General features: G+C 34.2%; 1 protein-coding gene and 2 long non-coding RNA genes across 5 annotated transcripts; all 3 read left to right on the top strand.

The window, feature by feature from the left end:
* The first annotated feature begins 12,982 nt into the window (after window positions 1–12,982).
* LOC136227409 (uncharacterized) lies at window positions 12,983–14,557 on the top strand. The gene is made up of 2 exons (XR_010688048.1): window positions 12,983–13,436; window positions 13,847–14,557. It is a non-coding gene; the product is annotated as an uncharacterized lncRNA (long non-coding RNA).
* An 8,466-nt stretch (window positions 14,558–23,023) lies between these two features.
* LOC136226960 (uncharacterized) lies at window positions 23,024–25,078 on the top strand. The gene is made up of 2 exons (XR_010687914.1): window positions 23,024–23,958; window positions 24,448–25,078. It is a non-coding gene; the product is annotated as an uncharacterized lncRNA (long non-coding RNA).
* Window positions 25,079–36,745: 11,667 nt separating this feature from the next.
* LOC136227412 (cullin-associated NEDD8-dissociated protein 1) lies at window positions 36,746–53,193 on the top strand. Of its 3 annotated transcripts, none has more exons than XM_066016060.1 (30): window positions 36,746–36,995; window positions 37,583–37,697; window positions 38,206–38,310; window positions 38,951–39,120; window positions 39,639–39,849; window positions 39,921–40,086; window positions 40,562–40,691; window positions 41,039–41,153; window positions 41,256–41,413; window positions 41,492–41,615; window positions 41,919–41,969; window positions 42,051–42,133; window positions 42,946–43,030; window positions 43,119–43,220; window positions 43,320–43,418; window positions 46,880–46,990; window positions 47,067–47,150; window positions 47,232–47,372; window positions 47,943–48,035; window positions 48,141–48,262; window positions 48,354–48,516; window positions 48,605–48,844; window positions 48,941–49,189; window positions 49,280–49,456; window positions 49,548–49,694; window positions 49,778–49,894; window positions 51,589–51,757; window positions 52,217–52,294; window positions 52,377–52,515; window positions 52,706–53,193. In XM_066016060.1, exons 3-30 carry the CDS (start codon window positions 38,275–38,277, stop codon window positions 52,800–52,802), a joined length of 3,657 nt encoding a protein of 1,218 aa, XP_065872132.1. In that variant the 5' UTR covers window positions 36,746–36,995; window positions 37,583–37,697; window positions 38,206–38,274; the 3' UTR covers window positions 52,803–53,193. The 3 variants fall into 3 exon arrangements, with proteins under 3 accessions (XP_065872132.1, XP_065872133.1, XP_065872134.1); XM_066016061.1 differs by having other exon boundaries at window positions 37,583–37,692; XM_066016062.1 differs by lacking the exon at window positions 37,583–37,697.
* Window positions 53,194–53,827: the final 634 nt, after the last annotated feature.

A 53,827-nucleotide genomic window follows, 5' to 3' on the forward strand; every position in this document is an offset into this window, starting at 1 on the left:
GAGGTTTCCTCCGATACCCGGATGGGGGGGATGGGTCTTCCTTTCCAATTGAAGGATTGGCTAATGAGTTTAATTCCAATCTTGGAATGGGGAGGGCTTCTTGGAAAGATACGGTGATGGGGGTTGTCGAGGAGGAGCCCGGTGTGGGTGAAGATATGATGGAGGGGGATTCGGAGGAGGTGTTTTCTGAGTCTAATGAAGAGGACGGTGACCAAGATTATCCGCTTTGTCCTGTGATACGGCTTTCTTCGGCCGATAAGCGTGCTCTTAGGGCTAAATGGAAGCTTTCTTTAATTGTTACAGTGCTTGGTAAAAGAATTAGTTTTAACTACTTTGCTCAGAGAATCCAAGCACAGTGGGCAAAGAAAGGGAAAGTCAGTATTACTGACCTTGAAAATGACTACTATGTTATTAAATTTACTAGGGCTGAGGATTTCAATGCTGTGATTAATGGGGGCTCGTACATTATTTCTAATCAAGTGTTGGCCTTAAGGCTATGGGTGCCCAATTTTAATCCGCACGATTGCTCGGTAAACAGAATTCTGACATGGGTTAGGTTCCCAGGGCTTCCAATAGAATATTACAATGAGAGATTTCTTAATAAGATAGGCGGGTTTATGGGCAAGGTTCACCATGTGGATAAAACTACCATTGGGGATATTAGAGGTAAGTTTGCGAGAGTGTGTATTGATGTTGACCTTGCTAAACCCCTTTTGTCAAAATTTTGTGTCCATAATAAGGTTTACTTTATTGAGTATGAAGGTTTACAAAATATCTGTTTTGAATGTGGTATGTATGGTCATACATACGAGGGCTGCTCCAAGAGGGAGAAGGTGTTGGAGGAGGTTGTTAAGGAGGTTACTGTAAGAGCTGAAGAGACACATGGAGAGGGGGGAATTTTGGCCCCTGGATGGTTGTTAAGAGGTCGGGTAGACGTAGGACACGTCCTTCTGTGGTTCAGAATCGTCCTCCGGATATTAATGGCAAGATTTCTCTGAATCATTCAGTTTCCAACCCTGCTATTATTAAGAAGCCAAATCCAACTAAACCTGAAGGTTCAGGGGTTGCCCCGGTCATCACCTCAGGGTCCAGATTTGGGGCTCTGACCATTGAGGAGATCCATGAATCCGACAACTCTGAGGATCACATCGAGCAAAGTATGCCAGGCTTAGAATCTGCTGAGCCATCAAATAATGTGGTTGAGACTGTTAATCCTCTTTTTGTTTCCAAAGATGTAGCCCAGATTGGATCCCAAAATCAGGATTCTCAAGGGAAGGCGAAGTTAAGTGAGGTTAGTATTCCTAATTACTGTGTTGAGTCTAGTATTGGGAAGAATATGGGTATTAACAAAATTAGTATGAAAAGGCCTAAGGGCACACAGAAAATTGTTCATAATTCTATGGTTGTGTCAGATAAGAGGGGTCCTGCTGGTACCTCGGTGAGGCTCTCAGGAGCCCCTAATAAATACCCAAGTTAGGGTAGTGGGTGGGGTCAGTTTTTCCTCCTTTCTATGGATTTGTTGGTTTGGAATGTTAGAGGAGCGGCTAGCAAGGCTACCCGTATCTATGTACATGATTTAATTAAACAGTTTAATCCTTCTTGTTTCGTTTTAATGGAAACTAAGATTAGTGGAGTTAAAGCAGATGAGGTGGTTAAAAAGTTTAGGAACTGGAACTGTGTTAGATCGGAGGCTACTGGCCGGGCTGGTGGGATTTGGCTTTTCTGGAAGCCAGATCGTGTCCATTTTGATATTATTAGTATGGATAAACAGTTTATTCATAGTAAAGTTAGTCTTTCTGGTAATAAACCTTTCTTTTTTACCTTTGTGTATGTTGATCCTGTTCTGGCAAAACGGAAACGACTTTGGGAGGTTCTTTATTCTATGAGTATTAGTATGCCTGAGTCTTGGTTTGTTGCTGGGGATTTTAATGATATTGCCTTCATGAGCGATCAGAGAGGGGGTGCGAATCATTATGTCAATCGTTGTCTCAATCATAAGCATTGTATGGATTTATGTGGGCTTTCGGATCTGGGGGCTTAAGTTTACTTGGAAACGTAACAGTACCTTCGTTCGATTGGATAAAGTTTATGCTAATGTTGCTGGACAAACTAGGTTTCCTGAAGTGTCTGTGTTAAATCTTCCCTTCTGAAATTCAGATCACTGTCCTATTTTGTTCAGGCTGGTGAGAGGCAATCGACCTAGGGGGAGAGACCGTTTAGGTACCAGGTGGCTTGGGAATCTCATCCTGAGTTTAAAAACTTTTTTCAAGACAATTGGAAGCCTCACTCTAATGTCTTACAATCTGCTGAGGGCTTCAGAAAGAATGTTCTAGGGTGGAATAAAAATGTCTCCGGTCACATTATTAGGAGGAAGAACAAGTTATTGAGTAGAATTGAGGGCATTCATCGTAGGTTGGAGGTTAGGTTTGATCATAGTTTGGATGGTCTCCTCAGAACCCTGAAGAAGGAGTTGGAAGCTGTGGTTAGATAGGAAGAGTTACTTTGGTTTCAGAAGTCTAGGAAAGCCTGGATCAAAGATGGGGATAGGAATACCAGGTATTTTCATCTCTCTACTGTTATTAGAAAACAAAACAATAGGATTGATGCTATTAAAGACTCAAGTGGAGAGTGGGTTTATGAGGATGAAGATATTCGTCATTTGGCCCTTAATTTCTATAAAGAGCTTTTCAGAGAGGACCTTGTTGATCTGGATAAAGCTCATACTGTTGCTACCTTTCCCATTTTGGAAGATGTTAAAATGCTGGAAGCCTTCCATTCTGTTTCCCAAAAAGAAATTGATCAAGCTATATTTAGCATTGGGGCTACTAAAGCTCATGGGGTTGATGGTCTTGTATGAAAATAGACAAGCCTAGGCATAACGGAATAATAAAATTTTATTTATTTTATCTATTTCCCTTTTCCAAGATCTGTTAATTGTTATTTCATATAAAGATGGATAAAAAAGTAATACCTTTATTGAAGAACTATCTACCGTTGCAAACGAAGTGCCCACAACTTGTTATTATCAACTCGTGAACCACGAACGTTTGATTCAGCACAAAAACAAAACTAATCAGTAATCAACCTTTAATAAATAGCAATCGCAATGATTGCCTCTAACAGAAATCGATACGAGATCAAAGAGGGAGTAAGAAATAAAGTAGATTAGCTGAGACGACGACGGAACAATTCTTTCTCCTCCTTTTCTATACTAGTCGAAATTCATGGGTTAGGGAGTCTATTTATAGACTTCTCTAAACCCTAATCTCAGTTGCATTAGGTAATTAAATAATTGGAATCTTATTCGGAATAGGATTCCTAATTAGATAATTAAATAAACACTTTACTATTATCTAAATAATAACTAATTATATCTAGATAATTATTATTAATCAAATTAATAATTAATTAATGTTAGGGATAATTAATTAGAGTTTCAATCACATAAAAACTTCTAATTAATATTATCAGATAATCTTTTAATTTAATTCATAACCATAATCAAATTATAATTATTAGTCAAATTAATTTATCCCCTAATTAATATATAAATTTCGGCCCCTATATTGTGTCTCACTAATTACATTTTCGTCCTCCGATTCCAAGTCCCATATGCGACCCATTAGGTTCTTTATTGCCACTAGCCGTATATATCCTTTGAAATTATTCATCACGATTAATTCCAACATATATATAATGGAATACCGTCGCGAGCTGTTCCTAGCAGAACCTATGATATTCCCCCAGAGCAATTAAGAAATCGGGTTGATAACTGACGTTAACCTTTCTGTATTAGGTACATTATAATACGATCTTTCATCAACTATATCATGTCGGTCAATTCCTTATAACCATGGAATGTGTCAAGGTTACATATAACGAAGAGTCTGGTTTTACTTGTACAGGTTGAATTCACTCTGAAAAGATAAGTTAAGTGAAATGTTCATTTCTACTCTTAACTGTATCACCTTGCAAGGATTTCGGTCAATTCACCACAAGCGGCCATTTGGATATATCTCCCACTTATCGGGAGTGACGAATGCTCAATCTGACATTAACTATTCTGCAATTACTTTGTGTGATACCCAACCCTGCTCTCACACACCCTAGGCTCTCACCTATTGGATCGTGCTCGCACAGAATCAAAGTATCAGACTCCATAATCCAGAATCACTAATTAATGAATGTTTGAGTCTGAGGATTAGTTATACCTACTAATACCAATGAGATGAACAGTTTGAAGGAAAATAGACAAGCCTAGGCGCAGCGGAATAATAAAATTTTATCTATTTTATCTATTTCTCTTTTCCAAGATCTGTTAATTGTTATTTCATATAAAGAGGGATAGAAAGTAATACCTTCGGTGAAGAACTATCTACGGTTGCAAACGAAGTGCCCACAACTCTTAATCCGTGTATCACGAACAATAAAAGAAACAACACAGAAAAGATAACTAATCAGTAATCAACCTTAATAATAGCGATCGCAATGATTGCCTCTAATAGAAATCGATACGAGATCAAAGAGAGAGTAAGAAATAATGTAGATTAGCCGAGACGAAGACGGAACGGTTCCTCCTTTCATTGTGTTGTGCGAAATATGTAGGCTAGGGAGTCTATTTATAGACTTCTCAAAACCCTAATCCTAGTTGTGTTAGGTAATTAATTAATTAGAATCTTATTCGGAATAGGATTACTAATTAGATAATTAAATAAACACTTTACTATTATCTAAATAATAACTAATTATATCTAGATAATTATTATTAATCAAATTAATAATTAATTAATGTTAGGGATTATTAATTAGAGTTTCAATCACATAAAAACTTCTAATTAATATTATCAGATAATCTTTTAATTTAATTCATAACCATAATCAAATTATAATTATTAATCAAATTAATTTATCCCTAATTAATCTACAATTTCGGCCCATATATATAGTGTCTCACTAATTACATTTTCGTCCTCCGATTCCAAGTCCCATATGCGACCCATTAGGTTCTTTATTGCCACTAGCCGTATATATCCTTTGAAATTATTCATCACGATTAATTCCAACATATATATAACGGAATACCGTCGCGAGCTGTTACTAGCAGAACCTATGATATTCCCCCAGAGCAATTAAGAAGTTAGGTTGATAACTGACGTTAACCTTTCTGTATTAGGTACATTATAATACGATCCTTCATCAATTATATCCTGTCGGTCAATTCCTTATAACCATGGAACGTGTCAAGGTTACATATAACGAAGAGTCTGGTTTTACTTGTACAGGTTGAATTCACTCTGAAAGATAAGTTAAGTGAAATGTTCATTTTACTCTTAAGTCTATCACCTTGCAAGGATTTCAGTCAATTCACCACAAGCGGCCATTTGGATATATCTTCCACTTGTCGGGAGTGACGAATGCTCAATCTGACATTAACTATTCTACAATTACTTTGTGTGATACCCAACCCTGCTCTCACACACCCCAGGCTCTCACCTGTTGGATCGTGCTCGCACAGAATCAAAGTATCAGACTCCATAATCCAGAATCACTAATTAACGAATGTTTGAGTCTGAGGATTAGTTATACCTACTAATACCAATGAGATGAACAGTTGACACATTAGATAAATCAATCCATACTGTTATCTCAAGTCAGGTCCCAATCCTAATGAACTCCTTCACCGGATCCATGTAACTGTCTAGATATCTAAATATCTAAAGCTTGTGAGATCAGCTTTATGTCTAGACAGAAAACATTGTTACATGTAAGTCTCAACAGTAATATGCCAACCCCTATAACATATTACTTGAATTGGGTTGGTTTTAGGTCTATTGATCTTATTATAAAGTACAGTCTCACTTCATGCTTGTATGAACACTTTATAACTACTTAAATAAACTTAGGATTACTTTCTTTATGAAAGATTTGTGCCTTTATATATAGTTACATTTTAATGCTATATATCTGATTAAACAAATGACTAAATAAACAATTTATTCATTAATATTTATATCCTAAAACAATTGTCTTTAGGACACTAAACTCCAACATTCTCCCACTTGGACTAAAGCCAATTGTTTCTGAAAACATTCCCATAAGCGTTCGTATGACGATCATGAACCTTTTGGGTTAAGGCATTCTTTTAAATGGATCTATAAGATTGTGCCTTGGTGGGCACTCTTTTAATTCGCACATCTACTCTTGTTGTTATCTCTCGGAAGAGATAGTAATGACTGAGGTAGTGTTTGGACGTATTATGAGACTGCGAGCCCTTAGTAAGAGCAACAGCCCTATTGTTAATCTCATTAACAATGCCAGGTACCACGCCTAGTTCATTAATGAACTTGCATTCCAAACTTCCTTTTAGCTGCTTCCGAAGCTGCTACATATATATATACACTCTGATTTAATTTACTGGCTCGGTCACGATTTCCTGCTCGGAACTGTTCTAGCTAATCGTACCTCTTTCAGAATAAACTTGTATTCTGTAAGATCATCTTTATCTGTTTGATGACTTGCATTTGAAAGTCCCCAACTTTCAAATTTCATCTCCATATACCCGGAACATATCTTCAGTCATTTTAAGTACTTAAGAATGTTCTTGACAACAATCTAGTGATCATCACTCGGATTGACCTATAATCGACTTTTTCATGCTTAAAGCAAAAGTGATGTTAGGTCTAGTGCAAAACTCTTTGAGCACTTTGTCAATGTATTTAGACTGGGAGGGGTCAAGCAGTCTTTTCAATCTATCTCCATAGATTTTAATCCTTAAGATGTAAGCTGCTTCTCCTAAGTCTATTATGGAGAATTTTATCCGATAACCAAAATTTTCACCGATTGCAGTATAGCTACGTCGTTCCCATTAGTAGAATATCATCGACATATAATACTAAGTAAACGACCAAGCTCCCACTAGTTTACATGTAAAGGCTCATACGAGCTCCCACTAGTTTACATGTATAGGTTTACAAGAGCCTTCTATAAGTCGCAGGTCCATCGTCTAACATGTGAACCTCTTCATCGTCTCCCACTAGAAATCCGAATCTCTTTGGGATTTCATCGGCTCCCACTAGAAATCCAAATCTCTTTGGGATTTGATGAACTCGACTAGACCTATGAGTTAGTAATGTCACCAGTGTCTCATCTTGTGAGACAGATTCGGGTTCCACCATCGCTTCCGCTATGTCAGCTAATCATTCTTCTTGAACTTTTTTAAGTTCAATCATGCTTTCTACTTGTGTTTCTAGAAGAAACTCTTTCTCTAGAAATACAGTGTTTGGATACTATTACTTTCGATCATTCGGATGATAGAAGTAATATCCCACTGTTTCTTTTCGAAATTCCAATGAAGAAATATTTATCAGATTTAGGGTCTAACTTAATCTGATGCTATGTATTTAATATGTGCTGAACACCCCTAAATTCTCATGAAAGAGAAACTGAGTTTCCTTTCCAATGAACAATTCAAATGGAATAGAACTTGGCGGTTTTGTGGATACTCGATTCAAGGTAAATAAGGCGGTTTCTAAGGCGTAGCCTTAGAACATCTTTGGAAGAGAGGTTGTGCTCATCATGGATCGTACTATATCCAATAGAGTACAATTTTTCCTTTCAGATACATCGGGGTGTATATGGAGGATTCCATTATGAGCGAATCCTATATTCAATTTAGATAATTCAGAAAAATCATTGGAAAGATATTCTCCACGACGATCTAATCGAAGCACTAGAATATTCTTTCTTGTTTGTTTTTCTTACTTCATTCTTGAAGCATTTGAACTTTCTCAAAAGCTTCTGACTCATGCTTCATCAAGTAGATGAATCAATATCTGGTATGATCATCTTATGAAGCTAATGAAGTGATTGAACCTTTCTCTTGCTTATATTTGATGTATGACTACATACATCTGAATGTACTAGTCTTAGAGTGTCTGATACACATTCTCCTTTATTGCTAAAGGGTGTCTTTCATCTTTCGCTTAAACAAGACTTACATGTGCCCATTGATTCAAAATCAACCGAGTCTATAAGCCCATCTTGATGCAGCTTAGACATGTGTTTCTTGCTTACATGGCCTAGGTGACTATCATAAGTAAGTTGAATTATCTATCCTTTAGTTCTAAAAGTAAAAGCACCATCATGACCCTTCTTCTAGAGAGAGTCTAAGTACTTCTTACAGTTCCTCTTCCAATTCCCTTCTTTACCATATTGGTGGCATTCCCTTCTTGCTTTTATTGACTTGGGTTTAATGCATTTGTTCTTCTTGGAATCTTTAGAATTGGGAAACTTCCCTTTCTCTCGTGAGATCCCTCAATAACAAGTGCTGACATCACTTTCTTAAGATTTGGGCTCAACTGACTTGAGCATATTCAAGAGCTCTTCTAGAGAGGTCTCTGAGTTTATTCATCTGACAGTTCGAGATGAACTTATGAATAAATCTCTAGGAGGGATTGTAGAACTAAGTCGACACTTAATTCATTATCCATCATAAATCTAATACTAGAAAGCTTTGGTGATGTAGTCAATCATCTTGACACAAAGTGCCACAACAGAAGAACCTTCTTGCATCTTGGAGTGAAACATTCATCGCTATCTCATAGCGTCCGCATTTGAGTATGTTTCTCAAAACACCTCTTCCAAGTGTATAACCATGGAATACGTATCCATGTTCTCATGTTGCTTTTGTAGCTCTAATGCCATAACTGCAAGTATGATACATCATGTACGTTCGTCATCTGATTGGTGCTTCCGGTAAACATCAATCCTCTTAACAGGAGCATCATCAATAATGACATTGGGTATTGACGTATCTTAATATATACCCAATCTTTTCGAACTTCAAAACAATTTTGATGATGGGTATCGGTGTATTTTAATACATACCCAATCATTTCGAATCCTCAAAATAATTTTGAGTTTGCCAAAATAGTTGGTGAATTTTGAACTATTCAATTCGTTATCGGTAAAATATTACGTAGATCCATTTTAGATATGATGATTCAGAGTATTTACTTGAGAGTGAGATAGAGTGACAGATGTTATTCATTTGCTTAATTCATTTACAATTTAAATACGTTGGTCTTTTATGTTTTTAAATTGCTCCCACTATTTTACCAAATTAATAACCCTCTATATTAAGTCGAAGGATATTCACAATTCCTTTAGTGAGCTAGAATCCTAACTCCTGAAATTTCACCTTGAGTTTACTCAACAAGCTAGTTTCATTCATTAGGTAGATTCGTGTAATCAATCACATCAAAACATGTGATTTCTAGGTTGTTGGGTTACTAACCACATTAGTAACTGATATGTGCCGTCTATCAATTCCAACCATATTGCCCATTAGGTTAGAGCAACATGAGTTTACTCATCCAATTATTCTATCCTAATTTAAGCATTACCCCATATTCGTGAAAAACAATTTTTCGATAATTCAGGTGTTACCATAAGCCCCCGAGCTTGAGTTTACTCAACAACCCAAAGGCCCCCAGTACTGCCGGCTGAATTATAATATTAGGGAGGGGCAACCGATTTTAATAACTTGCTTATTTACTTAACATTTGATTAGTGAGGGATTTTATTTAAGTCTCATAATCTAACCTAGTCTTGATTTGCTTTAGCACATATCAAACATTCATACATTCAACATTGACAATTATGGACATATCTCTAAGTTTATTCCGTTGAGCCAGAAACGGAATAAAGGGTCATCCTAGGGAAATACTAACTATTACATATTTCTCTTTGGGTCCTCCGTCTTCTTCTTGGCGCCTTGAATTACAACAATATTCTATTTCTAAGAAACTTCAATTTAGTTGAAGGGATTTGGATGAGAGGAGAAATACAATAGAGAGTAAGAGAAGGCAGGACACGCAGGTCCTATTTAAATACCAAAAGACTAAATAACGATTATAGAGGGTCTAATATGTCCATAACGCCAAACATGCATAGACTCAATTAAACTACATTTAATTGGTTGATTACACAAACTATTTATGTAATATTTTTAGTTAATCAAATTAACAACTTAATTAATTTTACATCCAATTTTGTTCTTGTTAATTTTGCATCCTTTATATTAAATCTAATCAAATTGTAACAAGTACGTATTAGATTAATATAACATGTACAAAATCAGTATTATGCATATCCTAATTAATTAGTGTAATTCATTTAACTCTTTGAATTACTTATATCAAATATTTAGGTAAAACAAACTTTTAAATAAATTGATTTTGATAACCAAAACAAAACAATTATATTCTGAAAACCATTCATATATATATTTAAAATCCGGGCCTATCTTTAAAACAATTTTAAAACCCGTACCTTATGATTGGGTCGGGCCGATTCAATCGGCCCGACCCTTACGACTTGGCTGCTGCCTCAGCGGCAGCAGCGTTGCGCCCACTGGTTGTTGCCGCTGGCAGCAACCATCAACAGTGGCGCGGGGTGGCTGCCTCGCGGCGGCGACCCTGACGCTACTATTTTATTTATTTATTTATTTATTTTAATTAATTAAATAAATACATATATATATATATATAATTGTTTCAAAACGATTTCAAAACAATTTTTCAGAATATCAGTTTTATCTTTTAGATTCAATAAAACTAAAACGTTTTAATCTAACTATAAAACCTTTAATTTTGTTTAAACGATTATCAACCGAAATAATCAGGAACCATGCATAATCAGTTTTAATTATCAAGTAATCAAAACATATTTATCTTTAGATTAATTGAACTAACCGATTAATTAATTAATCTAGCAACAAATCTATTCAATCTGATTGAAAAACCCTTTTATTTACATATATGAAATAACAGATTAACATAGGCTCTGATACCAATGAAGGAAAATAGACAAGCCTAGGCGCAGTGGAATAATAAAATTTTATCTATTTTATCTATTTCCCTTTTCCAAGATCTGTTAATTGTTATTTCATATAAAGATGGATAAAAAAGTAATACCTTTATTGAAGAACTATCTACCGTTGCAAACGAAGTGCCCATAACTCTTAATCCGTGTATCACGAACAACAAAAGAGACAACACAGAAAAGATAACTAATCAGTAATCAACCTTAATAATAGCGATCGCAATGATTGCCTCTAACAGAAATCGATACGAGATCAAAGAGAGAGTAAGAAATAATGTAGATTAGCCGAGACGAAGACGGAACGGTTCCTCCTTTCATTGTGTTGTGCGAAATATGTAGGCTAGGGAGTCTATTTATAGACTTCTCAAAACCCTAATCCTAGTTGTGTTAGGTAATTAATTAATTAGAATCTTATTCGGAATAGGATTACTAATTAGATAATTAAATAAACACTTTACTATTATCTAAATAATAACTAATTATATCTAGATAATTATTATTAATCAAATTAATAATTAATTAATGTTAGGGATAATTAATTAGAGTTTTAATCACATAAAAACTTCTAATTAATATTATCAGATAATCCTTTAATTTAATTCATAACCATAATCAAATTATAATTATTAATCAAATTAATTTATCCCTAATTAATCTATAAATTTCGGCCCATATATATAGTGTCTCACTAATTAAATTTTCGTCCTCCGATTCCAAGTCCCATATGTCGCTACCGGATTTTTCGGGCACGAACGCCAGAAGCTAAATCGGTTAATAGTTTTCCCTAATTAAAACTATTTTTTAGAGTCGCCACCAATCAAAATTAAGGCGTGATTGGACACCGAAAATGGTTGAATTTTAACGGATAAGGAGGTCTGTGAAATTGAGATTTTAGGTTCGTTTGTCGGTTACGTGTAGGGAAGAAAAACTTGATTAATCACCCTACCCCGCCCAAATATTGGTACTAAAAGATGTGGTTTTTGTGTTAAATTTATTTGATTTATCTCAATTTTATTTGTACTTTCATAATATAATAAAGGCATATAATTTAATTACATGATTAATGTCGTAGGTATTTAGTATTTATATACCGCGTGATCATTAATTGTATCCTTTTAATTTTAATAATTTGGATAACATTTAATTCGCATTTTTATAACATATAACTACGAATTAAAACATTTAATTTTATATAATTTGGTGACGGTTAATTCATATTCCTATAACATAGAACTGTGAATTAACTCATTCAGTTTTTGTTTATTTAGTAACGTTTAATTCGTATTTCTATAACGTAGAACTACGAACTATCTTGTTACTCTTTTCTTCATTTTTTATACCCTTGTAGCACATACGTATAAATTGAAACATTCCGCGTTAATTAAGCTTTATTTTTTAATTATCATTTTCATACCTCTATGACATAAAGATATAAATCGATTCATCTTCACTTTATAGTGTACACGTTTGGTTTATATCCCTATGACATAGGGCTATAAATCAAGTCGTTTAATTTTTCATAAAAGAAAATGTAGATTAAATTTAACCATATGAAAACAAATGATTTTTACTAATGATATAACACATATGTTACGTGAAAATAAATTGGTTGAACTATGTAAGTAATATGAAATTAAGTAATGAAGGGCCCAAATTAGAAATGAATTAAAAGGGATTTGAGGGTCAAATTAGAATTTTAGACAATTAAAAGAGGGCCTAATCTAGCTTAACTCAAATAATCAGGGACCTAATTAAAACATGAGGGATTTAATTAGAATTTGGATTAATAAAGGAAATTAAAGGTAATATGGAGGGGGGTTAGATTGAAAAATAAAAATAAAAAGAGTCAAATTGGTGAACTAAATAAACAGGGAGGGGCGAAATGTAATTAGGAGGGGTCGAATTGAAACAAACAAAATGAAAAGAGTCAAATTGGTGAACTAAATAAACAGGGAGGGGGCGAAATGTAATTAGGAGGGGTCGAATTGAAATATGAAGGGACCCGATCTGAACAATTAGAATAATGGGGGCCGAACTCACAAATTATAAAAAAGAGAAAGGAGCAAAGTGAGATTTTCGCGGGGGGTAATTTGGGAATCTGAAATGAGGGGTATATATTCGGCATCTTAGGGTTTTTTTCCATCCTTATTGTCCGGCACCTCTCCCCCTTTCTCCTTTTCTTCTCTTTTCCACAGAGAGAACGCAACTCTCCGCCGTGGCTGTCGACGTCCCTTTGCTCCGCCGATCACGACGTCGTCGTCACAGCGGTGCCGGAGCGCTCTCCTCTTCCTCTTCGTTTTCTATTTCAAAGCCGGAGCGCCGGATCTCCCTCCTCCATACTATTTCGATTTTATTGTGTTTAGATCTTGCTCTTTCATATTTTTCTTTTAGTTTTCTTTTATGATCCTTTTTTATTTCTTTTTTCTAGATCTAGATCTATCAAGATCGGTGAATGGAGGTGATGGAGTCGGGATCGGAAGACCGGTGGTTGAGTGATGACCGGCGAACGGAATTGCTCTTGGTTACTGATCTCCTTTCTTGGTTAACATGAGGTACATATTTACGAATGTTTCAAATTTTTCTTTCCTAAACTTGCATAAAGCTAATCTAGTTATTTTGTTGTGACTGATCCAGCGATTTTCGATGGATGGAGACCCAAAAAAATTTTATAAACTGAAATCTAATTTATAGGTATTAAAATTGCATAAGGTAAAAAACTGTATTTTAGTAATAAGTGAAGAACAACAATTACATATGTTGGAGACTGCTAAACATTTGGTTCGTTTCTAGAACCTAGAAACTCTCTAGATATTTTAGTAGAAATATATGAGAAAAAAAACACAAAAAGAATATTAGAAATGCAGGTGAATAATGTATTTCCTATTAGGGTGCTGGGTTGCTCTTATTTTCTGGCACTTGATGCTTTTTGTTAGTTGATGTTGAAAATGGTTTCCTTTGGCAGGATTTGGAAGTTTGATGAATATGTAACGGGGAACTTTAAGAAGCGTGAAAAGAAAGATTCTGCTTTGTTTTTTTTTACAGGACTCCTCTTGAAAACCAGATCTGGCTTGAATATGGATTAAGAAGAAGAAAATTGTGAAAATGGAAATTTGGGAATAGAGAAAAAGGGAAGCACTGCTCTATCTTCTCCTCAAAACCAGAACCTGGCCTTAAGAGCAAGATAAAGTTCCTTCAAACCAGAACCTAGTCTGAAGACAGATTAAGAAGAAGAAGAAGAAGTGGAGTAGTAAGAAAATGGTGAAGATGAAGAAGGAAAAAGAGATTTACACAAGAAGAAAAATGAGGAAATATAAAGAAGGAAAAGAGGATTTAAAAATGGAGAAACTCAAACCTTGATGAAGCTGAAGGACACGAAATGAGGAGTTGAAGATGGAGGACCCCTGCTGCCCCCCCTTTTGTCTGTTTTGCCTCTCTATTTATAGAAAAACAACAACAGAACTTGTTGGCTAAGTAGTATATTTTATTTGTATTATTACATTTTTAGTATGTATTTGAGCTTGTATTTTTTTGGTATTTCTGTTATATTGTTTGCTGGTTTATATTTTGGGTTTCATGGGTTTACTGTAATAGGCCTTGTGGACTGAGCCTTATGCTTTTGGGCCAATTAATTGTAATTCTAGAATTATAAATAAAATTTCTATTTTTTATTTTAGTTCTAAAGAATAAGTGAATTAAATATTTGTAATTTAAACATTAAGTACCTTATGTTTTTATTTTAATTACTTAACTAAGAGTTTATAACTCTATCAAATGAAAAATGAACATTATTTCGTCCATATTTAATCAAAGAAATGGCATTTCTTTAATTAAATAATGGTCATCCTAATTAATCGATTGAATCTTTATAACATAAACATTCAACTGATTGTAGGCATTTTATATATAATTTTGGTTCCTTTTCGCAAATATTAGTTTATTTAATAAATATCTACAATAAAAATATTTATGAAATAAATTGGTTTAAAAATATAAAATTATAAAAAATGAGAAATTACTCCGGACAAAATGGGTATCTACAGTTGCCCTCCTTTGTATAGCTTTATGCAATAAAGATATACAAAGTGGCTTCAGATATACATTTTGCACGCTTTTAATATGTTGTTTATCTTAAGTAGACGTCGATTTCGAGACTTGATCTCGGGGGATCCATATAATTAGGGTTCGAATCCTGGAGACTTGATCTCAGGAGATTCGGAGGGGAACGGACATTTCTATCTTGAATAGAAATGGATTGTGAGACTAGATCTTAAAAATAACAGAACCGAATCGTGAGGCTTGATCTCAGAGGATTCTACAGGATCAACGATTTCGACCTTCAATAAAATAAATCGTGAGACTCGATCTCAGAGGATTCAGGACGGATGAACATATCTACCCTAAATTGAAATGAATTACGGGACTAGATCTTGAAGGATTAAGGAATTGAATCGTGAGGCTTGATCTCAGAGAATTCAACAGTTTGGATCTTAACTAAAGAAATCATGAGACTTTATCTCAGGGGATTCGTGCGAAGAAGCTTTATATCTAAGATAGGATGCCAAACTTTTTGTTTCGTGACTGAAATGAGTTTTTAAAGCGGCTCTATGTAACTGAATCTAGCTTTTAGAGCGGCTCCCCACGAATGAAGTGAGCTTTTATAGCAGCTCCCCGCGAGTTTGGAGACTAGTGCCCTGTGACAGAGGCATTTATCTCAAGAGAGAGATGAATATGAGGTTTCATGACCAAGAACCTTAAAGGAATTGGTTGTTAAATGAGAGTGATCCTGAAGACCTGATGTCGAGGAATTGAAATGAGCAAATTCTATCCTGAATGGAAGTGAATCCTGAAGACTTGATGTTGGGGAGTTCAAAAGGAACAAAGAATCTTGAGATTTGATCTCAGTGATTCAAAGGGGATAAATTTTACCCTGAATAGAGACGAATCATGAGACTTGATCTCAGTGGATTCAAAAAGGGTAAATTCTATCTTGAATGGATTGACCTTGAAGGAGTAAAAAAGCAGACATTTCTATATTGAATATAAATTGATCGTGAGATATGGTCAAAGGATCAACAAAAACAACAAAGGTTTCTACCTTGAATAGAATTTGATATCAAAATATACATGACTTCATGAGATTTTAAAGAAGAACAAACTCCTATATAGAATAGGATTTGATTCAAAAGATGCACGATTTTATCAAATTCGACTTTGAAAATAGTTTTCTACTTTGAGTATGGGTGAATCTTGAGATTTGATCTCGAAGAATAAAAAAAGGTAAATTCTACGTTGACTATAAGTCAATCCTGGGACTTGATCTCGCTGAATTCAACATGGGTAAATTTCTATCATGAATAGAAGTGAATTCTCAGATTTGATCTCAAAGAATTCAAAAGTAATAAATTATATCGGGTATCAAAGTGAATCTCGAGACCTGGTCTTGAGGAATTCAAAAGGGGAGAACTCGTATCTCGAATAGAGGTGAAATTTGAGACTTGATCTCAAGGAATTAAGAAAATGATAACATCTATCTTGAAATTAAAATGAATTTTGAGACTTGATCTCGTTGAATTTAAAAATGGGTGAATTTTTTTATCTTGAATGGAAGTGAATCCTGAAGACTTGGCGTTGAGGAATTCAAAAGGAGCAGAGAATCTTGAGATTCGATCTCAATGATTTCAAAGGGGGATAAATTTTATCATGAATAGAGATGAATCGTGAGACTTGATCTCAGTGGACTCAAAAAGTGAAAAGAAAAATTTATAAACTGAAAAAAATGACTTAAAAAGTAACAAAAAATTATATCTTGAATCAAATAATGAGACTTGATCTCAGTGGACTCAAAAAACGATAAAAAGTCATATATCGAATAGAAATGACTTAAAAAAAACAGCAAATATTCATATCTTGAATCAAATCATGAGACTTCATCTCAGTGGACTCAAAAAGTAACAAAAAAGTCATATATCGAATAGAAATGACTTAAAAAAACAGCAAATATTCATATCTTGAATCAAATCATGAGACTTCATCTCAGTGGACTCAAAAAGTAACAAAAAGTTATATATTGAACAGAAATGAATCACGAGACTCAATCTCAGTGAACTCAAAAATAAAGATTTCTATCTCGAATACAAATGAATCGCGAGACTTGATCTCAGCAGATCAAAAATAAAGACTTCTATCTCGAACGGAAATGAATCGTGAGACTTGATCTCAGTGGACTTAAAATGGGTAAAGATTTCAATCTTGAATAGAAATGAATCACGAGACTTGATCTCAACGGATCCAAAATGAAGATTTCTATCTCAAATAGAAATGAATCATGAGACTTGATCTCAGCGGACTCAAAGGGGATAAAGATTTCTATCTTGAACAGAAATGAATTGTGAGACTTGATCTCAACAGATCAAAAATGAAGATTTCTATCTCGAATAGAAATGAATCATGAGACTTGATCTCAGCGAACTCAAAGGGGATAAAGATTTCTATCTTGAACAGAAATGAATCGTGAGCCTTGATCTCAACAGATCAAAAATGAAGATTTCTATCTCGAATAGAAATGAATCGTGAGACTTGATCTAAGTGGACTCAAAATGGATAAAGATTTCTATCTTGAATAAAAGTGACTTAAAAGTAACAAAAATGTATATTGTAAATAGAAATGAATTAAAAAGCAACGAAATTTTATATCCTAAACGAATTAAAAGCAATGGAAATTTATATCCTAAATAGAAATCAATCATGAGTCGTGATCTCAGTGGACTCAAAAAGCGACAAAAAGATATGTCTTGAATAAAAATGAATCGTGAGACTTAATCTCAGTGGATTAAAAAAGGAATAAAGATTTCTATCTGGAATAGAAATGAATCGTGAGACTTGATCTCCGTGGGCTAAAAAGGAATAAATATTTCTATTTGGAATAGAAATGACTCGTGAGACTTGATCTCAGTGGACTTGAAATAATAAAGATTTTTTTATCTCAAGTAGAAATGAATCGTGAAACTTAATCCCATTGAACTAAAAGGAACACAAGTTTCTATTTTAAATAGAAAAGCAAAAATTTCACTAGAGGAATCTTTGAGAAAACTGTATTTTTTTTTTGCAATATGATGTGGTTATTTTTTCAAAATATCCATAATGAGATAAAAAAAATTGTCGATATCATTTTTTTTTTGCATAATTATCGATTTGGCTTATTCATATGCATATAATCCAAGAAAGATCAAGATTGCTTTCCCGGTACTTCACCTTAATCTCATCAAAATGCATGCGTATGTGCCTTCCCTTGTGGTAAACATCTGTTTCTTCGAATTGGATAACCATGCTCTCGATATGCAAAATTTCTTCTTGAAGAGGTTTAAGAAGATTTTTTCTTCAAAATTTCGTATACGGTTAGTGATCTTGTCTGATAGTAACTCGTGTTGAATTATGTAAGCTCATTCCACAAAGAGTAAGTAGCTCTTTTGATCTTGAAATCCATGAATCGTTGTGTTGTTATGATTCTTTATGATGTGTATTTTTTTCAAACCATTCTCATTCTTCACGTTTGTCGAAAGGTATCTTGCCCCCAATTCTTTCTTCTATTGGTTCTTTAACTCAAGTAGAAATGTAGCTTTTTGCTAGAAGGGTCATCACATTGCCCCTGATATTAGTCAGTTGTGCATGCTTAAGCTTGTGGAGAAACGTCATCTTCATGATGTGTATGGATGTCGAACCACAAAAATTGAGGTACTATCTTGATAACTCGTTGTTCAAATCAAACATGACACTAGAATTGGAAAATATTCATTTCAAATATTTTCAGACTCATAATTATTTAACAAATGCACAAGACATTTTCAGGAAAAAGATTTGGCAAAGAATAGAGTAAAGTGTAAGCATGAAAGCTATATCTTATTGGAAATGAGTGTCATACCTCAATGGTGTGAGATTTTTATTGTGAGTTTCGGTTCAAAAGGCTTATCCAAAAGTGATTATGACCATAAAGTTATTTGAAATTTTTTAATGATCATGAAATAAGGAAGATTTCATTGTTCAACACATTCCTACATGATGTCATTGTTCAAAATCTTGAATCTTCGTTAGTTTCAACACTTTGAGTGCTCCCACCTTGTCGTTGAATAATGAATTTCGTCATCCGTATCAAATGTCGTTTCACTTTGATGCTTCAATGCTGCCCCCAAAGTGGAGTGTGCTGCAACTTTTGCATAAATCGCCCTTTGCGGGTTTTCGACTTAACATGCCTTGATTGTTGCATGAGTGATCCTTTGTAATTTTCTCACTCAGTGGGCTCTTTATTTTATTTCCATTTATTTTCTAGTTAGATCGCCCTTGCGGGTTTTCAACCTAACAGGCCAAATTTTATTTTTTTTCTTAATCGCTTTTTTGTATGCCCTCTTTTAAGATGAACTTACTCCATCCTCTGACTTGATTTATCTTCTTTTGGTGTATTGCTTGACTTCTTTGCACATGTCGTGAATGAGTATATGTCATTGAAATCTCATTCATAGTCGTTGATCTTGATGAACTCTTAATAGTTCTTGAGTAAATGTTTTCCCTTGAATGATGAGAGTATTCCTTTTATCATTTGGCGAGGGAACACTATAACTCTTGCTCTTGTCCATGTGTTCATCTTGATCATAATTTCATCTTTCTCAATCAATGTTTATGATAACATGCAGTCTCAAATAAAATTTCGAGGTTATTGAACCAAATTAATTTTGCATTGAAACTACCATATGCTTACTTTTCATATTCCTCTCCACTAATGTAGACCAACTTCATGACTAGGGATCGAAAGGTCTTTTTAGGTTAAAGGTAATAATGAGGGAAAAGGCTTGGAAAACCAGTTGAATTGGTCAATTTTCGTATGTCACGAGGAGATTTATTTGCTCTAACTCGGCTGATTTGACCTGATCGTCTTACGCCTTTATGTACTTGACCTGCCTTAATTCTTGCCTAGATTGAGGTTTTCAACCTAGCAGGCTTTTTTTTACCCTTTCTTTTGCCTAGACCGCCCTTGTGGGGTTTTTGATCTAGTGGGTTCTTTTCTTTTTTCTTTGCCCTATTTTTGCCTAGACCGCCCTTGTGGGGTTTTCGATCTAGCGAGCTTTTTTCTTTTTGTTTTAGCTGCATTGACATTGTATTGCAGCATCTTGGAACATCTCTTGATTGGCCTGGTATTGGTCACTTTGAAGGAATATTGATTATATGACTTTCGATCATCCTTCAGTCAACTGGTTTTCTTGTAGGAAAAGTGAGAATTTGGTGATATGAAAGAAAGGTTTATCATCGGCTCAAAGGGCGAACAAAGGAATATGATGAAAGGGTAGGTAAAAGGCTGAATGAGTGATTCAAAGAAGGCCTTAGTCATTTCCCTAATCATGAGTTAGTCAGATATTTCGCCTCGAGGAATAATCAAATAAGTTCTAGAGTTTTGAAATTAATTTAATCCATTAACCAAGATAATTTTTCTAAGACATGCACAAATCACTAACATAACTATCTACAGTAGACTGAGATATCTGAAATTGAGTTTATGTTGCACAAGCCTCTTTGATCTCTTCAATATTCGAGTCGATAGTCATATGCACTTGTTCTCTGAAGATTCCTTTTTTACATAGACATATTCATGTATCAACACCAGTCAGAGTCTAAAAACGTCTTCACTTATCAGGCATGCTAGAACAATGAAAATCTTACCTTTATTCATAAACACTATAATTTCTCAAATTATTTATGGTCATTTTATAAGGTATGTACAAATATATGGCGAGTATTATGATAAAAAAAAGAGAATGAAATAATCAGGCATGACATGGAAATGATAAAGTGCATTCATTATAAAATGATAATCCTGAGAACATTTGAAACGAACTCCTGTTTTTACAATTCTTTCCTTAAATTGAGGCAGAATTGCAATAAGTCAATGTCAATTATTTCTTCATGTTTCTGAATAAAAAATGTACAAACTATAAACCAAATTTGTATGGTTAAGGAGAAATCAATTCTTTCTGTTCTGTCAAACGTCTTGGTTCTTTCCTTCCATTTGACCACCCAACAAAGCTTCAAACGACTGACGTACATTACTCCGCTCTTCAACCAAATTCGTCATTACTTTTCATTTTTCTCTGGTGAATCAAACATTTGAGTATTTTCTCAACATCGCTTATTACAGTAACTATGTATCGATGATCTTTGTTTTTTCCTTTGACTATATGAACGAGCCAAACGAAATAATTATGTATTTTTTTTAAAAATATTTATTTAAATATTGAATAATAAAAAATGCAAAAATCTAAAAGAAATGCCGATGATTTTTTTGAAGAATTCCTCGAGAGTTTTTTTTTTTAATAATAGTCGGGAAAAAAAATTGAAGTTTCAAACCGTTTTTTATTAGAGTGACTAGACTAATAGAAGACAATTTTTCACCAATCAAGACCTGACTGATAACAAATTGTATACATTTTACGAGTCTAAAGAGGTTTTGTACACACAAAAAAAAATAAACAAAATTTTATTTTATTTTAATTCCCCCTTAAGAAAATAAAAAAAATTCGAATATTTCTTTTAAGATCAATAATAATCCAAATTATAAAATCATTTTCGTAAAAGTGAAAAGTTATTTTATTGTTTATTTTTTTAAGAAGAATTTAGAAAAATTAATAATATATTTACATCAAAAAAATATTTATTCAGAAACTAAACTAATGAAGTAATATTTAAATAAATAAATGGATAAATGTGAGTACACTATAATTATAATACGCATCAGAGTTTAAAGAAAGATAATCACAAAATGGTACATTTCTAGATTGTACCATTACATAAAAATAAGTAGCCTTTATAGGTAGCTTTTGATCTACTTCTAACGGGTGGATTCTCAAACCATTTTTTGATACTAACTCTCGAACCGGGTTTAGTAAAATCTTTCCCACCAAAACTTTGAGGAAAGCGGTTTGAGTTGAGAACGTTTCACGGGCCTAATCAGGTTTCCCATGGCGGCACCCCTACTTTGTCCTCACCTAAAATTCTAAAAAGGGTAAGACCAGAACCTGGCCTTTGAGTGTTCGTGTGATAATTGAGATTATAATATGTACTGAACAATGTGATAAATATTTATAAAAAATGACATAATAACAAAAATACATCACATATATTAAAGAAATAAATCAAATAAAATAAACAAGCAAATTAACACAAATCACATCTTAAATTAGCTTGACAGTCCCCAGCAGAGTCGCCAGCTGTCGCTACCGGATTTTTCGGGCACGAACGCCGGAAGCTAAATCGGTTAATAGTTTTCCCTAATTAAAACTATTTTTTAGAGTCGCCACCAATCAAAATTAAGGCGTGATTGGACACCGAAAATGGTTGAATTTTAACGGATAAGGAGGTCTGCGAAATTGAGATTTTAGGTTCGTTTGTCGGTTACGTGTAGGGAAGAAAAACTTGATTAATCACTCTACCCCGCCCAAATATTGGTACTAAAAGATGTGGTTTTTGTGTTAAATTTATTTGATTTATCTCAATTTTATTTGTACTTTCATAATATAATAAAGGCATATAATTTAATTACATGATTAATGTCGTAGGTATTTAGTATTTATATACCGCGTGATCATTAATTGTATCCTTTTAATTTTAATAATTTGGATAACATTTAATTCGCATTTTTATAACATATAACTACGAATTAAAACGTTTAATTTTATATAATTTGGTAACGGTTAATTCATATTCCTATAACATAGAACTGTGAATTAACTCATTCAGTTTTTGTTTATTTAGTAACGTTTAATTCGTATTTCTATAACGTAGAACTACGAACTATCTTGTTACTCTTTTCTTCATTTTTTATACCCTTGTAGCACATATGTATAAATTGAAACATTCCGCGTTAATTAAGCTTTATTTTTTAATTATCGTTTTCATACCTCTATGACATAAAGATATAAATCGATTCATCTTCACTTTATAGTGTACACGTTTGGTTTATATCCCTATGACATAGGACTATAAATCAAGTCGTTTAATTTTTCATAAAAGAAAATGTAGATTAAATTTAACCATATGAAAACAAATGATTTTTACTAATGATATAACACATATGTTACGTGAAAATAAATTGGTTGAACTATGTAAGTAATATGAAATTAAGTAATGAAGGGCCCAAATTAGAAATGAATTAAAAGGGATTTGAGGGTCAAATTAGAATTTTAGACAATTAAAAGAGGGCCTAATCTAGCTTAACTCAAATAATCAGGGACCTAATTAAAACATGAGGGATTTAATTAGAATTTGGATTAATAAAGGAAATTAAAGGTAATATGGAGGGGGGTTAGATTGAAAAATAAAAATAAAAAGAGTCAAATTGGTGAACTAAATAAACAGGGAGGGGCGAAATGTAATTAGGAGGGGTCGAATTGAAACAAACAAAATGAAAAGAGTCAAATTGGTGAACTAAATAAACAGGGAGGGGGCGAAATGTAATTAGGAGGGGTCGAATTGAAATATGAAGGGACCCGATCTGAACAATTAGAATAATGGGGGCCGAACTCACAAATTATAAAAAGGAGAAAGGAGCAAAGTGAGATTTTGCGGGGGGTGGGAATCTGAAATGAGGGGTATATATTCGGCATCTTAGGGGCTTTTTCCATCCTTATCGTGCGGCACCTCTCCCTCTTTCTCCTTTTCTTCTCTTTTCCACAGAGAGAACGCAACTCTCCGCCATGGCCGTCGACGTCCCTTTGCTCCGCCGATCACGACATCTTCGTCGTCACAGCGGCGCCGGAGCGCTCTCCTCTTCCTCTTCATTTTCTGTTTCGAAGCCGGAGCGCCGGATCTCCCTCCTCCATACTATTTCGATTTTATTGTGTTTAGATCTTGCTCTTTCATATTTTTCTTTTAGTTTTCTTTTATGATCCTTTTTTATTTCTTTTTTCTAGATCTGGATCTATCAAGATCGGTGAATGGAGGTGATGGAGTCGGGATCGGAAGACCGGTGGTTGAGTGATGACCGGCGAACGGAATTGCTCTTGGTTACTGATCTCCTTTCTTGGTTAATATGAGGTACATATTTACGAATGTTTCAAATTTTTCTTTCCTAAACTTGCATAAAGCTAATCTACTTATTTTGTTGTGACTGATCCAGCGATTTTCGATGGATGGAGACCCAAAAAAAGTTTTATAAACTGAAATCTAATTTACAGGTATTAAAATTGCATAAGGTAAAAAACTGTATTTTAGTAATAAGTGAAGAACAACAATTACATATGTTGGAGACTGCTAAACATTTGGTTCGTTTCTAGAACCTAGAAACTCTCTAGATATTTTAGTAGAAATATATGAGAAAAAAACACAAAAAGAATATTAGAAATGCAGGTGAATAATGTATTTCCTATTAGGGTGCTGGGTTGCTCTTATTTTCTGGCACTTGATGCTTTTTGTTAGTTGATGTTGAAAATGGTTTCCTTTGGCAGGATTTGTAAGTTTGATGAATATGTAAGGGGGAACTTTAAGAAGAGTGAAAAGAAAGATTCTGCTTTGTTTTTTTTACAGGACTCCTCTTGAAAACCAGATCTGGCTTGAAGATGGATTAAGAAGAAGAAAATTGTGAAAATGGAAATTTGGGTATAGAGAAAAAGGAAAGCACTGCTCTATCTTCTCCTCAAAACCAGAACCTGGCCTTAAGAGCATGATAGAGTTCCTTCAAACCAGAACCTAGTCTGAAGACAGATTAAGAAGAAGAAGAAGAAGTGGAGTAGTAAGAAAATGGTGAAGATGAAGAAGGAAAGAGAGATTTACACAAGAAGAAAAATGAGGAAATATAAAGAAGGAAAAGAGGATTTAAAAATGGAGAAACTCAAACCTTGATGAAGCTGAAGGACACGAAATGAGGAGTTGAAGATGGAGGACCCCTGCTGCCCCCCCTTTTGTCTGTTTTGCCTCTCTATTTATAGAAAAACAACAACAGAACTTGTTGGCTAAGTAGTATATTTTATTTGTATTATTACATTTTTAGTATGTATTTGAGCTTGTATTTTTTTGGTATTTCTGTTGTATTGTTTGCTGGTTTATATTTTGGGTTTCATGGGTTTACTGTAATAGGCCTTGTGGACTGAGCCTTATGCTTTTGGGCCAATTAATTGTAATTCTAGAATTATAAATAAAATTTCTATTTTTATTTTAATTCTAAAGAATAAGTGAATTAAATATTTGTAATTTAAACATTAAGTACCTTATGTTTTTATGTTAATTACTTAACTAAGAGTTTATAACTCTATCAAATGAAAAATGAACATTATTTCGTCCATATTTAATCAAAGAAATGGCATTTCTTTAATTAAATAATGGTCATCCTAATTAATCGATTGAATCTTTATAGCATAAACATTCAACTGATTGTAGGCATTTTATATATAATTTCGGTTCATTTTCGCAAATATTAGTTTATTTAATAAATATCTACAATAAAAATATTTATGAAATAAATTGGTTTAAAAATATAAAATTATAAAAAATGAGAAATTACCCTGGACAAAATGGGTATCTACACCATATGCGACCCATTAGGTTCTTTATTGCCACTTGCCGTATATATCCTTTGAAATTATTCATCACGATTAATTCCAACATATATATAATAGAATACCGTCGCGAGATGTTACTAGCAGAACCTATGATATTCCCCCAGAGCAATTAAGAAGTCAGGTTGATAACTGACATTAACCTTTCTGTATTAGGTACAGTATAATACGATCCTTCATCAACTATATCATGTCGGTCAATTCCTTATAACCATGGAACGTGTCAAAGTTACATATAACGAAGAGTCCGGTTTTACTTGTACAGGTTGAATTCACTCTAAAAGATAAGTTAAGTGAAATGTTCATTTTACTCTTAACTCTTTCACCTTGCAAGGATTTCAGTCAAATCACCACAAGCGGCCATTTGGATATATCTCCCACTTATCGGGAGTGACGAATGCTCAATCTGACATTAACTATTCTGCAATTACTTTGTGTGATACCCAACCCTGCTCTCACACACCCTAGGCTCTCACCTGTTGGATCGTGCTCGCACAGAATCAAAGTATCAGACTCCATAATCCAGAATCACTAATTAACGAATGTTTGAGTCTGAGGATTAGTTATACCTACTAATACCAATAAGATGAACAGTTGACACATTAGATAAATCAATCCATACTGTTATCTCAAGTCGGGTCCCAATCCTAATGAACTCCTTCACCAGATCCATGTAACTGTCTAGATATTTAAATATCTAAAGCTTGTGAGATCAACTTTCTGTCTGCACAGAAAACACTGTTACATGCAAGTCTCAACAGTAATATGCTAACCCCTATAACATATTACTTGACTTGGGTTGGTTTTAAGTCTATTGATCTTATTATAAAGTACAGTCTCACTTCATTCTTGAATGAACACTTTATAACTACTTAAATAAACTTAGGATTACTTTCTTTATGAAAGATTTGTGCCTTTATATATAGTTACATTTTAATGCTATATATCTGATTAAACAAATGACTAAATAAACAATTTATTCATTAATATTTATATCCTAAAACAATTGTCTTTAGGACACTAAACTCCAACACAGTTGACACATTAGATAAATCAATCCATTCTGTTATCTCAAGTCGGGTCCCAATCCTAATGAACTCCTTCACCGAATCCATGTAACTGTCTAGATATCCGAATATCTAAAGCTTGTGAGATCAGCTTTCTGTCTCGACAGAAAACACTGTTACATGCAAGTCTCAACAGAAATATGCTAACCCCTATAACATATTACTTGACTTGGGTTTACTTTAAGTTTATTGGTCTATTATAAAGTATAGTCTCACTTCATGCTTATATGAACACTTTATAACTACTTAAATAAACTTAGGGTTACTTTCTTTATGAAAGATTCTTGCCTTTATATATAGTTATATTCTAATGCTATATATCTGATTAAACAAATGATCAAATAAACAATTTATTCATTAATATTAATATCCTAAAACAATTGTCTTTAGGACACTAAACTCCAACAGGTCTGCCTGCTGGTTTTTATCACAAACACTGGGAGGTTGTTAAGGAAGGCATTTATAGCTTTGTTGAAGGCATTTTTAATGGCTCGCAGGATATTGGGCTTGTGAACAGAACTCTTCTAGTTCTGATTCCCAAAGTTGAGAAACCTTCTTCCTTCTTACAAATGAGGTCCATTAGTCTTTGTAATGTTCTTTATAAAGCTATAACTAAAATTGTGGCTAATAGACTCCGCTGTATTCTTCCTGATATCATTAGCCAGAATCAGGGTAGCTTTGTTCCTGGTAGACAAATGATGGATAATGTGGTCATTGCCCAAGAGATGGTCCACTCTATGAAAATTAAAAAGGGGAGGAAAGGTATTGTGGATTTAAAGTTGGATCTAGAGAAAGCTTATGATCACATAAACTGGAGTTTTCTTCTGGATAGTCTGAAGAGAGCAAGGATCCCGGACAACTGGAGGAATTTAATTGAGGTTTGCATCTCTTCTCCTATTTTCCAAGTGATGATTAATGGGTATATGTCAGAGGAATTTTCTCCTTCCCGAGGTATCCGTCAAGGGGACCCTATGAGCCCTTTCCTTTTTATTATTGCAATGGAGCATTTGACTCACCTTATCCAAGACGTTGTTGTTAATGGGAAATTCCACCCGGTGTCCATAAATAGATTCTGTCCCCAGGTTACTCACTTGTTCTTTGCATATGATGTATTGATCTTTATGGAAGGTAGTGAGGAGCAAATAAGTGTGATTATGGACATTCTTGATTGTTTCTGTTCTGCCTCTGGTCAGAAGATTAATATCCAAAAGTCCAGGATGTTGTGTTCTAAAAATATGATCTAGAGATCCTGCAAAAGGTTGAGTGAGTTATCTGGTATTCCTCTGACCAATTCTCTAGGAAAGTATCTAGGGATTCCCCTCCATAGTGATAGGGTTTTGAAAGCTTCCTTTAAGGATTCGTTGGATAAAACCAATAAGAAGTGTGCCATATGGAAAGCTAAAACTCTCTCTCTTGCAGGCCGCCTTACTTTGGTTCAGTTTGTCAATTGTGCGACTCCAAATCATATTATGCAGCCTTGTCATCTTCCTGAACCGGTTTTAAAAGATCTTGATAAAATTAATCATCGGTTCCTGTGGGGGGAAACTGAGGAGGGGAGGAAGACCCACCTTGTTCCTTGGAATGAGGTGTGTCAACATAAGAGTATGGGTGGTTTTGGGATTAGGAAGGCAAAAGATAATAATAAAGTGTTATTAATGAAACTTTTTTGGCGGATGTGGCAACTTCCGTCAGCGCTTTGGGTCCAATTACCTTGTGGTAAATATAGGAAGGATAAGGTTTTTGGGGGTCCTAAGGAAAGAGTGGTTAATTGTTCCTTCCTTTGGAAAGGCATTAGTGCTGTGTTTGCTGATTTTTGCTCAGGGATTGGATGGAGTGTGGGCAATGGGAAGTCTATTAGCTTCTGGAAGGATATCTAGATTGGTAAAAAGCCTTTATTGGAGGTTTGTGTTTCTTTACCACCCTTAGAATTTCAGAACTGGAGGATTGCAGATGTGGTAGATTATGAGGGAGAGTGGATTTGGTCAAAGTTTGAGTCTTACCTCAGTTTGGAATCGCTCCTGAGAATTAGAGGTGTTCAGATTAGTAATAAGGAAGATGACAGGGATAGTTACTGTTGGTCTCTGACAAACAATGGGGCTTTTTCCTGTAAATCGGCTTTTCAGGCTTTCTACCAAGATATGGAAACTTCGCACCCAGAGGTTTGGAAGATGATTTGGGCCTTAAAAGTGCCCTACCATATTAGAAGTTTCCTGTGGCTATGTGTTAAAAACAGGTTGCTCACTAATTCTGATAGGAAAAGGAGGCATTTGGTGGAGTTTGGAGCGTGTGGCAGATGCAGAGGTCATGAAGAAACTTTGTGCCATGCTCTCAGAGACTGTGCAAAGAGTAAAGAGGTATGGAGGAAAGTTCTCCCTACAAATGTGCTGTCTACTTTTTTATCCCACTCTGAGCTTGATTGGTTTGTGGATGGGGTTAGTGGGAAGCTTTTGGCTAATTTAGAGCATGGGGTTCTCTTATTTGTGGTTGTCTGCCATCAGATTTGGAAATGGAGGAATGAGGAGATTTTTGGAGGAGAAACGATTGTTATTCCTAATGTTTCTGATTTCTTTTCCAAAAAGATTTGCACCATGGTTGATAGCTTCATGGAAGATTCTTGGCTAGGGTGATTCAGAGGAAAGAAGTCCTTCTCATAGGCTGGAGTAGGCCTAGTAAAGGTGTGGTTAAGCTCAACACTGATGGTTCTTGTCTAAATGACGGGAGAATTGCTGCGGGAGGGGTTTTGAGAGACGAGGGTGGTGGTTGGATTTCTGGTTTCTCTCAGAATTTGAGCATGGGTTCATCCTATTCTGCAGAGCTGTGGGGGATCTTGTCTGGCCTGAGGCTAGCTAAAAATCTGGGAGTGAAGAAGATTCATGTGGAATCTGATAACCTTGAAGCTGTCAGAATGATCTCGGATAATAAGGCTATTAACTTAAATAGCCAAAACTTAATCAAAGGTATTAGAAGGATTTGTTCTTCCTTTGATTCTTTTAGCTTCGGCCACATTTATAGGGAGCAAAATAAGGTGGCGGACCGTCTTGCTGCCGAAGGTCACACAAGGATGTTGGGTCTCTCTACCTTTTCTTCTCCTCCGGAGTTCATTTCGTCCCTGATCTTGGATGACTTGGTGGGGGTCAGCTTTCCCAGGCTGATCCCGGGTTAAGCGGCTTTGTTTGTTTGTTTTTCTTTCCTATCCTACAAAAAAAAAATTATATCTATTAAATATAAATATATTTTTTTTTCAATTACTTTTAATGCTATTTATTAAAGTTGAATGAATGGAATTTGACTAGATCTTACATATTTTTTTTGTCAATGCGTTATAAAAAAAAATTCGGTTACATTGGTTTTAATGTTATTTATTAAAGTTAAATAAATGGAATTTTAATGGATCCTTATATATTTTTTTTGTTATTTAATTTTTTTTCGTTGTGATATTTTGTAAGTTATTTTATTATGTCTATTAAATATAAATATAATTTTTTTTCATTGGATATTTTGTAAGTTATTTTATTATATCTATTAAATATATATTGGGTTAGATATAATTTTTATAATTTTCCTTTATTACTATTTTGACAATTAATCAAAAGGGCCTCTAAAACTCTCCTAATTAATTTCTCCATGCTTCCATTATTATATATAATATAGATATAGAATCCATCACTGAAACTGACAAAGAAACTTAGAATAGTAATCATGATAAAACATGATTTATAATTGAAATAAATTTCATTGTAAGTATAATGTTTCAATGCCTCTTTAATTATTTTCTTTAATATGTCTCCAACTTCAATAAACAACTATTATGTGAAATTTTATATCTGTTCGTACCAAAAATGCATAAAAACAAAAAATTCAATCCATATGAGTTAGATAACTCCAAATTAAAACATCAGTAGACTTCACCAGGTTCTGAATTTGGAAAATTAATATAACTCCAATTAAACCTAACAATTGGTTCATATATAAAGCCGAAAACCCATATTTTATTTAGAATTAACAATTGAAACGATTATACATAACAACTTATACTAAAAAGGAATGAAAATATACAAATCTTTATTCTGTCGTTTTGAAAAAAAGACAAATAAAAAAACATAGATAAGGTCTCGAGAATTGTGGAACAACACAATTGAGAACAAAATAACTACCACACATGAAAAAAAATCGAATAATTACCTTTGGAAACATAACGATTTTCTGTAATTTTGACACATTTGCTTTTTCCGATTTCAGTTGTCTATGCCTCTTCTATTTCAATCTGATTTCTTCAATTGGAGATATCAAAGTCTAAATTCTCCAAATTGTTGAAAAAAATGCTATTAATACGGTTTATCAATGAAAACCGCTCTTAAATAAATCGGAATTTCTTAATGAAGTAAGAACAACATTATAAGACTATATTATTTGAAGTAAGAACAAAATTATAAGATTAAGAACAAAACTAATACATAATCAAAATTAAAGGAGGTCTTTGATTTTCGGTGGCCAATGAATACAATGATGGAATACTATATATCATGCTTTATATATAAGTTTATTTATGACTTTTGGATTTCCTTCGCTCAGTGTTTTTTTTATCTTCTTATAACTCATGCTTTTTTTATTACTTTAATTAATGAGCTAATAATTGACGATAAATACTGTGTTAATATAGTACTTATAATATAGAAATAATAAAAGCTCATTAACTCATTTATTCTTTTAAAAAAAAACTTATTTATTCTTTTGCTCCTACGATGCCAACTAAGAAAAAAGACTCCAAAACACTTCTTGTAAATTCTCTCTGCTTCCGCTATTATATATATAGTATCTATACTATATATAATAGCGGAAGCAGAGAGAAATTACAAGAAATGTTTTAGAGGCTTTTTGGCTTAGTTGACATCGTAGGAGAAAATATAATAAATGAGTTAATGAGTTTTAATTATCTTTGTATAATTAGTATTATATTAACACATTATTTATTGTCGATTACTAGCTTATTAATTAAAGTAATAAAAGAAAGTAAGAGTTACAGGAAGATGAAAAAAGACAAAGCGAAGGAAATCTAAAAGTCACAAATAAACCTATATATAAAGCATGATATATAATATTTCATCATTATATTCATTGGCTATTGAAAATTTAAGGCCTCCTCGAATTTTAATTTTGATTATATATTAGCTTTGTACTTTATCTTATAATTTTGTTCTTACTTCAAATAATATAGTCCTATAATTTTGTCCTTACTTCATTAAAAGATTCAAATTTATTTAGGAGCAGTTTTCATTGATAAACTGTACTACTAGCATTTTTCCAAGAATTTGGAGAATTTAAATTTTGATATCTCCAATTGAAGAAATTTGATGGAAAAGAAGAGACATAGATAACTGAAATCGGGAAAAGCAATCGTTATATTTCAGAAGGTAATTATTCGATTTTTTTCCATATGTAGTAGTTATTTTATTCTCAATTTTGTTGTTCCTCACCTATGTTTTCTTTTTCTATTTGTTTTTTTTTCAAAATGACTAAATAAAGATTTTATATATTTTCATTTTTTAGTATAAGTTGTTACGTGTAATCGTTTCGATTGTTAACTCTAATTAAAATTTGGATTTTCGGCTTTATATGAACTCAATTGTTAGGTTGAATTGGAGTTAGATTAATTTTCCAAATTTAGAATCGGATGAAATCTACTGATTTTTTTTAATTTAGGTTTATCTAACTCATATGGATTGGATTTTTTATTTTTATGCATTTTTTGTACGATTAGATTTAAAGTTTCACACGATAGTTGTTTATTAAAGTAGGAGACATATTGAAGAAAATAATTAAATAGGTATTGAAACATTATACTTGCAATGAAATTTATTTCAGTTATAAATCGTGTTTTGTCATGATTACCATTCTAAGTTTCTTTCTCATTTTTAGTGATAGATTCTATATCTATATTATTATATATAATGGTGGAAGCAGAAAGAAATTAATGAGGAGAGTTTTAGAGAAATTTTTGATGAGTGTCAAAATAGTAACAAAAGAAAATTAAAAATATTATATCTAATTTAATTTATATTTAATAAATAGAATAAAACAACTTACAAAATATTTCAATAAAAAAAATTATATAACAACAAACATAGGGATAGATTACACCTATGGCCACTGAACTTTACCCGTTTTGACATTGTGGCCACTGAAATTCTTTACGGTATGACCACTGAACTTTACACTTTTTAACATCGGTGGCCACTCAACGTCTTAAACGATCATTGAAGGGCTCAAAATAAAAAATTCAAAGAGTTAATGATATTCTAATGAACTTTAATTCTTGAAATTTTCGTTTTGAGGTCATTTTGGTGTTGTTTGGTTAGGAAAGAGAAAGAGTGATTTTTTAGAGAGAGAAAACTCTAAACAAATGTGATTTTAGAAAATAAAAAATGTGGTTTCATGGTAAACATCGTTTTGAACAACTTTAATTCTTGAATATTTGCATTTTGAGGTCGTTAACAATCATTTTGAGGAGTTAGTTAAAGTTGAATAACCACCGGTGTTAAAAAGTGTAAAGTTCAGTGACAATATTGTTAAGAATTAAAGTTCAGTGGCCACAATGTTAAAATGGATAAAGTTCAATAGCCATCAATGTAATTTACCCTAAAAAATAAGTAAGGACTCATTCCAATTTCATTCATTTAACTTTAATAAATAACATTAAAACCAATATTACTAAAAAAAATTCATATTTATATTTAATAGATATATAAAATAGCTTACAAAATATCCCAACAAAAAAAATTTATATAACAATAAAAAATATGTAAGGATCCATTCAAATTCTCTTTATTTAACTTTAATAAATAACATTAAAACCAATATAGCTGAAAAAAATATAAAACATTGACAAAAAAAATGTAAGGATCCATTCAAATTCTATTCATTTAATTTAATAAATAACATTTGTTTTTGACAAAGTAAGTATTACTTTGTTTTTTCCACCATTTGATGGTGATGAACTTTGTTAAAGTAATCTCATCCAATGGTAGAAAAAACAAAGTAAGACTTGCTTTGTCAAAAACAAAGTAAGTATAGAAGACACCTTAAAACCAATATAATTGAAAAAAATTATATTTATATTGAATAAATATAATAAAATAACTTACAAAATATCCTAACGAAAAAAAATTATATAACGATAAATATATGTAAGGATCCATTCATTTAATTTTAATAAATAGCATTAAAACTAATATAACCGAACAAATTTATAACATATTTATTTTTTGTTCTAATAATTAACACAATATTTGTACCACCAAACTACTATATAAACGAAATAAAATTTAAAATAAAAGACATGCTTATTTCACTTTCATAGATTTATCAAAGATTTTAGAAAGCAAGAGAAAAAGAATTTTGAGGAGAGCTAGAATTTGATTGAAAAAACACCACCACAAAATGTAGTAAAATATTTTAAAATTACAAAATTATATAGAAAAAATATTATACAGTAATGGAAAGGAATGACCTTTGCAAACATGTAAATAGGGACAATAGATTATAACTTCAACAATTTCCAAACATTATTATCAAGCAATTATAAAAGTATGTTATCAAGCAATTATAAAAGTATGTTTATTAATTTATTTACAATTTGTAAATTTAAATCATTTTAAAACAAAATATTAATATTATTATATGTAAATGATATAAAATTTTTAAAAAAACTAAAATGTTAAATTTTTGTACAAAAAAATTTATTCCCACAATACTAGTAGTATAAGAGTAATTTTGTACGCAACCTTACCTTGTTTTACTTTCCATCATTGCTTTTTGGGTTTGATTTTTGTATAGTCTTGTGTTTGGGATAGATGATGATGCTTATGTAGCTATTATGCTAGTGCCTTTTCAAATGAACCACAAAGTAGTTTGCGGGGAATATCTGTACCCGCCGGGGCCCCGCTCCCCGTCGACGGATACGGGGTGGGGTCGGGAAATTGTATCCCCGTTCCGCGGGGATCCCTAATTAATCCCCGTTTATATATAAATGAAGTGAAAAATATTTAGTTAAAATGTAAATATCGAGGATCGAACCTCTAACTAATTGAAACACCATCAAACACCTAACCATTTGGACCTATTCTACTCCTTGTTAACAATTCACTAATTAAGTAACAAATATTAGAATTTTTAAATATTAGAATTTTTAAACAATTGATAAAGGCTTAATGCATCATTTGCCTCATGAACTTGTCCAAAAAGCTTGATTGGCTCCATGAACTTTCAAAGTGTCCCAATAACCCCCTGAACTTACATTAAATGTTCAGTTAACCTCCCGAACTTGCGCAAAATGTAATCCATTTATCACTCGATCGTAAAAAAGTAAGTTAAATGCGGAAATTTATTTCACAAGTCTTAAAAAAGTAAAACGACTGAAATCAGATTATACGATTCTTGGATTAGAGAAGACAAGTTGTATAGTTGAACAAACAATAACTTTATTTTTAATCTATTTTTGAATTATGCAATAACATTCTAAGATGCGTGGAATACATCTTCCTCATTTAACTTACTTTTTTTTTGCGACCGAGTGATCAATTGATTACAATTTACGCAAGTTCAGGGGCTAATTGAATATTTTATGCAAGTTCAGGAGGTTATTGGGATACTTTGAAAGTTCAGAGGGTCAATCAAGCTTTTTGGACAAGTTCATAGGGCAAATGATGTATTAAGCCATTGATAAAAGGGATAAGGTACTAAAATAGGCCTAAGGTTTTTGGGAAAGTACCAATTTAGGCCCAACGTTCAAAATAGCACCAATATATGCTTAAAGTTTACAACATAATATCAATTTAGGCTTAACGTTTACAATATAACATCAATTTAGGTCACACGTACAAACTAGCACCAATATAGGCTTAACGTTTACAAAATAATACAAATTTAAGCTTAACGTTTACAAAATATATCCAATTTAAGCTAAACGTCACAATTAAATTGATCATATTATATTCTTTTCCTATTAACTTTATATGTTATCTTTTTATTTAGTTTTATTTTCTTATTTATTATAATACAATTAATTAGTTTTCTTGCCCATTAAAACCTTATATTTGTTTTTTATCAACCATTCCATGACTCCTAAATTCCATGTCTCATGTAATATATGCAAACTAAAAGTAATCGAATATCCACAATATTAGTGTTCGAAATATTGTAGGGTAATTAATTTATTAGTCCATATATTTTGACATAACATACTGTTTAGTCCCTGTATTTTTAAAAACACACGGTAAGGTCCATAACTTTTTTCTCGATGAACTGTTTAGTCCCTAACGTTTTTCTCAGTGAACTGTTTAGTCCCTGCCGTTAGACTCTCATAAAGATTCTGTAAGTCAATTTGGATTTGAGTCACTATTTAAAATATAAATGTAATACCTTAACTACCCTTTACCACAAAATCAAATATATAAAACTATTAACTTCATTGTATCTCATCTATGCGTTCTTCTTTTCCTTTTCTTTAAACTCACCATTGAGAGTAAGAGGATTTTCACCTTCAATTCGGACAAGAAGAGTAAGCGAGAGAGATTTGAGTTGATTTCTACCTTCAATTCAAACAGAAAGAGTGAGCATGAGTGATTCGATTATGAGTTAGGGATTCAATCATTTCTCCATTTTTTTGTGAGCGCTAGTTGTGAGAGAAAGATATAGAGGCGTAAATTGCTTTTGACTGATAATTAGTAAAATATAATTTAGTCATTTCTGAATTCATAAACGGTAAAAAATCTAACAAACAAATGGAAGGACTAAACCTTTTCAAAAAAAAAAAAATGGAAGGACTAAACAGTTTACCGAGAAAAAGGTTAGAGACCTTACCGTATGTTTTTAAAAATACAGGGACTAAACAGTGTGTTTTGTCAAAATATAAAGACTAATAAATTAATTACCCTAAATTGTATATATTTTATAAAACGTTAAACTTAAATTCGTATTATTTTGTAAATGTTAAGTCTATATTGATGCTATTTTGAACGTGAGGCCTAAATTGATGCAATATTATAAACGTTAAAACTAAATTGATATTATGTTGTAAACGTTAAATCTATATTGGTACTATTTTGAACGCTGAGCCTAAATTGATACTTCCCTTTTTTAGGCTTATTTTGGTATTTTATACCTTGATAAAAAGTAGAATCTTTTCTTTTGTTAAGCATTCACTAATCGTATCTCCTGCTTTCTTTACCCATTCTCTGCTTTTTTCCTTATTTTCTAGGGTTTTATCTCCACCCACTCCACTCCACTCCATCGCCACCTCCACCTCGCACACCGCCACCACCACCACCTCGCACCTCCGTTCGTATCTCCAGTCATTCCACTTCTCACGGTGCCGGAAACAGGGAGCGGCTTCTCCACCGCCGCCTCCACCTCCACCTCCCGATCTCCACCTCTTCTGCACAAAATCTAAACTCGGGTAAGTTTTCTAAACTCTGAAGTTCTAAACTCTGTGTTTGTTGCTTTTTATTTATTTTTTCCTGGTTAGCAGAAAGTTTGTCTGTTTGAAATGGTTTCTTCTGTTTGACATTCATATATTCATGAACATTCAAATTTTCTTGAGCACATATGATATTATTTTAAAGGTTTTGCTATTTTCCCCCAATATTTGCTCCCTCGAGGTCTTTAATTAGAATAGACATGCATAAATAATGGATTATGGATGTGACTTTGATGATAAAATTGGAAATATTACTTACCAACTACTCTTGTTTAATGCTAAATTACTAATGCACCTGCACTTTCTTTCTCTCTTTCTCTTTCTATATCTATATCTACATGTTAACTTAATAAAGCTATGGATAATAATTTATGTTAACTCTGTGAGTGAGTCTTTTACTTTTACTTGGCATGGTTTTCAACACTAGTAGCTTCCTATCAATTGATTATACATTTATAAAGGAAGTGTGCATCTTTATTTATTTATTTGTCTATTATTACTTTGGAGTTGTGGTCTAAATTCCATTGTACTGCCTCTTGCATGTGCAACCAATATTATGAGGATAGAAATTTCTCTAGAGATGTAATTAAACTTGTTGCCGAGGTGACCCCTTTTCCTCTCCTCTTGTAATGGGCGGCGAACTTTGTTTCTAATGGGGGCAAAGCTGTTAATGTGGGTATGGTATGAGTTTTCTTCATCATCTTCTTGTCTGTAACTTTTATATATTTTAATGGTTTAATGCTTGCTGGCTATTTTATGTCTTTTAGTTCATTTTTTAATTAAGTCATCTAAGCCAACATGATTCTTATGGCAACATATCATGTGACAGCAGTTAAGTTCATTCATGAACTAAACGGCTAGCAGGTAATACTTCTGATGTGGAGAACAAATTACTTCTGATTTAGAATTTACTATAATTGATAATTTTGTACTAAATGGGTAAACAGGAATTCCCCATACCCGCGGTTTTCCCGTGGGGCGGGGACAGTTTTGTCCCCGTTTAGCTGGCGGGGACGGGGATGTCCCCGCCCCGCCCTGTTTACATCCGTATCTGATACCCTCTAGAGATTTTGCATTGATTTTTCTTTCATATATGTTATTGTATTGATATACATTTTTCTTTTATCGCAACATTCATCTGCGAACGAGGTTATCCTGCAGTATAATTCTTACATTTTACTCTCTGTAGGATCTAATATAACAGTGCAGTGATATCTGGTAGTCTCCAGTTCAGACATTGCCGCATAGTTTTGCAAAGATGGCGAATTTGCAAATTACTGGTATTCTGGAAAAGGTATGATGTAATTATGTCACATATGTGCAAAAGAAGAAGGATTAAAATGGCTCTTTACCATCCTTAGCTGTCATTCTATCTATTTAGTGAATTGCTGTAATTCATATTCTTATTTAAGGTAGGTTGTATTTCCTTTTCTTATTTAAGGTACGTTAGAATTATTAGAGTGATTTAAGGTAGATTGTATTTCCTATTCCTATTTAAGGTAGATTAGAATTATTAGAGAGATGAATTTGTTAGGCCATCTTTACTTTCCTTTTCCCTTTTCCCTATTTAAGAGAATCAACGTGTACTAATTCATTATGCAATTGATTAATGAAATCTTTATTTCTTTCTTCTAAATTCTCGCTATATTCTCTCTTTTCTCTGTTTATCTCGATCTTTCTTTCTCTAACCTTCTCTCTTCTTCTCTTCTCCTAAGATCTTTTCTGCCCTAATCTACTGTCAGAAATCCTAATCCTGACAAATTAGTTGTTTAATTTGTGTGTTTATATGCTTTTTGATGTGGTTACTTTGATGGTTCACTCCAGTATATTGCTATCCTGGAGAGAGATCATTACATGAGTTCTCGGTGTTGTAGCTTCTTTCTTATTATTTTAATTTTTTAATGTGGTCATTTTCATACTGATTTTATTCCCAGATGACCGGTAAAGATAAAGATTACAGATATATGGCAACATCTGACTTGCTTAATGAGTTGAACAAGGAGACATTCAAAGCTGATGCTGATTTGGAGATAAAGCTATCAAATATTGTTCTACAGCAACTGGATGATGTGGCTGGTGATGTTTCTGGATTGGCTGTGAAGTGGTATAGATTTCTTTTTAATTATTAATTTCAGTGACGTAGCTGCATTTTTTTTTATGGGCTGTATGTTTGTGACTTTTGTGATTATGATTATTATGAACTGTCTCTATATGGTAGCATATAAATGCAATCTTCTATTTTTTTTTTTATACTGAATGTATACAACAACAACAACAACAACAAAGCCTTAGTCCCGAAATGATTCGGGGTCGGCTAACATGAACCATCATATAAAACCGTGAAAATCAAGTCGTGTCAGCGACACAGATAAAGTTATAGGAGTACAGCAAAAACATGGGCTTCAGGGGAGGGGCTTGGGGGAGATTTGGGGTGGCTTTCTCTTTATTCTAAAGAAACTAGAACTGCCTCCTATATTCCATATTGAAATGTGGAATGTTGCTAGACTAGTAAAAAAGAAACAAGGAGATGCATAACATCATTTTTATTGTGTGCCAATCTTAATTTTTTGTGAATCTGGTATTGCATTGCATGTTTTAGATTTTGTGAATGTGGTCTTGCAGTCTTGCACCATTGGTCAAGAAGGTTAGCGAGGCACGAGTTGTGGAGATGACTAATAAACTATGCGATAAATTGCTTAATGGAAAAGATCAACACCGTGACATTGCAAGCATAGCTTTAAAGACAATTGTAGCTGAAGTTACAACTCACACTCTGGCTCAATCAATTCTTGTTTCTTTGTCGCCACAGTTGATAAAAGGAATTACCAGTCCTGTAAGTAATTAAACTGGTTTAAATTTTACATCCTTTTGAATCTTCTCCCTGATTTTTTTTTTCTACCTCAGGGTATGCCTACAGAGATAAAATGTGAATCCCTTGATATTCTGTGTGATGTCCTCCATAAATTTGGAAATTTGATGGCAACTGACCATGAGTTGCTCTTAAATGCACTTTTGTCTCAATTGAATTCCAATCAAGCTAGCGTGAGAAAGAAGACTGTTTCTTGTATTGGTAAGTCCAATTATTATTTATTTATTTTTCTTCAGGATTTGTTCCTCAAAGTATTATAATCAATGTTTTAGTTTTCATAGTTACTATGATTGATTACCTCGTGTTTAACCAAAGAATTGTGGCCTTTTGGACCAATATTTTCCATGAAACAGAAATTGGTCTATCTTTTTATCTTATCCAAGGTTTAGTGACTTTTTGCAACCCCCTTATTTTTTACTTTTAAAAAGAAACAAAAGATAGGGTACCATGCATGTAAGTTGGAAGTAGTTGTTACTTAGACATGAAATTTGAGCAAGGAATGCTGATATTTTAATTGGCCTTGGGAAGTTGATTATCCTTGATTGCAGGAAATTTAGAATGACCATTGAACCCTTTATCTGGGAGTTCAGTCTTATGTGTGCAAATTGAACTACTGCTCAATTTATCTATTGTTTAAATTGGAGATTTGACATGATATATTTTACTTGTGCTGCAGCGTCTCTTTCTTCAAGCTTGTCGGATGATTTGTTAGCAAAAGCAACAGTTCAAGTTGTTCGGAACTTGAGAAGTAAAGGTGCAAAGCCTGAAATGACCCGTACAAACATTCAAATGATTGGTGCTTTGAGGTAAGCGACATTCCTTATGTTTATTTTAGTCTGTTCTCTTTTTCCTTATGGAAACTTGAACTTTAACCTGTCAAATTATCATTTTATGTTATTAGTATTACTGGAGCTAGCACATGAAAGGAAGGTAATTTGTATGTCAGATCTGTTGTAAATGTATGGTATCTAACAACCTAATTCAGTGGATATGCTCATCTATAAACTTAGGATTTTAAATGTAGCAAAAACTGAATTTAAGAGCTTTGATCTTTAGATTATAAGAATAAGGCCCATCATCCCCTCATGCTTTGAAGTGTAGATCTTAAACTGAAAGCATATTTTTGCTTATGATTGCTGATGTGATGTTTTAGCCGTGCTGTGGGATATCGGTTTGGACCCCATCTCGGAGACACTGTTCCAGTTTTGATTGATTATTGCACAAGTGCATCAGAAAATGATGAGGAACTTCGTGAATATAGCTTACAGGTGCTGTATGCTCCCCCACCCTATTTCCACTCCAACTTATTTTTCATTGAAGGGCCTTGCTCATCTTTTGGTGGTTTGCTAATTAAGACTTCTGTACTGTAGGCGCTAGAAAGTTTTCTTCTCAGGTGCCCCAGGGACATTTCTTCTTACTGTGATGAAATTCTTCATCTTACTTTAGAATATCTAAGTTATGATCCAAACTTCACTGATAACATGGAAGAGGATACTGATGATGAAAGTCGTGAAGAGGAGGAAGATGAGTATGTTCTCAATGGTGAATTTGAGCTGATCAATTCATGTGCTTGATAAACTCATAACTTCCATCCGTTCTTTTATAGTGAGAGTGCAAATGAATATACTGATGATGAGGATGTCAGCTGGAAAGTTCGAAGAGCAGCAGCCAAATGCTTGGCAGCACTGATTGTTTCTCGTCCTGAGCTGCTTGCAAAACTATATGAGGAGGTATATTATCAGTGACTTGCAAATTATTTAATAATGTGAAAAATGTCAATTTTTGCTCCCTTGTGTCTAGTCGAATAATTTTTAAAAATCTTACTGAATGATGGCTGAGCTGGATGTTTGCAATTCATTGTGTTAAAATCTGAAATTAAGTTTGTAAATGGATGACTGAAAAGAAATCTAGTGCTTCAGCTTATGGCATCTATCTGAAGTTACTTTTTGTTTTGTTGAGTAATTGGTTCTCCTACTCATGTATGATTCTAAAGCTTGTTGGTGTTTTTCGACATCCAATTTGTTTCCATTCAGGCATGTCCCAAGCTGATTGATAGATTTAAAGAAAGGGAAGAAAATGTCAAGGTAAGTCTAGAATCTAGATAGTTTATTTCAGGTATTTAGTTGCTTTTCTTCCGTTGGTCATATGATCATGTTGTGATGCAGATGGACATATTCAATACATTCATTGAGCTACTCCGTCAAACCGGAAATGTTACAAAAGGGCAGATTGACATGAATGAATCAAGGCATATTTCATAATCTCCTAAACTCTTTCATTTTTCCTTTCCTTTCTTTGCTTTCTCTCTCTCTCTCTCTCTCTCTCTCTCTTTTAAACCTGAATATGCATCATGTATTGTGGAACATGCATGTTTCTTGTTTGATAGAGAATGGCCCATAGGAATTAAGGGCAGTATAGGAATAAGATGGGAGTGGGACGCTGGTTATTGCTCGGTGGAGTCTGTAATATCAGGAGTTTGGTGCGAGTGTGAGTGAGTGGTTATATATATATAGATGAGTTCTATATACTGGAGATTGGCTTTTGGAGAATTATTCTTTTGAGTCTCTGCTTGGGAAGGGGCTTTGCCCTGTGGGAGCAGAATTTGTCCTTCTGTTCACTTTATCTCTTCTCTGAGTTGTGAGTTTGAGTTGTTTAGTAGCTTATTTTGCTGTCATTTTATGTCTTTCTTTTGCATTTCTTCTCACTGTTTGTGAGTACTTTCAGAATTTATATAAACATAAAGCTCACTTTTATGTTTTAAATGACGTTTAAGGCTTCTTCTTGAACATCATAGGAAAGGAGTCTTCTGCTCTGCAGTATCCATTATCATGCTTCTCACTCTATCTTTATTTTATTAGTTCAAAATGCCTTTCTTATCGAAATCAATAGTGTTCATATACACCTTGTTGGACTCGAGGTTTTAGAAGTTCTCAACTATTTTGTAATGAGTTGGCAATCTGGTATTTAGATACTGAAATGGAAATGTTTTCTTTGCAATTGGTTGCATGCTTTAAGAGTTGTCTTTTGGTGAATGACATATATATGCAATTGTTTTTGCAGTCCAAGGTGGTTACTGAAGCAGGAAGTGCAAAAGATTGTTAAATCTATAAATAGGCAGCTTCGTGAGAAATCTATCAAGACAAAGGTACAGTAGTGTGTCCATCATGTATATGCTCACTAGCTTGTTATGAATTTAGAGTTTTGACTATTGTTTAACACACTCCTGCCTACAGGTTGGTGCGTTTTCTGTTCTGAGAGAACTTGTGCTTGTCTTGCCAGACTGTTTAGCAGAACACATTGGGTCACTCATTCCAGGAATCGAAAAGGCATTAAATGTAAGTAATGTTGCTTCAAGCTGAAAGTGTATAATAGATGTATATTTTCTTGCCCTTGTCTTATAGCTGTCGCTTCCTAATCTCTTTTGCCCTTCCTAGGACAAATCGTCAACCTCCATTTTGAAAAACGAAGCACTTACATTCACAAGATTGGTATTAGCCTCACATTCACCCCCTGTTTTCCATCCTCATATTAAGGTATGAATCTCTTTTTTTTTTTTTTTTTTTTTTTTTTTTTTTTTATACTTGTGTTATCTTATGTGTCGCTGACATGACTTGATTTCACGGTTTTATATGATGGTTCATGTTAGCCGACCCCGAATCATTTCGGGACTAAGGCTTTGTTGTTGTTGTTATACTTGTGTTATCTTATATTGTTTACACAGTGCAATATCTACCGTTTTTAGCGACCAAGTGTGGATATTACAAATCCTGTTCTGATCAGATCTTATCCTATGAAGCACAGACTCTTCTCGGGGATCGAAGTGGCGGTGTCGGATTCACCAGGGACACGGCTGGACTTGTACCCGACACGGCAAAAACGTGTCCCGCCGTGTCTAGTTTTTGAAAAAAGAAAAAACCAAGAGCGTTGAGAGGATTAGTGGTGGTGATAATGTCGCCTAGGGACATACCAGAGAGACAAACTACAGGGAAGAAGAAGATTGACGTGGCCTTTACGAACTCCTATATCAGAAAGAGATAAAAGTGGTGATATCGAGGAAATCGTTTGGAAACGGAATATGAAGATAACCGTGGAACTTAGTAATGTATTAATAAACGTAGGTATTTACACAAGAGTGAGCCAAACCCTAACCCTAACCCTAGAATGTATAATTACAAACATAGTTATTAACTTATTAAAGGCGCATGGCGCACGGCGATGGCTTGTGCCATAGTGAGACAAGGCGCACTTTCAAAATTAAAAATTATAAACTATAAAACTAACATAAAAATGCAATGAATACTAAATTATGAAAATATCTTAAGCATAAATAAATTTTAAAATGCAAAATAAACTCCATATTAGAAAGATAAAGTTGAATACTAAATCCGTAGTGTTTTTCTTTCTACTAGACTTTTGTTGTTTCAATCCGTAGTGTTTTCTTTCTACTAGACTTCTTCCTCTTATAAAATACAATGACCCTGTCTCTTCCTCTTCAAATCATAAACGTACTCTGTTTCTTCCTCTACTAATAATAAACATATAATCTCTTCTCTTTCAATAAATGTATAATCTCTCTCTCTCTTTTAATAACTTTTTTTTTTAGTAAAACTGCCCCTAACTGCCAAACATTCAAGAAAAAACTGCTCCTAACTGCCAAACATTCCAGAAAACTGCCTCTAACGGCCAAGGTGCGCGCCATGGCGATTGCACCCGCCATGGCAGCCCCATGGCGCTAAGGCCTGCGCCATAGGCGCGCCATTAATAACTATGATTACAAATATAACCCTAATAAATATAAACCTATCACCCTCCCTCAAGTTGAACAAGGGTATTACAAATGCTCAACTTGGAACATAATAAATGAAGTCTATCTTTAGACAACGGTTTGGTGAGCACATCTGCAAGTTGATCAAGAGTCGGAATGTATTGAACTTGTAATAACCGCTTGGACACACGATCTGGAACAAAGAAAAAGTCGGCCTCTATATGTTTACTACGGTGATGAAAGATCGGATTCACCGTAAGGTATGTAGCTGAAATATTGTCACACAACAAGCAATGAGGCCGAGATATAGGAAATCCAAGCTCTTGGAGGACGATGTGAAGCCAACCAATTTCAGACCGCCCAGTAGCGAGAGCTCTATATTCAGCTTCAGCGTGCAACAAATTGATGTTTCTTTGATGTCCAAGAGATGAGAGAACGACCCAAGTACAAAGCATAATCAGTGGTGGATTTGCGATCATCAAGACTTTCAACCCAATCCGCATCAGTGAAACCATGAAGAAATAACCGCGACTTGTGATGAAAAAAGATACCATGATCCTTGGAAAATTGCAAGTACTTGAGAATACGCAGTAAGAGCATGCATGAACTGAGCAAGTTACAACAAAGGAAATGTCAGGCCTAGTGAAGGATAAGTATTGGAGGCTACCCAATACACCCCGATATAGAGTATGATCTGAGAATGGTTCGCCCATACTAGCCTGAAATCTCTTTGGTGCACATGGAAAAAGACGCATGTCCTAAGCTATCATGCCAAAGAGATAAACTAGCTAACTCAGCGGAGCAATTATTTGAAGCAGATAAGTAGAGGGAATATAACCCGTTGTTACTCTGGCCTCGAAGCCAAATCTTCCATGTTTTCAAATCCTTGATATAGAAACAATCAGAGAAAAATTCAATAGAAATAGGGTTAGAGTTGTTTAGAGCATAAATGGATAATAAGTGATGAGGTGACCGAGGAACATAAAGGATATTACGTAATTGAAGACGAGAAGAATCAAGAGACATGGCAGAATTACCAACACGAGCAATGGGGAGTTTAGAATCATTACCAATTTGCACTTCATCAGGACCTGTATATTCAGAATGAAAATTGAGGTTGCCGAGATCAGAGGTGAGGTGTGGCGTCGGAATCTAAAACCCAAGGTTGATTGGCTGTTGAACTTGTAGCAACATGAGATTGTGGAGAAAAATTGGTCTCACGATCGAATCGAGGCGAGAAACAGTTGTGAGTAATGTCCCGGAATCTAAAACCCAATGTTGATAGGCCGTTGAACTTGTAGCAACATGAGATTGTGGAGAAAAATTGGTCTCACGATTGAATCGAGGCGAGAAATAGTTGCGAGCAATATGTCCAAGTCCTCTGCAATTATGACATGTTAAGATGTTCCCTATGCCGCTGATTGAGATGAATCCCAACGGTGGCTGCCAACCGAAACATAATGCTATCTAGCTGAGAAGAAGTTCTACCTATAGCTAGAATTAGTTCGCCCACCTCGGTTGGTGCGGCCACGACCTTGATGACCATAGGAAAATTGCTGTCCAAAAGAAGTCCGAGATGAGTGAAGTGCAATTGGTTGAATAGATTCAGTAGCTGTGTCATGAGCAATTTGACGTTCCTTAGAAAGCAACCGGCCATAAAGATCATCAAATGTGATAGATTCCATTTTAGCTTCAATTGCACGAATGGAAGGACGATAATAATTCCCAAGTCCCATTAATTTAGTATCAATAAGATCATCCGCTGGAAGAAAATGTTGATATGTTGCCAATTGAGGATTTAGCACGAAGCATGTAGGTGGAGATATAATCAGAACCCCTAGAGAGAGCTGAGCACGAAGATTACGTATGTGAGATCGGGAGCCAGTAGAATAAGTTTTAATCATTTGGTCCATGCTTCAAGAGCAGTTGTAGCATTGGCGATTATGCAGGGAAATAATTGGACTGAAATTTGTGTACTTTTATCACTTTGAAATGTTATTTATGTTTTTTTATATATTTTTATATGTAATATATATAATTAATTATATACAAATTTGCCGTGTCCCGCCGCACTGTGTCTCATATTTTTTAAATATGCTGTTGGTGCTTCATAGATCTTATATCATGGAATGATCTTAATTGATTTATGTGTATGTTATTTGTGAACTGAAGTAACAACCTCGAGTATTATGATGTATTTGATGGCATGTATAACTTCTGATCCTGCAGGCACTTTTGGGTCCTGTTTTATCAGCTGTCGGTGAGCGGTACTACAAGGTAACAGCTGAGGCACTAAGAGTATGTGGCCAACTTGTCCGTGTTGTGCGTCCAAATATTGAGGTCAGATTGTTCTTCAACTTACTGCTCACAATTTCATTGGACTATCTTGATAATAGGAAATGGTGTTGTGATGTAGGTCTTGGGTTTTGACTTCAAACCTTTTGTTCATCCAATATATAATGCCATTATGTCACGTTTGACAAACCAAGATCAAGACCAGGTTAGCATTGTTGATTTTTACTATTTACACGTCGAAGTCTTTGGTCTGTTTTTTTTTATGTTGCTCTTTCTTGTTCTCCAGGAAGTTAAAGAGTGTGCTATTTCTTGCATGGGACTTGTAATTTCAACATTTGGTGATAATCTCAGAGCAGAATTACCTGCATGCCTTCCTGTACTTGTTGACCGGATGGGAAATGAAATAACACGACTTACAGCTGTGAAGGTTAGTCTATCTTGCAGGGGAAGAGCCAGGATTTCAATTGAGTGGGTGCAAATATTTAAATTTTGTAAATATAATTTTTTTAAACGCAGAAATTTTTTCAAAAAAATATCAGTGTGGTCAAAATACTATAAAATCTATAAATATGAGGCCAAAATGTTAAAATTTATATATATATATATATATATATATATATATATATAAAAGGGCGGCCCGGTGCACTGCGCGTCCCCGCTAACCAAGGGTCCGGGGAGGTGTCCCACCACAAGGGTTTACTGGGGGCAAGCCTTCCCCTGCCAATTTTTTGGCAAGAGGCTGCTCCTAAGACTTGAACCCATGACCTCTCGGTCACACGACAACAACGTTTACTGTTGCGCCAAGGCTCACCTTTTTATATATATATATATAACTTAAAAAAAAAAAATCAGTGGGCTCAATTCACTCCACTATGGAACATTATCTGTGTGCTTTTCTTATTGTCATATGCATAAGCTCTAGCCACTGGGATTTACCTTTCTTGCGCATGATAATGTGTAGTTACTAGTTACTCAAACCTCGAGGTTCTCTGTGCAGGCTTTTGCTGTTATTTCTGCTTCTCCTCTTCGGATAGATCTATCTTGTGTTTTAGAGCATCTAATTTCAGAGCTAACAGCGTTCCTGCGTAAGGTACGAGTTATGTAACTTGCTGCTGAATTGATAATGTTCACAGAGTAATATGCTCCAGATCACATGTAGGATTCCTGTACTTAGATTGCTTCTTTTGAAAAATAGGCTAACCGGGCTCTAAGGCAGGCAACATTGGGGACCCTCAATTCCTTAATTGTAGCGTATGGTGATCAGATTGGTTCATCTTCTTATGAAGTTATTATTGTTGAATTGTCCACTCTAATAAGGTTCAGTTCCATTTTGTTTTTGTTTCTTTTGATGACCTTATGAAGTCATGGAATTCTGAATGCTAATTTGGTTGTTTGATCCATGTGTCAGTGATTCAGACTTTCACATGACTGCTCTTGCTCTGGAACTCTGTTGCACATTGATGGCTGACAGGAGGGCAAGCCCAAATGTTGGTTTGGCTGTTAGAAACAAAGTTCTTCCCCAAGCGCTAACATTGATTAAAAGCTCATTGCTGCAGGGTCAAGCCCTTTTGGTACCTCCTCTGCTACTACCACAGCTGTAAAATGTCCTAAAATTGGTATCATATAGGTTTTTAAGTTCCTTTGACTTTATGTTGGCAGGCTTTACGAAACTTTTTTGCTGCATTAGTCTATTCTGCTAATACAAGTTTTGAGACTTTGCTGGAGTCTCTTCTTTCAAGTGCTAAGCCATCTTCCCAGTCTGGTGGTGTGGCTAAACAAGCCTTGTATTCAATAGCCCAATGTGTGGCTATTCTCTGCCTTGCTGCAGGTGACCAGAAATGTTCATCTACAGTGAAAATGCTTACTGAGATTCTCAAGGATGATAGCAGTAACAATTCAGTAAGTTTCTACTACTACCTTTCTTTTTGTATTAGTGTTTTTCTTTATGATGTTCTTTTTTGAGCCTAAAATGAATGTTACCTATATACTCTCTAGGCTAAGCAGCATCTTGCATTACTATGCCTGGGGGAGATTGGGAGAAGGAAGGACCTGAGCTCGCATGTACACATAGAAACTATTATTATCGAGTCCTTTCAATCTCCTTTTGAAGAGATAAAGTCTGCTGCTTCTTATGCTCTTGGAAATATTGCTGTGGGAAATTTGTCCAAGTATCTTCCTTTTATCTTGGACCAGATTGATAATCAGCAGAAGAAACAGTATCTTCTGCTTCATTCTCTGAAGGAGGTGGATATTCTGATTCAGGAATCTATTTGGAATCAATGTTATAGTTTCATATACATCTATTATTTGAATTTGACTTACTTGATCTTGCAGGTCATAGTGAGGCAATCTGTAGATAAATCAGAGTTTCAAGATTCTAGTGTGGAAAAGATACTCAAGTTATTATTTAACCACTGTGAGAGTGAGGAGGAGGGTGTTCGAAATGTTGTAGCTGAGTGCTTGGGGAAAATTGCACTTATTGAACCAGCAAAACTTGTTCCTGCACTTAAGGTATTTGACCATAAAAAAAGACCTGGCTTTTGACAGCCTTGTAAGCCTTTAGAAATTTCACTGTTAATAGGGGGTTTCTATTTTTCTTTAGGTGAGAACATCTAGTCCAGCTGCATTCACAAGAGCAACAGTAGTCATTGCTGTTAAATATTCCATAGTTGAGCGGCCGGAGAAGATAGATGAGATTATATACCCTGAGATTTCATCTTTCCTTATGCTTATTAAGGATCATGACCGAGTAAGTCTCAGGCACAGAAAAAGCGTTGTTTGTGGTGGGTTAAATGGGCTTTCAACCTAACTATTTTCCTATATGGTTGGCAGCATGTAAGGCGTGCAGCTGTATTGGCCTTAAGTACATTTGCTCACAATAAGCCTAACCTTATTAAAGGGCTCCTTCCAGAATTATTACCGCTTCTATATGATCAGACAATTGTTAAGGTAATATGAAATAGCATTGGAGTTTTGTGCTTGATGTATTAAAAAACATGTTGATGCTTGTAGCTGTGTTTGTATGCAAAGCCGATGATAATATATTGCTTGATTTAACTTATCCTTGCTTGAAATAGTTAGATCCTTAGATTATTATTTTCTGTGTCCTGTTACTTCCAAATGGTCTAAACATGTGCTAGTAGGCTATCAATGCAACTGCTTAATATATGCTCATTATTTCTTTCTACTTTTTGTACCTGTAATATTTGGGTTATTATTTTGCTTCTGAATACTATACCAATTTCATTGGCCCCTTTTCATATGTTAGTTTGTAGTTTCCATGCATCACAATGTGTGTGGTAAAGTAGTGCTTTATAAGAGTTCGGAACTGGAAGCACCATTCTTTGTGGTTCCACTTTCACTTCAAAGGAAGGTTGGTTACTGTCAGTTTATAAACTATTGATTCCAGGAGACTTATCATAGAGATCCATTTAGTTTATGAACTATTGACTCTAGGAGACTTATCATAAAGATACATGGGGCCAGTAAAATTAGAGGTAAATTGCTAGTCTTACTTATAGCGGGAAGTTTGGGATTCATTGTTGGCAGTCCCTCCATTCTTTTCAAAATATCTCATGCATAACAAGAAAAATATATGATTTGGAACATGAGTGCTAGATTGAGGAAAAAAAACTAGATTTCCTTATAAGGGCATATATTAGTTAGGTACTCAAGGTATTTGCAATAGGTAACCTTTGCCAATCCAGTTGGCTAGAAATGTTGGGATTCATTGTTGGCAGTCCCTCCATTCTTTTCAAAATATCTCATGCATAACAAGAAAAATATATGATTTGGAACATGAGTGCTAGATTGAGGAAAAAACTAGATTTCCTTATAAGGGCATGTATTAGTTAGGTACTCAAGGTATTTGCAATAGGTAACCTTTGCAATAGGTAACCTTTGCCAATCCAGTTGGCTAGAAATGTTAACCACCCGCAGCTTCAGTATAAAGTTGCAAGTGCTTATTGATTTATTTGATCATATCTTCTGATGGGCTGCTCAGTTTCTTTAGTAATTTCAACAATGAAAGCAAAAAAGGGAAATAGCGCAGTGAAATGGAGAGTATTGATGAATAAAAGCTTAGGCAATGTGTGCAACTATTGATGACAATAAGATAAGGATGAAGCAAAGTTGCGTTTTGCATATTTGGGTTCTGGGTATTATCATTTGCTAAGATAGGCTCTTTCTGTTGTAACATCTGTTTAAGCAATTATTGTGGTTTTGATGTAATGTTCTGCTACAAGTATTTTGTACTCTTTTATGGTGTATATTGGGATGCTAGATGGCTCATTATTTGTAGGACACTATCTGGTTAATTTGTATTGGTCTGCTAGGTGTCTTTGTGCACAAGGTTATCTTCATTTTGGCCTATTTAGACTCATCATCTGTTGCATTATTATCTATTATGTTCATCTAGCTCTTAATTTATTAGTTTTAAGTTTACATATATCCATGTTATCATGTTGATTATTTTAGTGACCCAAATCAATTGTTCTCTTAGGAATTTGTGGAGACCATGCTTGTTTTTTACAGTATGTTCTTGCTGCTGAAATCTTCACCATTTTTGCTGGCAGTACTTTTTAGTTGTGCTATAATAGATCTCATCAGTGTTTTTAATTAATATTTTATTTTTCTTGGTGCAGCAAGAATTGATACGAACTGTTGATCTTGGGCCTTTCAAGCATATTGTAGATGATGGACTTGAGTTGAGAAAAGCAGCTTTTGAATGTGTAGATACATTATTGGATAGCTGTCTTGATCAAGTAAACCCATCGTCCTTCATCGTTCCTTACCTCAAATCTGGTCTTGATGGTAAGCATTAAGTATGGTCTTCAGATGGCAGTTATCAATTATTTCACTTGTTTCTTTTTGCCATTTGGTTCCTTTTATGTGGAGAGCCTGATTGGTTTCTCATTTGATTTTCATTTTTTGGGGGTATTCCACTAGTTAAAGCATTGTTTGGCCTTATTCTTCCCATGCATAAACTGAGGGCACATAATCACTTTTCTATTTTTGTTTTCATCTTGGTTGTAATGTAATGGGCAAATCATTTTTTACGTGATGAAATATTAGTCTTGTCTTGAGAAAAATATAAATTGTTCCCAACTTAAAGCGAAAGTGGTCTTTGCTCGAGCCTGACATTGAGTGCAAGTTACTTGTTATGTCAAACAGAAGAAATTGGATTTGTGATGGCCAATTTTGTGATTGTGAAGATTGCAAGAGCAAGGTATTTGTTACCTTAGTTTGACTTGTAGTTTGTGGATGTTGCAGATCACTACGATGTCAAAATGCCTTGCCACCTTATCCTCTCAAAACTTGCAGATAAATGTCCATCTGCTGTTTTGGCAGGTTAGTCATTTAAACCGGCTTTCTAGTCTATTGAGAATTGAACCTATTCCAGATTTCCTGATGTATTAATTGCAATTTGCAGTTTTGGACTCTCTGGTTGACCCTCTCCAAAAAACCATCAATTTTAAGCCAAAGCAGGATGCTGTTAAGCAAGAAGTAGATCGCAATGAAGACATGATTCGCAGTGCCCTTCGAGCCATTGCAGCCTTGAATCGCATAAGGTTTGGTTTTGATTCTCTGCAAATATATTCACTTTGCTGTGTTTGATTTGAAAAATATATTTGCTTCATATCTTTAAGGGAGTATGTGGTGGGTACAATGAATCACGCAATAGATGTCGTATTAATCACTATTGGTTAGATTGTGGTATAGAATGAGGTGGTAGTTGAACAATGTTTCTTATTTTTGCAGTGGAGGTGATTGCAGCCTTAAATTCAAAAACCTTATGAATGAAATTTCAAAATCCCCTACTCTCTGGGAGAAGTACTATTCCATTCGGAACGAGTGATTTGAATCCTTCTATAAAACGATGGTACAGAGTTTTTGCATGAGAATTAGAACATCGATATTTGGACGTGAGCTGTAGAAGCTCGACTTGAAAGGAGAGGAGAAACACAAGAAATAGCCCTAGTTATAGGTGTGTATACTGGGGGCTCAAAATGGAAGTTTTGGTTGAAAAATATGTTCATGGGAGCATTACTTGACTGTTTCCAGTGATAAAAATACGGACCATGGAATTTTAATGTATAGGGCTGGCTCATACTTTGTATCTTTTGATAGCATTGCTATTGTTAGAAGTTGAAAATATGCAATTCCTTGCGAGGAGAGGCTAAAGACAGTTTTACAAAACAACTGGTTCTACTTGTTAATTAATATTAGTGGTGCACATGGTCGGTTAATTAGTCCATTAGATTCGGTTAACCAATAGTCCATTAAATTCAGTTTTTAGGATGTAGATTGAGCCATTTTCTGCTATATGAGTTATCTTTCATGAGACTCAATCTTCTAATTTGATGCTGGAAAAGCTAAAGCTTGACCATATTTTGTTGGAGCAGAAGCATCTAAAATGGACTGAATGGATTTTTTCCAATGTCCAAACTTTTGATTTTATTTTGGGTTATTGTGATATAAATGCAAGGAAAACGATAGCCGTGTCATGTTAGTCTGGTTGTTTTTGTAAAACAAGTGTCATTGTGTCGGAAAGTGTCATTTCTAAGTTCATGTAAATGCTTGTATATACTGTTGACTCCTAAATGTTTGTATAGTGTTGACTAGTGGATAAGTGTAATGAATTATAGAAGTTCTTGTCATAACTGAGTCAACTGAATTCCTGTCATAGTTGCGAATCGGTGTAATTGTGAGGGCGTAACAGTAACAGTAATTTTAAATATTCATATGGTTTCTAAGTTAACAAGTCAATCCAAATACGATTAAAAAATTGGCATGTTATTAGCTGGCCAACTCAAATTCAACGTAAAACCTATTTAATACAACACGAACATATAATTTTGCTTATCTCTAGTATGAATGATA

Source organism: Euphorbia lathyris, chromosome 4 (assembly GCF_963576675.1).
Source record: "Euphorbia lathyris chromosome 4, ddEupLath1.1, whole genome shotgun sequence".
NCBI classification, from domain to species: domain Eukaryota; kingdom Viridiplantae; phylum Streptophyta; class Magnoliopsida; order Malpighiales; family Euphorbiaceae; genus Euphorbia; species Euphorbia lathyris.

Bases quoted from the DNA above. Each gene is read 5' to 3' on its own strand.
- LOC136227412 (XM_066016060.1), top strand. From the start codon at position 38,275: ATGGCGAATTTGCAAATTACTGGTATTCTGGAAAAG. The intron at 41,414-41,491 runs GTATGTTCTCAA...GTTCTTTTATAG, and splicing joins CGTGAAGAGGAGGAAGATGA to TGAGAGTGCAAATGAATATA. The intron at 46,991-47,066 runs GTCAGATTGTTC...GTTGTGATGTAG, and splicing joins TTGTGCGTCCAAATATTGAG to GTCTTGGGTTTTGACTTCAA.